Source organism: Cryptomeria japonica, chromosome 9 (assembly GCF_030272615.1).
Source record: "Cryptomeria japonica chromosome 9, Sugi_1.0, whole genome shotgun sequence".
NCBI lineage: Eukaryota > Viridiplantae > Streptophyta > Pinopsida > Cupressales > Cupressaceae > Cryptomeria > Cryptomeria japonica.
In genome coordinates, this window is record NC_081413.1 from 129,808,748 (window position 1) to 129,880,836 (window position 72,089).

Sequence of the window (72,089 nt, forward strand, 5' to 3'; positions counted from 1 at the left end):
ATATTCCTAAATGAATATTTTATGTTCATTTCTTTATTTAATTAAACCCAATTTAATTAAATTACCCACGTTCCTCTATTTAATTAAGTAAATTACTCAATTTATTTAAATTAAATTCACTATACCCATTTAATGAATAAATCATTTTATTCAATTAAATTCCCCCTATCCACTTTTAATTAAATTCAAATTTAATTAAATAGTTATCCTACAATTGAATAAATCATTTATTTCAATTAAATCCCATTATCCCTCCATCCACTTGCAAAATCCTACATCTCACACTTACCTTCCTAAACCCCTTTCTAATCCCTTCTAAACTATTCTAATCGCTTCTAATTAGCCTAACCCATCTTCTAAACTTTGTCACATCCCTAAGCAAGGGGAGGTCATTTCTCAAACCCTCAAAGTCTTTGATAACCATTAAAGGCTTCAAACCTTCAACCACTTAATTCCTTAAAGTCTTTGATAACCATTAAAGGCTTCAAGCCTTCAACCACTTAATTCCCCAAAGTCTTCATAACCATTAATGGTTAACTCAAACCCTCCTACATGGTTAAAGAATTTCTTTTAACTCAACCTTCATCCAACCCAAGGGTCTCATCAAGCATTTAAATTCTTTGACCATGATTATCTCTTAATCATTTGCACAAAGGTTTATCCTTGGATTAACTCTTAATCCAGTGGGTAATCCTAACTTAAGCTTGACCCTTACCTTCTAGATAACCCTAAGGTCTTTTCAGGCATTTAATGTCTCCAACCCCTTCTCTCAACCCAACCCTATGTTGACACTTGTCACCATTTCATTGGTGCAAATTGCAAACATGGATCGCCAACTTTTAAACTCAACCCTTGATCAACTCTTTCAATCCTGACCATCCATTGCCTTGTTTTTGCTATAAATAGAGCTCTCATTCCTCCATTTTGAATCATCCTCCAAATTTTTAGTATCATACTTATGCTCAAATACATTCAAGCTTTCATACATCATTTTTATGCTCATCATTTTAGCCTCTTTTAAATCAGGAATTAGTCTAAATATGCATGTTTAGAATACTTTCTTTATCATTTAGCTCAATCATAGACTAAATATATCATGTTAGGATAGTATTCATACTAACCTTGTTATCTTATAATTTAGTTTATTGCATTTCTAGAATCATGCATAGCTTAGGATGCATTTCATTTTAAAATCTATCAAAGCATCCCTCGTTCTTGCATTTGCCATCCCTAAACCATTTTGCTCAATGATCTGAGAGCAAAAACATTGGTTTGAGGGACATTGTAAGATAGAGAACCATGGGACCCACCTTGGGAAGCTGAGTGATACTTTATTACTCCATAGCTTGCACCAAGAAGTCTTGTGTGTGTGTGGACAAGTATTTTGGAACACTTTCACATATTAAGTTCTATCGTCCTGCTTTTCCCGCATACAATACCTGCTTGAACTTTATTAAGAACTTTCTTAGATTCCTCTTGTTTGGGACATCTCAATAAAGTTCTATCTAGACCTCACCTATATAAGGTATCAAAAGTAATAGTATAGCGGGATGACTGATGGATAAAATTTCTTCTTTGATTGCGGGATAGGTGAGGAGGAAGGATATTCTCTTTTAAGTATTGATAAGTTTTGTTGTATAAGGATTGATCGGTTAGAGACATATCAAAAATCATGTGGGTATGTTGGGATTCAATGGTAGGTTTCAAGATATCTTCTACTAGGAATTCATAATGTTGTTGATTCTCTTGATTCTTCAAGAGAGATGCTATTGTAGCCATTGCATCTATTGGTTTATTCTCATTTCTTGAGATCTAAGTGAATGATACTTCTTTAAAGTATTCTTTAAACTCTTCTACCAACTGCTTGTAGGGGATGAGCTTGTCATCCTTAGTTTGATAATCATCATTTATTTGGTTGATTATAAGTTGTGAATCACCATAAACATGTAATTCTTTAATGTTCCAATCAATAACCATTTTGAGCCCAATAGTCAATGCTTCATATTCTACAGTATTATTTAAGCATGGAAACGGCAGTCTATATGATTTTGGAATTGTGTGTCCCTGAGGTTTGATGAACAAAATTCTCACGCCTAATCCATATTGTGTATAGGAACCATCAAAGTATAACTCCCAAAATTTTGTACTTATTGTAAGAATGTTTGCATCAGGAAATTTAATGTGTAATGGTATGTCATCTTGTAAGGGTGCTTGGGCTAATTGATCACTAATGACCTATCCTTTAATAGCTTTTCTATCAACATATTATATATCAAACTCACCTAGTACCATAACCTATTTTTCCAGTCTACCTATCAAAGTTGACTTGTTCAGCAAATACTTTAGTGGATCTATTTTTGCTATTAGTTGCACAGAATGAGTCAGCATATAATGTCAAAGTTTTTGAGTTGCAAATACAACTACTAGGCATATCTTTTCTACTGATGTATAGTTCAATTCAAAGCCTACAAGTGTTCTATTGATGTAATACACTGCTCTTTCTTTACCTTCTTCATCATGATGTGCTAAAAGAGCTCCCAATGATACATTTGTCACTGAGATATAAAGACACAATGGTTTCCCTTTGATTGTGCTACAAGTACTAGAGGATTCATCAAATATTCTTTAATTTTCATAAAATCTTCTTCGCACTTATGATCCCATTTGAATGGAACATTCTTATGTAAAAGATGATTGAATGGATGACATCTATTTTCTAATTGAGAGATAAATCTTTTGATTGATTACAATCTTACTTGTAGAGAATGCAATTGACTTATGTTTCTAGGTGAATCCATTTCCATGATAGCTTTGACCTTTTCTGGATCTACTTCAATTCCACGAGCTGATATAATGTACCCAAGAAGTTTTTTGGAGATTAATCCTAATGCACATTTCTTTGCATTCAATCTTAACTGATATTGTTCGAACCTATCAAAGATCTTGCCCAATATGTTCAAATGTTCTTTCCTTCTATGAGATTTTGCAATTACATCATCTACATAATCTCTTAGATTGATGCAGACTCTTATGCTTTTATCTAGCTTTAACACTGACACAATGCTTGAAACCCATTCTAGATAGGCAATAGGTCTTATGAAACCCACATCCAATAGTTTCTTTAGCTCAACTTTTACAAGGAGAACGATTTGTGGATGCATTTTCCTTAGCTTTTGTTTAACTGGTTTTGCTTTTAGATCCACATTAATATGATGCATGATAAGATCTGGATCAAGTCCTAGCATGTCTACATAGGACCAAGAAAAATTTACTTATCTTTGTCTGAAGAATTTTATGTATTCTTTCCTTTCTTCATCTGATAATGATGCAGCAGGATGAAGTATCTTGGGATCCTCTGGTGTGCCAATGTTTATTGCTTTTGTTGGCTCTATTAGAATAGAAGATCTCTCCTAAAAATATGTAGGGAGGATATTAAATTTTCCATCTTCTGGCACCTCAAAGAGGTTTTCACCATCAGATATGTTCTTTATTTTTCCTCTTGATTGATCTAGTGTTGCCATGAAATGGTTTTCAGCACTAGATCTTTTTCCTTGGTTTATTTCAATTTTGCGACTAGAAAGTTTGGTATTCTCCTGACTGCAAGAAACATTACTTGAATCCACAATGGAAGATATCTTAGATGTTATGGGTTCGACAACATTAATATATACAGCTAAGTCATGGTCATTGGAAAAGACATCCAATTCAGGGTTTTCTAGGTTATCCCAATCAATTAGTTCTGGATGAAGAAGGGGTAAGTCATAGTCATCATCATTGTTAGGTGCTTCAAGGTTCATGACATAATAGTCAAAATTTTGTGTAGAGTAGGTAATGTCATAGATAGAACACTCTCAAGGATAGTCTCTCCCAAGTGTTTTCCAATCAATTCTATTTTGTGGTTCACAATCAAGTGACTCTTCATCTGATGTTTGTCCCTCAAATGAATGGATTATATCAACACATACATCTTTAATACTACAAGTTCCTTCTTGATTAGTTTCAATAGATTCAATTGAATTTTGAAGTTGACATACTTGTGTACATGACATAGAGGATTATTTTGCTATCTTTTGTCTTCTCTCGAACTCAAATTCTTCTGGACTAATAGTCAATCCTGCTTGACTATCTATTAGTTCTTCCATGGTTCTTCCATACCTTGGTACGTCTTGCTCATCATTTGATATAAATATGATATTTCTTGATACTTGATCAATAATTATTTGTGTTCCTTGTGGTGTTACTTCTTGTTCTTTTTCATCCTTCTTTTTTTGTCTTGTATATGCCTCTTTCCTGTGAATTCTGAGTTCTTATTGACTTCTTTCTAACTCTATCCTTTGTTATGTGAAATATGAGTCTTCATTTGTAATCGATTCTTGTTCTTCATCCTTTTTTTCACTTGATACACTAGATTATAAATCTTAACCCCATTCATATTCATTTGAATCTATCTCTGAACCATTGTCTAAGATTATACTACTATGCCATACAGGAATATTGTACGGTGAAAATAGTTCTTTGATTTTGGCCATCTCTTCTTTCACTGCTTCTGGAATATCTTGCTCAGATTCAACACTTGTTTGTATTCCTTGAACTTGTTTGCAAGATTCTTCTTCTCTTTTGATTGCAAGTTCTTCCTATTGTTTCTCATATTCTTCTTGTGTTTGTTTATTGGCTACTATTTTTATTTCTTGGTGTAGCTTTTCTTTCCATGGTTCTTCTTTAGGAACTGCTTTCTTTCTCCACCTTAGCTATTGATAATTATGTTGTTTTTTATTTGATTTTGGATATCCAAGTCTTGATTTATCTTCTTTAGATTGTGAGTGAGGAATAATAGGTTCTGAAATACCTTCTTGTCACTTACCAATTGGTCCTTTTCCTTCATATCCCATTTTTCGCATGATCTTATAACCATTTCCATATTTCTCTATGGGAATATTGACTTCTGTAGCTATTGCTATAGTTTCATTTTCATCTTTGTACAACCAACTAAGAATGTCCTTGTCTTCATATTCTTCTACAAGTGTTCTAGCTCTAACAAATGCTCCATCAAACATTTCTACTGATTTTTTGAGATCCATGGTTGAACATTTGTAGGCTTTCCATATGATTTAGGTGAAAGTGGCAAGCTATGTAAAGAATATTTTCCCATTCCTTCATCATTTAATTTGAGCTTTTTCTCAAAGGTTTCTCATAATTTTTCTTGAATTTCTTTGGTTGGATAGACTAATTCTCTGTTATGTGGAACTCTTGTATCTTGTGTTGGCTTTAGATTATTGCAATATTGGCTAGAGTCTGCAATTATAGTGACTTCTTGTCCCTCTTGAGGAAACTTTACACATTGGTGATATGTAGAAGGAATTGCTTGCATGTTGTGAATCCATGGTCTTCCCAAAAGAATGTTATAAGATAGATTCAAATCTAAAACCTATCATAATGTATTCCTTTCTATAGGTCCTATTCTAATTGATAACACCGCAATTCCTTTAGAAGAACTCTCTTCTTCATCATAAGCCTTATTGGTTATTTTCTTCTTTGGATCTACTGTATTTTCTGAATATCCCAAATCCTTTATTAAACTTAATGCATAAATGTTTAAGCCAGATCCACCATCTATGAGTACGCATTTGACAAGAGTTTTATGAATTGTGAATTCAACATGTAAGGGAGAATTGTGAGGATGTTGCAAGAATTCTTCATCATTTTCAGAAAATAATAAGCAATGAGGGGCTATAAGGTGTCCCACTATGTTTTGGAACTAATCTACATCCAGGTCTTTTTAAACTATTGTTTTCGTTAGAGTTTTTTTCCAAAATTTCCTTATGCATAAGTGAAACTTTGAGGAGCTCTAAAATTGATTTTGAGTGGGTATTCTTTGCAATTATTCCACTAAGTTGTATTGTCATGGAGTGGATGTTGATTCATTTTTTATACCCAAAAAGATAAACTTCACTTTGCTTCTTGTAATGACGTTGATTGGTTATGAAGGTGTGTTATCTTTAACGATGATGACATTTACCACATCATCATATGTATAAGTGTAGTTCACTTTAGCTTTGCCTTTGTCATCTTTTGATTTAGATTGTTCACCTTTTTCATAGTTTGGAAGCAGAGTTTTGAAGGCCAGATGTGATTCTTTTGTCTTATGACAATCCACTGTGATAATTCCATTATCGATTAAATCTTGGATAAGGTGCTTCAATATTTGACAATAATTAGTTTGGTGTCCTTTGTTTCGATGGTAAGTGCAAAAATGATTTTCATTCCACCAATTAGGTTTGAGTTGTGGTTCATAGTTTCTTGCTTCTGGTAAAGTAATCAGTTTATTTGCAAGAAGAGTTTTCAAAGCTGATTCCAAGGGTTCTCCAATGTTTGTGGATTTCCTGGGAGGATTGGAGAAGAAAGACTTGGATTTACTATTCTCTTGATTGTTATTGTTTGGGATTTGACTTGATAGATTAAAGATTGGTTGTTGTTTTGTAGCATTATTGTCGCCATTTCCTTCATTGATAACATTCCTATTCTTTGACCAAAATTTAGGTTTGTCATTGTTATTGTTGTTTTTGTTGTTTTTATGATTGTCATTGTAGGAATTATTGTAAATATTTAGCTCTCCTTTCTTTACCATCGCGTCTTCTATTTTTAGACCATTTTCAATCATCTTGGCAAAATAAGGAGGACATTGCAATTTTAGATGGTAACTCATTTCACTGATAAGGTTGTCAATGAATAAGTACATCTCTTGGATACCTATTAAACATTTGTTTCCATCGCTGTAAGAAGATCATGAAAGATTCACCATTCTTTTTCTTAACATTGCATAAATCCAACATTGTTATCTCATTTCTTACATTGTAGGAGTATTGTGAGATAACTCTATTCACAAGTTCTTCAAAAGAATTGATCCTAGATGGTAGTCTTGAGAACCATTCCATCTATTGTCCATTTAAACTCCTAGGGAATAGATGCGTAAGGTAATTTTCATCATGTGCAAATTCCATACTCATAGTGTAAAATTCCCTAATGTGATCTTGAGGATTTGATTTCCCATCATATTTATCATATTTAGGGATTTCACAATGTTGTGGAAATGGTATCATACTTAAACTTTTGTCAAAAGGATATGGGCAAACATCCTCCAACGAATACTTCTTGGAACTCGTTCCATTATGCATATCTTGCATTTGTTGTTGTAAGGTTTGCATTTGTTGAGCGAGAGTTAACAAAGGATTATCCACATGGATTCTCCTTGTATCCTCATAAGTTCTTCTATCACTACACTCTATTCTTGTATCATCATGGTCTTTTCTTGTTTTATCTCCCCTTGTTTCCTCATGGCTTACTTTATTTATATCCTTGTTATTTGGATCATCTATGTTTTGATTATTATTCGTCTCTGCATCTTGTTTCAATCCTTATACATTAAATTCTTGTTGCAATTTAGCTCCTGATTTTGCCAACATTAAAAGGTATTTTTCTTTTTGTTTCTCTAATAACTTTTTCATTAGTTTGTCAAATTTGAAATCTTTCTCAAGGTCTCTAATGTGTGTAAGCCACTTCAAACGTCCGACCTCCTATGCCAACAATTAGAAGGATTTTGGCAACTAGTACAAGTGGGTTTTTAGTAAAGGCTTCTTGTCATGTGGGGATACATGTGGCACTTTCAACTCTGTAAATATAGAAGGTTCCCAGCTTATAGAGGTTATGCTCCATAGGGTTAATGGGTAAACATAGTGTCAGCATGAACTTATCAACACATGTTGTTTATGACTTTTGTCATAAACATGATTTATTTAGAGTGGATTGGAAGGACTTGATATTAGCCCATTTCCACTTGGGTCGTTCCCCTCTCACTGGCCCCCTCAAAGCAACTTCAGAAGGAAGGCCCTCTAAATATTACACATAAAATAGAGTAGGTCTAGTTTTCTGATCACCGTATGAGGGTGAGAGCATACTTACCTACTACTTCATCAAGCACATAATACACAAGTTTATTTTTAGCCTTCTACAATCTATATGCAACTACTCTAAAGAAGTCACTAAAAATGCAAGTTGCATGCTGTCGATTTGTCCCCCTAGTTAAGCTAAATGAGCAAGATATGATGTGTTACTCTCCAAAATAAGACTCCTAATTAAACTATGTGAGGAAATGCATGAAATTTTCTTTTAAAATTACCCTACACACAAAATATGTTAGTAGTTTGAAATTTTTAGTTCTTGGACATTCGGACCTGCACAAAAGTTTATTAGTTGAGAATAAAAGTGCTATCTTAGAAAATGCATTGTCTTCCACCTCAAAAGTGCTAACCTAGGTGACAAAAGCATGAACCTGTGATACGATAGCATTACTCTGTGGACTAAATGCATGAATTCACAAACAAAAGCACTAACCGAAATGCCACATATGTTAACCTGTGAGAAAAAAATGCTAATCTAAGGATTAAATGCATTTATTTGCAGATAAAAGCACTAACCTAAATTCCCAATGCGCTAATGTGCAAGACAAAAGCGCTAATCTATTTAATGAATGCGCTGTCAGAATTCACACAGCCATGAATTTGGATTACAAATGCATTAAAATTATGTTTACAAGAACTAGATAGGATATTAGAAATATATATGTGAGGCTCCAACCCCACGGTGGGTGCCAAAATATGTTGACTTGAATTTCATCTTCAGAATACTACCTGCAGCATATTAGTGTCACAAAATACAAAGGAAATACTCCAGGAAATCCAAACTCAACCAATGAAACTACATAAAATGAATATAAAATAAAAACATTATTACCTTCACGATTTAAGTCTTATTGTGTCCTAACTCCACTGTTCCTGGTTGCAGATGATTTTCTCTTAGACAAGCACTAGTAGCTTCCAAGATGACACATGAAGAATGGACTAATAGTTAACTAATACTATGATATGCAAATGATATTAAGCTAAAATTCTATGAAAATGATTTATGCTCAAAACTCTAAAATGCTATTTGCTTCAAACTCAAACTCATGGATGCAAATTGAAGACTCCTAGATGACTGTATGATTAGCTATTAGTCTATTTTTCTATTAGTCTATGAGTTTCAAAATGTCTTAGGAAACCTTTTTTTATAGATTTTTGAGTGCATGAGCTTAGGTGTCAGAGATCAATGGTCATCATCAAATCTTGCAGATTGGATGGCTATAAGCAAGAAGCTGAAGGTTGATAGAAAGGGGGAAGGAGAAGAAAAGTGTCACTCATCTCACCATGACTAAGGGGAAGACTTGAGAGAATGTAGGATAGTTGGAGAAGATGTAGGAATGAGAGGACAAGTGGACTCAATTCCTCCTAAGATATAGGGATGTTGGAGAGAATATAGAAGAAGGTTAGGAAATATATGTACGTACACAATATTTCATTTATTTTGGAAGCTGGAGATAAGTGGCTAATAAATGTTATTTATTTTAATATTGTTGAATTAATTTAGCCACATAATGGATGAGTTGGCAAAGGATGGATGAAGTGGAGATGGAAGGTGAGTTGGGAAAGGAATTTAAATAATTAAGAAATTATTTAATATTTGAGACTGTAGGATAGAAGAATAACCATTAAATATTAGATATTTAATTGATTGATTAGATGAATAATTAAATATTAGATATTTAATTAATTTATTAGAGGAAAAGGATATAACGAATCAATTAATAAAATGTTTCAATTAAAGTAATTAATAGAAGGACATGAAATGAATTAAATAAATTAATCTTTTCAAACTAACTATTTAATAGAAGAATAATTATTAAATATACATAATATATTTATTTCATTGCTCATAGCCATTTTTATGTGTATACATTTTGCCCCTCTTTGAAATGATGTTGAGACAACATTGTTTCAAAGATTAAATCAAGTCTCGATAATGCGTCTATTGGAGATAAAAATCTTGATTGTGTGCCCCTTCGGGAGATTGATTGTGAGATTATTGAAAAATGCAAATGATAGTTAACTGATACTATGATATGCAAATGATATTAAGCTATAATGCTATGAAAATGATTTATGCTCAAAACTCTAAAATGTTATTTGCTTCAAACTCAAACCCATGGATGTAAGATAAAAACTCCTAGATGATTGTCTGATTAGCTATTAGTCTATTTTTCTATTAGTCTATTAGTTTCAAAATGGCTTAGGAGACCTCTTTTTATAGATTTTTTAGTGCATGAGCTTAGGTGGCAGAGATCAATGGTCATGATCAAATCTTGCAGATTGGATGGCTATGAGCAAGAAGCTGAATGTTGAGAGAAATGGGGAAGGAGAAGACAAGTGTCACTCATCTCACCTTGACTGAGGGAAAGACTTGAGAGAATATAGGATAGTTGGAGAAGATGTAGGAATGAGAGGAGAAGTGGACTCAATTTCTCCTAAGATATAGGGATGTTGAAGAGAATATAGAAGAAGGGTTGGAAATATGTGTACGTACACAATATTTCATTTATTTTAGAAGTTGGAGATAAGTGGCTAATAAATTTTTTATTTATTTTAATTTTGTTGAATTAATTTGGCCACATAATGGATGAGTTGGCAAAGGAAAGATGAAGTGGAGATGGAAGGTGAGTTGGAAAAGGAATTTAAATAATTAAGAAATTATTTAATATTTGAGACTATAGGATAGAAGAATAACCATTAAATATTAGATATTTAATTGATTGATTTGAGTAATAATTAAATATTAGATATTTAATTAATTGATTAGAGGAAAATGATATAATAATTTAATTAATAAAATGTTTCAATTAAATTAATTAGTAGAAGGACATGAAACAAATTAAATAAATTAATCTTTTCAAATTAACTATTTAATAGAAGAATAATTATTAAATAAATATAAAATATTTACTTAATTTCTCATAGCAATTTTTATGTGTATACACCCCCCAATACTGAACTCTACCCATGCTTGTTCATTGATGAATATGTGTTTCCCTTTGTTCAACCAGCTGACCCTATATGGACAACTATGGGGTATTCTTTCCAAGTTCAACTTGTTTAGTACTTCCAAAGATACAATGTTATCAGTAGACCCTGAATCTATGACAACTTTACAAACCTTACCTTGAATCTTGCAATTGACTCTAAACACAACCTTTCTTTGCGGTGGCTCAATTGTCACTAGTTCCTTTAGTAGTGTCCTCTTGATCATTAGGTTCTCTCCCATCTCTGATGTTGAATTCACTTCGGGAGATGTCACACTCCTTGCATCTTCTTGAGTCAAAGTGGTTCTCCTCTCACCACCATGAGAAGTTGAGGCCTTCTCTAGACACTTGTAGGTCTCTAATTGAAGCTATAGCACCTCATAATAGAGAACTTGGATCCTCTCCCTGATCCATTTGTCCCACCTCTTCCATTAGGTCTTCTCCCATGGTAGCCTCCTCTGCTACTTGAGTCCCAACTTTCTCTCCTTGGCTAGACTCACCACTAGACCTTTGGCTATGAATTCTTCCTCAAAAACTTCTCCCTCCTTTACCTCTACTACTCTGCTCACTTCTTCTCTTTAGTTTCTCTTCTTCTCTTAGGGCCAATTGAAAACACTTGTTCATTTTCTCTAGTCTGAAGATGTTGATCTAATCTTGGATGTTCATCCTTAGGTCATTCAAGTAACTAGCCACTTTCTCTGACTCTTCTTCTTGTCTCTTTGATATGAGACTGGTTTTATGAAACTCCTCTATATATGCATTCACATCAAGGTCTCTCTGTTTGAAGTTCTACAATTTTCTATACATCTGCACTTCATAGTTAATGGGCATGAATTGTGCCTTGACTTTAGCCTTCATCCTTTCGGAGAAGGTTATCATACTTTTTCCCTCCTTAACTCTTTCCCCTTGTACATAGTTCCACCATGTAAAAGCAAACCACTTCAACCTTTCATTTTCCAACTTAACTATCTTATCTTCAAGGATTTATTTTTACTCAAAATGACTAGTCAATGCCTCAATCCAGTATATCACCTCTTCTACTTCCATACTTCTACTATATATAGGCAACCCATCAATTGTGTCCCTATTGACTAACCTCAAGGCATCTACAAATGCCCTCGGATCTATAGGTATCTCCTCTACCTACTTAGATGATTCCCCATCTTCTTTATCCCCTTCTTCATCAGTGTCACTTCCTTCTTCCTTATCCTTAGTCTTTTTTAGTCTTCAAGCTTCGATCCAAGCATCTCTTCAATCAACTTCTTCACCGCATCTTGTGACATACTCTAAGGAGGCACTCTGTCAGTCCCTATTTCAATCTCTTCCTCTGACATACACTAAGAACACACCACCCAAGTGATCTTCAAAATCCTACTATGATACCAATATGATGAGGAGGCAACATACCAAAAGGAGGGAACCTTGAACCAGCCAATCTCTAAGGCATACAAACTCAACCGATAAACCCTAATTTGATAGTTCCTAACACCACACCAACTCATGAAATGGTTCAATGATTCTAAACAACACCTTGGAAAACCCAAAGACTCCACTATGACCAATTACAGACAACTAACACTTCTCAAGTTCTTATGTGACTACCCACACCCTTGCACACATGAGTGGGCTTCTACTAGGCTTGAGGAATTGAATGGCCCACTTGAACAATTCAATACAACGAACCTTGGAGGGGTATTATCACAACACCTTAACATAAATGAAACAAGATTTCATTGTTTAGATCCACCAGACATCAATTTTGACTCACTAGCCCATAAACTGAATCAATTGCTATTAGGCCTCCTTTTGAAGGAATCAGGTGATAAATTTTGACACCGTGAGGTTCTAGGCAAAAAAATTATATTTTCGAATACCCTATTGGGAGTTATCAACAATATCTCAATTTCTAGTACCAAACCAACTTGCACATCTGCCAACCGGTACTACACTAATAGACCTAATAAGGATATTAGACCTATTTGACTTATTGGTTCTCCTAATAGGTGATCTCACTGACCATGAACTATTATGTAAACCTACAAAGTACTCTTATACCACATTCAATGATGAATACTAAGAGGGAGGCTGAATTAGTATGCCAAAAATATTTGCTGTAAAACACTTAAACAGTCTGAAGACAAACCGATAAAACAGTTTAACAAACAGACCAGTTAACACACATACAAACCAAAATGCAAGTAAAGAATTCACCCATAAAATAAATACAACCATCACACAAGATATTTGACGTGGAAACCCAAATGGGAAAAACTACGGTGAGATGGAACTCACAAGTCACTATGTGCATAATGGAAACCAGACCGGTTAAGGTCTTACAATGTTCTTCACCAGAACAGATCCTGTTAGGAGATAAGTTCAATTAAACACTACCTTGCTAGAGGATTTTAGATTCATAGAGGTGAACCACCTTGTTAGAGGATTTCACAAAGGCTTTTGGGCCTACCCGGTTAAGGGCTACATACTTGTCAAAGATGTGAGTAATCAACAAGTGTTTGATCTATCTTATAGCACAAACTGCTTGGTTAGATCCAGTATTGCTCACTGTTAATGCATTCCAACATTACTTCAGTCTTCTCTTTCTCTCTTAGTTACAACTTGATCTTCTCAGATAAGATCGCTCTTACAACAACTCAACAACCACCTTAAACCCTAGCACGACAATAACCCTTTCAGCAACAAACTAAAACCCTAGACATGATGTCCTTTTAAATAAATCTGATTTCATGTCGGTCCAATAGGATTACATTACAATTTCCTAGGTTCAATGAATCTAGACATACTCAGTAACATGACACAGAAAGCACCGTCAATGTGTTGGCACCATCAAACAATCGGTGGATTGGTAATTCATCACAAAATTTCGGTTGGTAACTCATCACAAAGTATTACCAGTTCATACAAAATACTGGTTGTTGGTTTGACAAAAATGAAGACTAGTAAGAATGTGTTTTGTCGCTTTGCTCCCTCGTACCACTTGAAATCTATGAACCACTTGGGGTCAACATGCCACTTTAGACTGGGAAACACATTCTGCAAAATCACCAGTAGTCTAAAGACTAGAATACAACATACCAGTTGGAACAGATACCAGTTGAGCTCTAGCTCATACATATAAAGGGGATCTCAATGCAAGTGTGTGTCCATCAATGACAATCACAACATAAACATCAAAAATGCCAACAATCTCCCCCTTTGGCATTGATGGCAACACTTAGGAAAATAAAATTTTGACATCTAAGTGTTTTAGAATCAAAAACATGCCATTAACAAAATTGCTCCCCCTAAGCATATACACTATCCCTTAATCAATACAATGTATAGCAATTTTGCATACAAAGCATAAACATTGAGATATCAGAGCATATAGCATATATCAAAACATATATCAAAATTTTAAAGCTATATACTTCTCCCTATTCTTCTCAAAATAGATAGAGTACTTCTCCCCCTTTACCAATAATGACAAAGTATCACTGAACAACACTGTTTCCATTAAAATAATAAAATTTTATGAATAATACTTGTCAAAAACCAATTTATAGTCCTGCAAAAATTGTTTCATGGATAGAGACCAGGACTCAAGTAGAGAGGTTGCCACTTCTTTTTCTATTTGCATCTGGGATACCTGTTCCTCCATGGCATCAACTGTGCTCAGCTCCTGCATAACTGTCAAGGCATCCAGGTTCAGATAACACTTATGAAGAATTTGAAGATGTGGAAGTAAAACCAGTTGTAGCTCCTACAAATCCCTAGATCATGTACTGATCTCGTGCTCCATTTTGGCTGATTGGATCTGGAACCGGTGAACGGTTTGCCCATAAGTTGCAAAGGAATCATAGGGTGGCTTAAATGTGCTCAAGTAGGATTGTAAGTCCGTTTCAAGCTTTTGCTTCTGAGTTAGCACATCATTGCAAAATAGATGGGATGACAGATTTTGCTTAGCAACATGTTTCCCTCATCCAAAGCGTCCCTTATATCCTTTTGGTCTTTTAGAAGTTCAGACTGGATCTCATTCAACTTTTTCACCAAAGCAATGTTAAGAGCCTTTTGATGCTCTTTCTTGACATTTGCCGCAGCTGCTTCTTCCAAACTCTACACCTGATCATCCACTATAGTACATAGTAGTTTGAGCTATGCTAGTGATGATTCAGTGCTGGGAAGATTGGTACCAAGGATCAAACCAGTAAGGGTGTCTATAGCTGCTTGAATTATGTCTTTCTCCTTTTTCCTTCGTATGATTTCAAGGCGCTCTTGAGCAACCTTGATGCTCTACATAAGCTTTGACTCACTTGTAGACTGGAGATTGATAGGACTAGAGATATCAGCCAGTTTGGCTTGACTCTCGGTTGCCTTCAGAGTCTCCATTTGTGTGCTCTTTATCTCTTCAGCTACCTTGTCTGCTTCTTCCTTCTTCCTTTTCTCTGCTTCTTTCTTCTATTCTTGTTCCTTGTCTTCCTCTTCTTTCTTTTTCCTCTTTGTTTCCTTCCTCGTCTCCTCTTCTTTCTCTTCCTCTGCCTTCTTCTTCTTTTCTTCCTCTTCCTTCTTCTTCTTCTCTTCCTCTTTCTTCTTCTTCTTCTCTTCCTCTTCCTTCTTCTTCTTTTCTTCCTCTTCCTTCTTCTTCTTCTCTTCCTCTTCCTTCTTCTTTTTTTCTTCCTCTTCCTTCTTCTTCTTTCTTTTTCCTCTCATCTTCCTCTTTCTGCTTTCTCTCTTCAACTTTTTTTTTCTCCTCTTCCTCTTTTCTCTTCTCTTCCTCCTTCTTCTTTTTCTCATCTTCATCACTCTTCTTCTTCTCTTCCTATTCCTCTGCCACTTCTTGTCTGTCCTTAGCTTGTTGCCCCTATTCTGTTCCCTCGAAAGGTATGTCCTGAGTGACATCTTCTATGTCTAGTGCATCGACATCAATAGTGTCAATTGGTTCTTCAACCAGGTTTCCTTCTTCATCAAAAACTTCATCCGGTTTGGATACAATCGATTCTTTTTCCGCTTGGAGGTTAGCCATTCATTCCTTTTGAGAAATGATAGGATAGTCCATATGCTAATGAGTGTCTTTTTCAACATCATCAATTCTCCCCTCTAACAGCCAGAGTCTTCTTCTCCTTGTGAAGAAGAGTCCTTTATTCTGATCTAGGACATCAAATAATTCTGAATTTGAGAGGTCAAGAAAGTATTGTGCAAATACTTTCTCCCTAATCTCCTGTTCTTTTTCAATGGAAATGCACCATTTATTATCTAATGCTTTATATAAAGAATCTAGTGTCTGAGATTTAATCTCTAATGGTGACTAATCATTCTTACACAAATAAAGAATAGTTTCCTGTAATACTTCATCTTTCTCCTCACTATTAAAATCATCATAATAATCTACTAAATAATGAAGTAATTTTCTTCTAATATTCTTTACTGTCCTTTGAAAATGTGTCAAAGGTTTGTATGAGGAGATATCAATATTTACTGATGCGGATGCTGCTGGTTCATTCTTCTTCATCTTCTTTGTCTGTCTGGCCTTCTTTGGCTTATCATCAGACTCAGTCTCTTTGGAGTCTGGTTCATTTGACTTAGTCTTCCTTTTTCTTTCGAAGACCTTTGTCGGTGCAACTTCTAGTTTCTTCTTTGCAGGTGACCGCTTGATCACTCTTGGAGTTGCAGTAGTAGCCAGTGCCGATGCTGTAGGCACTGCCTTTGCTTTCTTTGCAGCTAGTTCTTTTCTTTTCTTAATAGAGGGTTCCTCTATTGGTACAATCCTCTCCAGATAGGTACCAGTCCTCTTCGCCTTAGGATCAAGAGGCAACGCAATAAGGATTGAGGCATACCCTTCTAGCATATCATACATAACCTCATAGCCCATTGGCTCCACTTCCTCCATTCTAGGCTCAACAGCCTCCATTAGGCATTTGTCCACCTGAATGGTGAAACAGATGTCATCTTCATATTTCTTAACAATATCACCAAAGATCCTTACCCTTTGACTCATATTCCTTTTGAACTCATCAAAATATTTGTTCAGTAGATCAGGGTAATTGGTTCTGATAGCTTGAATGCTCTCCTTGATCTATTTGGTTACCGGTTGATCAGGGGACCACTGAACATCTCCTACTCCAGGAAAGAAGCCTTGGAAATAGAAGAACAACCCAACCAATAGTTGTCCAAATTTGAATCTCAGTGCATTATCCTGTTTAATTAACTTTAGGTTAGACAAGAGTTGCCTCTGCATACTGGTGCATAGGTCAAATGATGCATCCTCTTTGATCATCCGATAAGTGGCATTTACCACTGTAGCAGATACAGAATTAATCCTGCTGGCTGAGAATGTTTTGTAGCCTATCACCATGTAGGCATATTTCACCAGATCATCCTTGATATAATTAACTATCATACCTCATGAGTCACTTGTTGAATCGGTGAGCTTGGCCATTTCCATTTTGCTTACCATTCTTAGGGCTGGCACTTCCCCTATGTTGCAAAAATTAGTGATTGCATGAATTGCCTATGGCATGACATCATGCATCCTCTCCAGGTACATTTTGTCACCGTGGACTCTGCTCAAGATGATCCTGATGTGATCCTTTGTGAAGTCTTCCAGAAAATATACTACATTATGGAGTTTCTTCTTCTCTAGGATACTAAACTCCGATTTGATTTTCTTGTCCTTGCCAAAAAATAAACCTAACTGGGTATGAATGGCTAAAGACCCTAGGTCTTCTATTTTTCAATCAATATAATAAGAAATTCCCTCTTCAACTATGAATCCAGCCAAAACTTGAGATAAGGCATTATATTTGGACTTCCTTTGGATGAAACTTTTCGACTCAATAGATGTGCTATAATTGGTATGAGATGCGAAAGCCATTGTAGAATATTTCAAGAACATGAAAAATACTTTTAAAACATGAATTTAGGGCTTCCTATTTCTACTTCACTCCACTCTTTGTTGGTTGCCAAATCACCGCTTTGTGTTCTCCATGACCGTTTGCAAACTAGATTTGAATCTCCTTCAAGACTTGTCAATTTATTAAAATCTTAGCTCAAATCGTCTTTTCTTTGCTCTGCACTTTGAAAAAAATTTCTTCGCTTGAAAATAGATAGTGAGAAATGATTTGAAATATGCTTTTATACATGTCTCTCACCTACCACCATTAATGCTCCTCTATTAGGGCATAAACCCTAATTTGCCTTTTTACCGTTTCTAGTCTTCTATCAAGTGATAGGTATCACATACCAGTTAAGGTCTTTTACCGGTGTAACCGGGGGTTCAAAAACATTTAGCTGTTTGCTCCCCCTAAGCATCTTTGGAGCTTAGTTTGCCGGTTCTAATATTTCCACACTAGGTGCAAAAACCGGTTCCTCTTCCAACATTGTTGGTTTCTTCCTCCAGGTTTTGTTCATGTCCGCTTGAACTATTTCCACATCAATTTCTCCTTTCTAAGTGACCAGTATATCATCAGATATACTCTTTCTGCTTCTGCAAAATCTTGCAATGTGACCCGATTTGTTGCAGTGATAGCAAACCAATCTAGGTGCTCTCCAAGGTCCATTGTTCATTTTTCCATTCTTCCTTCTACATGTAGCAGCAGTGTGCCCATGTCCATGACAAATCCAATAGTTTTTTCTCCATCCAATTTCTGGTTGGTAACCATTGTTTCCTAACTGATAATTGTAAGCATTAAACTAGTTAGGGTTCCAGTTCACAAAAGATTCCGGACCAGCTCCTTGGGTCCTCTAAGGGTATCTTCTGGTATTGTTCATGATAGTCCTGCATTCAGATGCTATATGCCCAAACTTGTTTCATGCATAACAATGACCATTGAACTTATTGGATCTAGGTACATTGTTGATAAAATAAGGAAAATTATTGTAGGCTTTGCTCCTACATACATTGGCAGTGTGTCCTTCTTTAAGATAGTTATAACAAATAGGTTTGAATTTTTGCTTACCTTTTCCTTTGAGTGTCGGTTGCTTCTTTGATGCTTCAGCATTTGTTCCTAAGTATTCTCCTTCCTCATGTCCGGAGAAACCAATTCCATTGGTATTCTTTGCCGGTCTAGATGACTCAAGCTTTTGCTCTAGCTTGATAGTACTTTTGCTAAACTTAGCAAGTATTTCCTTTGACTTAGAGAGTTCTTTGGAAATAGCAATATTTGACTCCATTAGGCTTGCATTTTCAGAGATGGCTATGTTCAGTTCTCCTTGCATGTCTTCCTTTTCCATTCTGCTCTCATGAAGGTGAGCAGTTAGTGCACTAATCTCTTGTTTCAACTTGGAGATCTCATGATCTTTGTCCTTTACCAAATCTTCAGCTTTTCTCTGGTTCTCAAGCTCTTGACTAAATCGGATAGTCAGTCCTTCCAACTCCTTTCTTAGATTGGAGTTTGAATCATTCAGCTTATTTACTTCTTCAATCATAGCTTCCATATTTTCTTCATCTTTAGAACTACTTTCAGATAGCTCCATTAGCTTCTGCATGTTCTCTCCTTTTTGCTTTAGATGCCTTGTATTTGACCATAAGATCATCATAGGCTTTCTCAAACTAAGTAAGCCATTGAGTAAGTTCCCTCAAGGTGTATTCCCCCATATCTCTTTCCAAGTGGTTAAACTTATAGAAAGGTAGGCTCTGATACCGATTGATGAATACTAAGAGGGGGGGTGAATTAGTATGCCAAAAATCTTTGCACTAAAACACTTAAACAGTCTGAAGACAAACCAGTAAAACAGTTTAACAAACAGACTGGTTAACACACATGCAAAACCAAAATGCAAGTAAAGCATTACCCATAAAAGCAATACAACCATAACACAAGATATTTGATGTGGAAACCCAAATGCGAAAAACCATGGTGAGATGGAACTCACAAGTCACTATTTACAAAATAGAAACTAGACCGGTTAAGGTCTTACAATGTTCTTCACCAGAATAGATCATGTTAGGAATCTCAATCTCTGTTAGGAGATAAGTCCAATTAAAGACTACCTTGCTAGAGGATTTTAGATTCATAGAGGTGAACCACCTTATTAGAGGATTTCACAAAGGCTTTTGGGCCTACCTGGTAAAGGGCTACAAACTTGTCAAAGATGTGAGTAATCAACAAGTGTTTGATCTATCTTATAGCACAAACTACTTGGTTAGATCCAGTATTGCTCACTGTTAATGCATTCCAACATTACTTCAGTCTTCTCTTTCTCTCTTAGTTACAACTTGATCTTCTCAGATAAGGTATCTCTTACAACAACTCAACAACCACCTTAAACCCTAGCATGACATTAACCCTTTCAGCAACAAACTAAAACCCTAGACATGATGTCCTTTTAAAGGAATTTGATTTCATGTCGGTCCAATAGGATTACATTACAATTTCCTAGGTTCAATGAATCTAGACATACTCAGTAACATGAAATAGAAAGAACTGTCAATGTGTCAACACCGTCAAACAATTGGTGGATTGGTAACTCATCACAAAATGCCGGTTGGTAACTCATCAAAGAGTATTACCGGTTCATACAAAATACCGGTTGCCAGTTTGACAAAAATGAAGACTGGTAAGAATGTGTTATGCCATTTTTCTCCCTCATACTGCTTGAAATCTACAATCTTCTTAGGGTCGACATGTCGCTTCAGACCGGGAAACACATTTTGCAAAATCACCAATAGTCTAAAGACTAGAATACAACATACTGGTTGGAACAAATACCAATTGAGCTCTAGCTCATACATATAAAGGGGATCTCAATTCAAGTGTGTGTCCATCAATGACAATCACAACATAAACATAAAAAATGCCAACATTCAAACCCTTTTCCAGTTCTCTACCACTCAATTATCACGCACTGCACTCATCAAACCAGTCTGTCACGTAGAGATGTCAAACCTAGGGTTAGTTCTCCATCCTCTTCGCCCTATTGTATCCTTATAATGGATTTTGGTACTAACATATGATATAGTGGCCTATCATCTCCTATAATGGTAGAGTGTTTAGTTAAGGATTGATAGGCCAAAACCCATTATTGTAGTCAAACCCTAGGGGTTTAAGGGTTTTAGGCTACCCGATATTGATTTGCTTGTAGAACGGGGCAACACTCACTTTAAAACTTCACACCAAATGAAAAAAAAGGTAACACAATCTAGTTATAGGATCTAAGCCATGATAATTCTTATCAATCCACCTTCAATATGCAATCAATAGAGATTAGATGGTTTTTCTGAGTTTCCATCAATTCTTGATGCTTCAATTTCTTTCGAAATCAACCAACCAACATACATCCTTCATTGTTTGGGGCCCTTAAAGATATCTCCCAAACAACCACAACCTCCTCCAACTATTTTTCAACTTGACTGACCATTGGAGAATCGTGACTTACAAAAAGTGCAAAATTGTCATGACAACAAATTGACAATATGACAACTTTTGCATAATTCAACCAACTTAGACTCTAGACTATCATAGTCCCCCAAAATGATTACATCTGATTCTAAAACATCAAAAATGACTCAAATAGACATGACTCAAATAGACTTGTGGTCACTTGATCCCTCAATTTAGACCATTTTGACCCTTATTGACTCAATTTGCTCTACTAAACCCTAGATGACAATTTGACCCAAACATGGACAAACTTGTCACACTCCTAGGACATTGAATTACAAAAAGGACCCATAGGGTCTTATTACATTTCTTCTAGCTAATAGAAATTCATATTGTTCATGGTTCATGCCTTCATAGGTAGGTGCTCCTGCACCAAGGTATCACAAGTTTCAACATATATCCCAATGTGTATATGCCAAGGAAAGTGTATGAATCTTTAGATTTGGCTACAATCCTATCTTCTAAACTCTCAGTTAGCATTTGGGATGGATTTCTACACTAAATCTACTCCTAAAATAGAAAAGAAATAATAGAAAGTAAAAGAGACTTTAAGAGAATGGATTGATTCTAAAAACTAGGAGGAAACCCCATTACCAATGCCTTCATCAGGGCAGCAAAGTAAAGCTACAACTAATAGACATAAAAGCAAATAGACTAACATATAACTAGTGAGTTCTCAGTATTAATGCATTACACTAACCCCCTATTATAATTTTATTGCAGTCATTCTTACATATCCTACATGCACACAACACCATTTCATTATCCTATTAAAAGCATTTAATCTCTTCCTTCAATAGAAGCAAGAAACAAGATAAACACCTAAGCTTGCAGGGACAAAACAAAGGATCCTTAATCATCTATTTCATGAAATAGTGAGATTACATGCTAGAGACAGTTACAATAAAAACATTGAAAACATGTATTCTCTCTAGTTATACACTATTTGAAATGGGAAAATGGCTAAAAGTTGAAAAATGAACTTCCACTTACTCCTAACCTTTGACTGTTCATGGAAGCCTTGCCTCTAGAATCACTCAGAATGACATCACAATCGAGCCTCCTCTCACTAGCCTTGAATTCCTTTTTATAATAGCAAGGGAGCAAAACAAGCTATAGGCCAGGTCAGATACATGTCATAATTTGATTGTATAAGACTATAATAAGCCCTAAGGCATCTATCCTTCTACATTACACACAATCCCTCTGAATGCATTAAATGTGAGTACCTGCAATCGAAGCCTCTAGAGCCATGAGCCTACAACCACCTTTAGCAATCCTCTCGATCCTCAAAGACAATTTGCCTTCCTGCTAATTATCTTCCATCATAGATTTGATCTTTTTTCATATCATAGGTTGATCATCTAAGTCTAGATTACTATATTTATTAATTTTCACATGCCCCTATCCTTACATCTTGTTGACTGAAAACCCTTGATGTGCTCGAGGTCATGAAATCTGATCAAATGAAGATCATGCAATCATCTCTAGCTACTAACTTGATCCTTTTCTAATTCTAATTAAATGCAACCTCTTTCTTTGCATCATCATTGTGATCCAATCCGATTTGGTTGCAAACCTATATCTGTAGTATGTCGACACAACAATTATTTCGGCAACGTCTCTCCCTTCAACATGTGGAAATGTGACCCAATCAACACATGCCACATCTTCAAAATCTTTTAATCTTCCCTTTGGTCAACCTTCATCAACTTCCCTACGCAAATAACTAAATTATTGAGCTACATGTTGGAACTCTCTATAGATCGTCTAACATGCACATTATGTGCCCTCATGAAAATAATCCTCCTAAAGGCTAGCAAGATGTATATCTTCATTTTCCTTTTGTCTCCCTGTGCAACCATGTTTTTACCTTTTACCTTGCAGTGGCACTTGACCTTAGCTTAAATGTTGTGGGATAGTGAGGGAAGTCCCTCACTATACCATTAAGCTACCCACAAGCCCATCCTCTCATTGCCTTTCACATTGTGGGGTGACATGGTCCCATTCACTATGTCATTGCGTTGCCCCATAGTTCTTTCTGATACCCCTTTCCCCCATGCAGGGTGGCAGGGGGTCCTCTCTAGCACACACATTTCTTACCCCGCACGGTGCATTTGGTGCCCTCTCCCACCATGCAGGTGGCAGGGAACTGGTATCCCCCTCACCACCCTTCTTATCATGCAATGGCCCTTTGAATGTCTCTTTGTGCCTTGTGAGGTAGCGGTGGAAAGACTTTCCTCTTTCCCCACTATCCAACACCCATATCTATGCATCCCTGATGTCCTCATGAGATGGCAGGGATTCTCCTCCCTTCCCCCTTTTATTTGCCTCATGCCACTCTATTGATTTCTCTTGAGAGTGTGCAAGGTGGCGGGGAATCCCATATTCTTCCTTCTTGGTTGCCCCACATCACCATTAGATTCCTTGCACATGAGGTGCGGGGTGGCGGGGGCACCTTTCTCCTCCCATGTTTTCTCAATCTGCACTATCTCTTGGTATCCCTTTACTACTGTGTAGGGTGGCGAGGAGTTTCCTTTTCTCATCTTTTTCTTCCTTTCTCCTTGCCCCATGCTACTTTTCCCGGGCACCATAAACCCATGTAGGGTAAGTGAGAGACCAAACTTCATGCCTTGGTTTATCTCACACCATATTTTTGCTGCCTGCCTCCAAGACATAGGGTGGTGAGGAGATTTCTTCCACCTTGTTTAACCTTCACCCCATGAACTAGTGATAACCCATCATTGGCCAGATAGAACCAAACTTGCACCAAAAATAGACTATTCTAGTGTAACTCAAATAGGTCGGCACTAGGCATTTTGGATTATACTGAAACCCTATGTCTCAGCAAAAAGAAAAACTTTGTGTTTTGTCTTTATTGATGTGATAAGAAACATGTCACATAGAAAACTCCATGTCACTATACCACAAAAGCTCTACAATGAGGCACTTTGGGTCATGGCAAAATGCCATGTTATATTAAACTCAAAATGAGTGTTGGCAAGACACACCACAAGTCACACCAAAGAGAGGTTATGGCAAGAAGACAACAAGAAAGTTACATCGAAAGAAGAACATTATCAGTAGGACATAGCCGGGGTCATACCAAAGAAGGACCATGTCTTCATTTCTCCATGGTTCTATATAGGAAGGAAATCATCTTGCCGAAATGGCAAGTTTAGCTAAAAAGAAGAACCATGTCGCTATGACCTGTCTCCCATCACACCAAAAAGAGAGAGATGTCAGCATAACATGTGAAGGCTGATAAGAGGTGAATAACATCTAGGTGAAAAATGATGTCTCATCAATAAGGAACATGTCGATTAGAAAAAAACACGATCTCTCGAAAAACTGCCATCCACATGAATTTTTAACATTTTCCAGCCTACAACACTTGTGTAGCTAAAATGGCATGTTATCCTACAAAATGGGATTCCGAGTGTCAAAACTAAAAAAATTTAACCTAGGCCATCAAAATTTGACAAAATTTTTGAAGTCCCAACACCTCATCACTACCCCAATAAAAGATAATGAAAATAATAATAAACTTACCAACCATTCATAAAAATTGAGATATAATACTATTAAATAATATTAATATCCAAATACAACTCCCAAAAGCCAATAGTAAAATAGGGTAAGCAAATAAAAAATAAAACAAATAAGTAAAAGGGTAAACAATAAAATAAACCAATAAAACAAATAACCATTTAAATCAAATGCACAAATAATGTAAATATTCAATTAAATATAATCCCACAAGGTAAACATTAATATATTATAAACTCTCAATAATTAAATAGTTTTATATTAAATATCAAAATCAATCATAATAGTTAATTTAACACCATTAAACTATATAAAACAATTAATTAATTAATTAAATACCACAGCTCGACAAGGCATCCCACCATAGGATTGAATAAAATACCACATAACAAATAGAAAGGCAACTCTAACCAAACCACTAAGATGAAAAGGTACCAACTAAGTTTAGAGTGTGTAATACGGTCCCATGTCACCTCTAATCAACTTTATATTGTGATTAGAGACATGCTCAAACCTATTAAACCAAGTGGAGTCAATGTCTAGTACTTGAAATCCTGCACAACACCACATCTATATCACAACAAATACATCGCATAAAACATGAAATGAATGAATAGGTGAAAGAGAGTTGTGATATCATACCGTGCTTGTGATTGAGTGGTATCTAGTTTATGGATCTAGTTGCATAAGGTTGAAAATAATATACTTCTCAATCTCAAGAATCTCTATATTTGATTGAATCTAGAACATTCACTCCTTGTACATCCATGTAATAATGATGTGCCCCAATCACATGACAGTTGTTATCAATCTCTCGTAAGAATTAATCTTATCTCTTAATTCAATGAGATTCCATCTCATCCCAATAAATTAATAAGGAATAAATTTGGTTCCAACAATGTCATACTACAAGATTGGGCACCCACACTCTACTTCAATATTAAAAAATCTCTTATATTAATCATCTATAGTGATAAAATTTTTATGAAGATAAGTGTTTGATTGTGCTGAGGTTAAAGTTGAACTCCAAAGAAATGTCCTGAAACTTGTTATTCCATCATAAAATATAAAAATTAAGGCTACGGAAAACTAAAATTTTAACAAATGAAGTAAATGAAATAAACAAGATTATACCTTCCATAATTTACACCTCATTGTTCCTAGTTGCATATGATTTTCTCTCAGACAAGCACTGGTAGCTTCCAAGATGGCATATGAATAATGAAATGATAGTTAATTGATACTATTATATGCATATACAAATTATTTAAGCTAACGTGATATTAAGCTATGATAAGAATTCTAAAATTGCTAATTGCTTCAAACTTAAACTCACAGATGGAAGATAAAGACTCCTAGAATGACTATATGATTAGATATTAGTCTATTAGTTTCAAAATAGCTTAGGAGACCTTTTTTTATAGATTTTTGAATGCATGAGCTTAGGTGGAAGAGATCAATGGTCATGATCAAATCTTGCAAACTGGATGGCTATGAGCGAGAAGTTGAAGGTTGAGAGAAAGGGGGAAGAAGAAGACAAGTGTCACTCATCTCACCTTCACTGAGTTGAAGAATTGAGAGGATATAGGATAGTTGGAGAAGATGTAGGAATGAGAGGACAAGTGGACTCAAGTCCTCCTAAAATATAGGGATGTTGGAGAGAATATAGAAGAAGGCTAGGAAATATGTGTACGTACACAATATTTCATTTATTTTGGAAGTTGAAGATAAGTGGCTAATAAATTATTTTATTTTGTTGAATTAATTTAGCCACATGATGGATGAGTTGACAAAGGAAAGATGAAGTGGAGATGGAAAGATGAGTTGGAAATGAATTAAATAATTAAGAAATTATTTAATATTTGAGACTATATGATAAAAGAATAATGATTAAATATTAGATATTTAATTGATTGATTAGAAGAAAAAGATAAATGAATTAATTAATAAAATATTTCAATTAAATTAATTAATAGAAGGACATTAAATGAATTAAATAAATTAATCTTTTCAAATTAACTATTTAATAGAAGAATAATTATTAAATAAATATAAAATATTTATTTAATTGCTCATAGCCATTTTTATGTGTATACAGATTATATTTTATTACTTGTACATTACCTTAGCCTTAATCATAGGTTTATCATTTATATAAGATATAATTTACATTTTTTGTTGTATTCTATAGGTTTTAATTCTATAATTTTATGCTAGCATTCTATCATGCTAAAGATTTGTCATTAAGTGATGGGTGTGTGAATAGAAACCCTAGGTGATGGTAGAGAATGGCAAGGCATAAACTATGACAATGAGGAGGAAACTAATAGTGGTGAGGATTCTGATGAGGAATATGTTGAGGATGCCACATCTAAGGGGTTGTTCTTAGTTTAGATGCACTTTCTTATTGGGTTATTTGGATTTCTCGAAATGAGTTTTTTATATGTGGCTACCTTTTGGGGGTAGCTTGGCAGGCTTTAGTTTGGCTTGTGTGGAGTTAAAGGTCCCTTTTTTTAATATTGGATGTGAGATCATTACCATTACTTTTCATGGGTGTTTATTTCTAGGCACCCCTCAAAGCAGCTCAACTCACTAGATTTCAAAATAGATTAAGTTGTAGAAAGTAATCATTTAAAATCAAAACACTGGAGGAAGTTTCAAACTCTATTCAGATTACCTAGCACTAGCACAAATTTTAGATTTCTATCCACCCTCTTATTGTGTACCCCATTCCATTGAAATTTTGTAATACATGTCACATGATTTCTTCCTTTATTTGGAGACATTCACAGGATTCACTAGCTATCTCCACATAGCCCTACAATCTCTCTGTATACCCCTACCCCCTACCCATTGTAATGTAGATATAGGTTCTTTTTTATGATTCCTACACACTATCAATGTTGACCTTCTATTCAAAATAACGTGGTTCTGCTCACACTCCTTCCTAAGAACCCCTTTCCTATCTTGCACATCATCTTCACTCTAGTTTGATATGAATACAACCTTCCACCATAGAGATTATCAACAAAAATAGTTTTGTTTATTCCCATGCAATAGTACTCTAGTCTTGCACATCTAGCTTCCTCTTTTGACATTGCATCGTCATCCTTTTATTACTACATAGGTCTCGATCCTTTTTCTCTTTCGCAACTAGCTCACATGGTTCCTTCCCTCTTAAAAATTGTTTTCTCTACCTTCACTAATGCCTCTTTACTTTTGAATTTATACACGGCCCTTGGTCTTCTATTTATTCTTACATTCCTCCAACAATTCAATAGTTCTAATACCATGTAACCACAATAATTTGGATTTGTTTACACATTGATAGTAGTGATTCATTGTACATGACAAAAAAACAAAACTTAAATAAAATCAAAACCAAAATTTCAACTTTACCATTAGGAAAATGAAAACATCAATTTTAAGATTGAGCCAAATACACAATCTACCTGGACTCTCTCGTATCAAACACCATAGGTATGAAAATATTTCATGAGCATGCAACTCCTGAAAATTTTGGTAGTGCTAGAAGATTAATCGTAAACTTTTCCAAATCTAAAGCACTGGCCCAAGAAGCCTCATCAACTACTTGGTTCTTCCAATGAACTAGATATTAACAATAGTCCTTTATATGTGTTCTTTTGGCGATCTATGAATTCGATCCAATCTATCATCTCAAACTCCTCCGAATATCAATGCATACATTCTAATACATCCAACAAAACTAAAACTATACCCTACTATTCACTTGATTCGCCTTCATGATATTTATACAAATTTGCAACATTAAATATTAGAGAAATATCAATCCCAACCAAAAGTTCAATCTCATAAGAATTTGATGAGAACTTCCACAAAACCTTGCATGGGTGAATCTTCTTCAATTTCAGGTTATTGTAGGTTTCTTGTGGAAACCTTATATTATGGAAATGTACCATTACTAGCTCTCCAATCTCAAATTTGTTCACTCTTCTCCAATTTCTCTCTCACTTATTTATGTAAATCATGAATGTACTTAATTAAATTCTCTATTGTACCTCTCTTCCTATTAATATCTACACTATCTCTCAACTCATCAACACCCCTTTGGATGTACCAATACACTACTTGGAATGGAATCTTTCCCACATGTTGTCTTTTATAATTATTATATTTACACTCTGCTTGGACTAATATCAAATCCCACTAATTTTTCTTATCCCCAACTATACTTCTCAATAAATTTCCCAAGCTTCAGTTGACAAGGTCTCAATTTGACCATAGATTTGAGGATGATATGCAAAAATAAAACCCAATTGTGCTCCCATATTTCTCCACAAAGTATGCCAAAAATAACCAACAAATTTTGTATCCCAATCTGAAACAAGACTTTTTGTAAAGCCGTGTAATGAGTGTCTCTTTATGACACTTTAAATACTTAGTTTATACTTAAAAACTTTATATATTTTATTAATTAATGTAGTTGGTGGTAGATTATATACTTTCGTTCTTACTCATTTTGTTGTTATACTTAACTAATTAGGAGATATATTAGAAATGACATTTGGTATTAAATGCATGAATTTGAAGATAAAATGAATTAAAAAATGACCATTTATCCAAAATATTGGCTACTATATTCTTGTTCTAGTTTTGTGGATTCTTTTTCAAATTTTTGGAAGGTTGTTTCATGATGTGGAACTATTGGACTTTCAAATCAGTAAAGTGGAACTCCTGATCACTCCAATTGTGCAGTGCATTTATTATCTTCAAGTTTACTTCTTTGGTTGTTTGTGAATCTGATGAAGTGACGCTTTGAAATAGAACATTGAGTTATATTAATCTTGTTAACAAGAATTACCCATCTACTAGGTAACGCATTAGTTTGAGTTTTAAATAAGGATGTGTCTATATATCCATCTATTCTTAGGTAGAAAATAGATATTCATCAATCATTTTCTATCGTTAGTATTTTGAATTTTGCAATTTGTAATTTCAAACCTCATTTAACTTCCATTTGGGGGCCAATTTGAATGCAAGATAGAAGTTTATCTAATCTACAATGTTTAAAGATCCCACTAGAGAAAGAGCAGTGCCCACTCAATCAAAAGGAGGTAATCTTATGTTAATATTTTTTTTATCTTTCCTTTAGAAAGTTCTAGATTTAGATTAAAAATCAAAATTAGCTGTAATTCATGATAATTAATTATTGTAGTTTGTTTTTAGTTTTGGTTCCTATGGTGTTTGGGATTAGTTAAATTTTCCCATGAATGTTCAAATTTGTATTTCTTTAAGATAGTTTAGATTTGGATCTTCTAAGTAGTTCAAGAGTTTATTATTTCTAGATCAAAAATGGTTTTAGTAGAATATGACAATGGTGATAGAAGAAAAGATTAGACAAAATCTTTATTAAGTTTTTTCATGGAATTTAATTTCATCTCAAGTGTGCTTTAGATTAACATTTCAATTCTATTCAAGTGTAAAGTAGGTTTCCTTTCTAGCAAATTAGATTTAGAAATTGAATTTTGTATGTGCGTGTGGTAGACTAATTTTAATTCAACTAATAGTTTTAGCTTAAGCATTACATGAATCAATTCTAATTAAGTCATGTTTGGTTTGAACTCAAATCACCAATGTCTCATTCTAGGACAAGTTAAGTGCCTTAGTTTTGATTTATGACAAACTAAAATAGGATCTTTGATTTAGAAGTTGACCTTAGAATGTAATTCCCAAAAGCTCCTGATGGAGCATTTTCGAAGTACAAATCATTGTTTGCAGTGTAAAACCCCCCAACTTAGTAATATCCACATTGCATACAACTCTAAGACACACTCGATTCGATAATTAAAAGATTAAATGATGCAAGTTGTGACACCAACAACCTTGCCCATTGTAGACATCTAAAATTAATTAATATTTAATTAATTTGAGCCTTTCCACATTATTAATTAATTTAATTGTGTTGGTTATGTTCTTCAAATATTAAATCAAATTTAATTATCACTATAGTCTAATAATTAATTTATCATTAGATTAATTATTCCCCATTCTTCTAAAGTCATCTCAATCATTAATTCCTCTTAGTTAATTAATTCTAAGTCATGTGATTCCTACAAATCATTTTCTCTAATCTTCATGTAGCCTAATTAATTCCACCTTAATCATACTTATCATTATTCTCTAATTTTATATTCATCCACTCATTCTCTATTCTCATGTCACATCCTCCTAACTCTCCCACTTGCACTCCAATCCCTCATTAAGCCACCTAGTCAACCCCCTTAATCATTTGTACATCCCTAATCACCTTGATTAGGGATGGGTCAACTTTGATCCTTTCAAAGAAATTCAAATTCTTTGAACCTCCCCATGCATCCTCTTCCCAAGGAAATTTTAATTCATCCTCCCTCCCTTCCCCCGAGGAATTTTATATTCATTTTCTCTTCCTAATGAACTTGGGAGCTCTTCCCCATGTACCTTGAGGAGTGTGGAGACAAGAAATGTCTTTATGACATATCTCTTGAATCCAACACCTTATCCTCTCAATCCTCTCCCACTCTTTCTTTCAATCCTATCCCTTCATCTCAAATCAATCTTGGCCCTCCATTTTGGCCTCCTCCAATCTATACATTGGAGTCTCATCTCCTCACAAATCATCCACTTTTCATCTAATATTATGTTTCCCATTTGAGATCCAAAATAATCCATCATGCCATCATAATGCCAATATATTGCCTCATAATCCAATCCATCACACACATGCTCATCATTTGAATCCAATCCCACCTTGTTGTGTAGTGGAGAGCATTCCATAATCCTATCAAAGAGCTAATCCAATCAAGTGGACAAGGGGCGCATTCTTCACTTCACCTAAGGCTCAATCTGAGGGAGGAGAATAAGGTATAGGAGTATCATTTGCATTTTCGTGATTTATTTGTTTTTTATGATTAATATATGCATGTGAGAACCCTAATCATTTTCTCATCTCAACCCATCATTTTTGGCATTGTTGCCAATGAACTAAAAGATCTAGCTACCAAAGTTTCAAGCCTTTGTATTGATAAGGAAAAGTATTTTAAGTTGTTGATGAGAAGAGCTACAGATCCATTTGAAAGATTCCTTCCAAGAAATTATAATATAGACCAAGAGGGATCTCAGAGCTCCAAAACATCTAAAGAACAACAAGAACAATTTGAGCACCACGAAGAAGAAATGGGTGATTGTTTAGTAGTTGATGGTCCCCCAGTAGATAGGATGTTATCATCCTATTAACTTGAACATAAGGGATGATGAACCTCCCATGAAGAATATTTTACCTACCTTTTTTAGAAATTCTTCTGAATATCCTGAGAAAATCCTCTTTGAGTTTAAAGTCATGTGTCAAACTTATGACTATACAACCAATAACTAGAATTTGAAGTTATTCCTTCTACTCTAAAAGAGTCAACCTTATGTTGGTTAATGGGTTTATGTTTTGGTTCAATCTCAACATTCCAAGATATGGAAACTATATTTCTAGATAAGTACCAAGAATATTGTCAAGTGAGAGATGGGAAGGAGATGTCCTGATTGAAACAAAGGAAAGATGAAACTTTAGAGGATTATCCTGATAGGTTCTAGTTTGTACACAAAAGATGTGCTAATGGGTTGAATAATGAGATCAACATGACAAATTTATTAAGGGGAATTAATGATGAATCCAAAGAAGCTTTGAATTTGATGGGAAAAGGAGATATCAATAAGGTCCCTTTGGAGGATATTATTGGTATATGTAAAAATTACTCGAGGACCAAAGTTGGGATAAGGAATTATAGAAGAAAAAAATCTTCTACTCATGATGTATCTCAAGAGATGGAGGAAATGTTAAATTTAAAAACTGGCATACTTCGTCTGATATGAAGAACATTGAACCCTTAACCATTTACTATTATAATGTATGGGGAAACATCCCTTGAGGGAATGTCCATTGAATCAAGTTGATCTCTGTGAAATTTGTGAGAAAAAACATACAAGAATATCTTACAATCTCTTACCAGAGATTAAAAATCACTTGAAGAGCTTAATTATATAGGATAGAGACCACAAAATTATGGGTTTAATACTTATCAAGGACAATATGGCCCTAGAAACACTTGGAATCAAAATCCTGGTTTAAATGTAAATCAATCTACTCATCAATTTACAATGCAACCACCTACTACATCTTTGGGACCACCTAAATGGGTTAGTCCTAAATGGAACCAACCACAGTGGTAACCAAATCAACCATAGTGGCAACCAAATCAACCAGAGTAGCAACAAAATCAAGCATAGTTTCAACCATGGAAGAATCAAGGAACAAATAATCCTTGGGGACTATTGACATTTTTTGTGTCAACCTTAGCCATTCAAATAACAATCTAAGAAATCATCAATAGCTAAACCCTATATTTTTTCCCTAAGGCCTAAACCCTAAACCCTTAAGGCTTCTTGCCTTAGTCTTTTTTTTGGCCTTCGTCTTTTCCTTCATTGACTAGCGCAAGAAGCCATTTCATTTAAATCAACTAATTGGAGTGTCCTTTATTCATCTTAGAACTGGCCCTATCTTACCCGCTACCTACATAGATTGCATGTTCACAGCGGTCAAGGTTAACCATCACCTAACCTTGCGATGTTACGATGGACAATTGGTGGCTATCGTTAGTTTCATGGGGGCTTCACTATCTAGGCAATATTATATCACATGCATTCATATTGGGGAGTTTAATATCCCCAAAATGAGGGTACAATATATTGCCTACCGGTGAAAACAGGGGGGTTTCTAATTTGAGCTTTGAAAAAATACAATATTTGGCAAAAATAGAGGGCTTTTAATTTAGGTTATGTATTGGGAGGGGGTAACAAAAATGGATTTTAGGGAAATATTTTTTGAAAATAAGGGGATTATTTAGTATTCCATGAATGCATGTGCTATAACTCAAGTTCACTAAGTGAAGTCCCCATGGTTAGTTGTTGTTTGTTGGGTTCCCAACAGTCAAGAACAAAAGCTATTGTAGGTTGCATCATTGTGATGGACCTCTAAGCATTACCATGGATGTTAGCCCACGTCATCATAATGATTAAGGACATGTGCCTTTCTAGGCTATGATCTTGCAATTGGCGGCTAACGGTTAAAGTGAATGTCAAGTTGCATCATCGCGTGACTTCTTTGTAACCATTTTGGCCTATGTTGCGATGTTGTGATGGTATTAGTGGTGGCTGATAGATGCTAGATCATAGGTTCATAGTAGTCAGTGGCATGGATAATTTTGGGCTACAATCCTATGATGATTGGGCTCCGTCAATTGGTGGGGCCGACAAATTTTCATGGACAAATGGTGGTCATTCGATTTCTCTTAAGTGAAAGATCAACAACTATGTTTTAATTTCTCATTGAGGGTCATTGGGGGAATTTCTAGGTACATCTTAGTCATTCATCTGCACATGAAAGGAAGATCCAACAGTTGGGATTAAAATCTAGGGATAAACTTTAGAATTCAAATAGTGGCATGGTTGTTGTTGACTTATCAGGTCAAAATTTAATGCAGGTACTCATCGACACACACCATATCTGATTAGATTGAGCTCCAACCACTTGCAGATGTTGCAAGATGATCATTGTCCACTATATATATCTCCCAAGATTGTCCATACATATTTATGGCATAGAGAATACTTTCTCGGCCTAATAGAGGACATCAGATGCCATCCTATGCATGGCCTCCCTAATTATTCAGGAGATTGTTGTTCTTTCCCAATACTATAGGACACTTTCATACATGCAACATCAGATATTTGATATGATCTGATTTCTTCTCCTAGTATAACCTAACCCTAGGTGGTTAGGGTTTTAAACCCAATGTTCTATTTGAGTTATACCTGATCTATAAATTCAGTTTTGTAACATATTCTAGGGGCTCTTGTCCCTTCAATTGTGATATAGAATTTATGTTCTTTTTGTATTTGTAATTATTGCCTTACCTTTGCATCAATAAAATATTTTGTTTTACCCACTTTCTCTAATCCAAACTCCTTGTGCAAGTTATCATTCCTTGTATTTGAATGTGTTATTTTTCTGTTTCTAGATCATATAACTATATTAATATCTCATGGATGTTGTTTTGTGAATCTATCTTTTCCTTTCAACATCTTATGAGTCCTAATCTTCATTTGTGTCTTTGGGAGTTGATTAGGTAGAAATCTATGTATTTTGGGAGGATTCTTATTAATGTCTTGCATAGTCATAGGTTAGGAAAGACCAACTTTGATCTTGGTGCATCACCTTCTTTCCTTTTCCTCTACAAGTGGAAGAATGGGCTTAGAGTAGGTTTTACAAGTGTTGGGTTGATCCAACACTACACCCTGATTGGAAAGGAAGCCAACCTTCTGTAGAGATTCAACGTCACATGCACAAGGTCCCACACTTGGAGGTTGTTTCCATTTTTCACAAGGTTGCTAAGAACTAGTGTTCAACAAGGGTACAAAATTTTGTGACAACATTTTTTGGCATGCCCAATGGGACAAGCCTTTAAAAGCATTAAAAAAAATCCATTCATTAGACAATTCCAATCCAAGCCACCGATCATACCGTAATTTTTGGCATGCTCGGTGGGATAGGCTGAAATTCCTTAGCTCAAGTTTTCTTACCTTATTTTTGGTAGTTTGTGTGTCTGTCAGCAATTTCGACCTTTGGAGTCAACATTTTACATACTTGGCAATTTTTACCTAATTATGACCTAGATGAACTCTTTTGTATCTCCTAGGGTCTTATAATTCTTTCAATTATTAAATCCTATTAACTATTGAATGGTTGAATGGACTAAAATACTAAGAGGGGAGGTGAATAAGTATTCCTAGACTTATAAAACATTTACAAATATATTAACCTTTGCAATTAATCTCATCAACATTAATCAACAAATGCATAATAAGCAAACAACATAACCACAAATACAACACCAGATTTTATTTGTGGAAAACCCAAATGGGAAAAAACATGGAGAGGGTTAGCTATCAAGATAATATAACTAGTTATATGGTGTTTACAAAACCGGTTGTTCACTACTAGATGGCTCACTACTGGATGACCCACTACCAAATTCCAAAGCATCTCATTGCCAGAATACACATTGCAATAGAAATAATTGAACTGAGGAAAATTGCATCTCCAAATGCATGAAGTCAGTTCCAAGATAAGTTCAGATATCAACTCACAAATCATGACAAATCTAGTAAGGGATCTTTCCAAACTATCCATAACTGCTTGCAATAGATCTGGTAAAGGATTGCTACAACACTATGAATCCACTCTACTATTCCAACTTCTTGTAAAAGATCTGGTAAAAGATTATTGCAACAGTGTATGCACTCTAACTCTCCTTCACACACCTTCACTCATAAATCATATTCCACTATTCTCACACTACAAATATTCTCATATCTGTAACTCAATCATTCACACACTTCATACTCTTCTATACATACTACACTCTTCATTTCACACATACACATATGTTATACACACATATATATACTAGTAAGCACATACTCCAATAATATATCAACCAAGCACAAATGATTTACACAATAATACATTACTCGAATCAACATGTTATTCAAAAACATGCCTTGACAAAAAATAGGATAATCAAGTTGTCCTACACTAATCTTATACATGCTACCTTCACATGCTTCATTTATCAAAACATATGCCTAAAATTTTGGAACAAAACAAGGGTTTGTTGGACCCATAGACTCAAACTCATAAGCACAACAACTCCCAAATTTCAAGATAAAGATGCCACAAATTCCAAAACATAGAACCAAGCAATATAATCATCTGAATAGCAATACAAATAGATACAACTTATATGATTAATACAACAGATACAACTGATACCTGCATAGGATACAAACCATGATAAGTAGAACACAATATTCTAGAGAAGAGGATCTTCTAAAAATAACTCTAGTAGATCATATATGCCTTATTTCTTCATATCACATACATACCTATCTTCCACTATTGCTCAATATGCCATATTACGTCCTAACCGGATCACTAGGTTTAACATCAGTGACAACATTCACACAAATCTAACATTAACACCTCTCTTAGGTTAAATGAATCTACTCATTTACCCTATGTCTTGTGTCACAATTAAGTTATCCAGTTAATTAGCTAATTGTCTTTTTGTGAGAGAAATTAATAAATGAAAAATTATTAAATTCTCCCACCTTTTTATCTCCTAATTTCCTTCCTAATTTTTTCCTCTAATTTGGCTCCCCTTTTTGTGCCCAATCTTGTCATAAATCAATGAGCTATTTTTGCTCCAATTTGTCATAAATTATGAAGCTATTATTGAGGCTAATTTTTCATGAATCATGAAGCACGATTTTATCTCAATTAGTTATACCTTGTCATGGAAATTTGTCATCAATTTTGTCATAATTTGTCATTCAATCATGCCATTTTCAAATCCATTTTCCTCTTTCAATTGTTCATACCAATTTGGAGACTTTTTCCTTTATAAATTGAGCACCCCTCTCATTCAATTCTAACCACATTTTGAGTATCCTTACACTTTTGATTTCACTCCATCATTTCATCATTATCTTGATTTCAAATACACTTGCTAATGCAAATAGGGTAGGAAACTCAGAAGGGGGGGAGGGTAAATAAGTTGTCACAAAAACTCACACTACTTAAACTTATTCTTAGATCTGATAATTAAACATGAAAGCATAAATCAGAAACACGTCATAAAAACACATAACACCAAGATTTTTGTATGTGGAAAAACCATACTGGGGATACACCCACAATATAGGTATAATCTATTAGAAGTATTGCAATGGGGAATGCACATGCATCAGGCACACTGCCTAGAGCTCACTGCTCAAAATAAAAAGGCTTAATGGCAAGTGAAGGCTCACTACTTGTACAAAAAATCACAGATCACTTCCAAAAATTATGAACTAAGAAATAACATCTTCTCAATGCCTGGTTCAGTCCCATTGAAGCATAAAACAACTTTCTTCTTCACACTTCTTCTGTACCTTCAAAAGATGTGTACATTCAATGCACATACACACTCACACTCATCCACACACCACCACTCGAATATAAAGTATTAAAATTATTTATACATGACATCAACCTTGATGAAAGCATGCAGGTCGGCTCAACACTCACCACCTAATTAGAAAAATAAAACCATACTCAATACAATATTATATGCAGGCCAAGCAATGTTAGTCAAGACATAGTACGAACCCAAATATTTTGCCTCAAAAATGTTACACCTCCAAGAATTATGCCTTGAAGATCCACAACACGTTACAAGCATCCGATCAGCAAATAACATGAAGAACACCAATGTACCAAAGAAAAATATCAATTACAAGCACAACAATCAATGTGGACCACCAACACAATAGGAACATGATCCAAAGACATCCAAAAGTATCATGAATTATCATAGCAACTGTAATGGTGGGCAAATTACGAGTGATAGATCAAGAGGAAAACTAACCCTTTCCCTCAAAGAGAGATGAGAGTTTCACTATTGATTATCCTTCAAGCACTTTCTACCATTACATTAGGGGTCAGTGCAAGAAGATGAGTCCACTTTTTGGCTAAAAAGTGGAAGTGTTTTCCCTGATTTTCAAATTTTGTCTCATTTGAGCTTAAATTTTGAAACACTTAGAGATTGAATCTTGGAAAAATTCAGTAATATAAAAGATAGCCCTCTGAGTGTACTTTCCAAATATGTAATTTATTTTAATACCCACATAATAAAAAATAACTTTTTGAATGGAGTTCTGAAAACTATGTTTTAAAAATTCTTGTTTCAGGACCATACTATTCATGTGTACGACCCACGCTTTTTGACACAATTAAAATTATTTTCTCAAACCATTTTGGGAAATGGTTTGTAACACACTGAAGATTGATGAGCATATTTTTCTGTATTTTTTTTTTAATTAATTTTTTAGTGGCCACAATTATCTTTTTAAAAATTTGACTTGTACGACCCACATAATTTGATGTAAGCTAAACATTTTTTTATTTTATTTTATTTTAAATACAAAAGAGTTTTGTGTAGATTGATGACATATAATTTTTTTTCAAAATTCATTAAAATAAAAAAGTTATTAAATTAACAAAATTAGTTAATATTTCAAATTTATGGACCCGATTTAGTATAAATTAAATGAAAAATAGTTAATATAATCAATTTTTAAATAAATTTACATATTTAGAATCTAGACAATATAATCTGAAATGGGTTTTAATTTCGTATAAAAATTCTCTGATTAGAGGCACGTAAACTATTTCAGAAGTTCATATTTGTGCTCTCATTCATGGAGATTTGAATTTGCAGGTCCATGTCTCATGTGTGGCCATCCTAGGCCTATCCCGGGCCTAATACCGAGCCAAGTGGCGGGTTGTGGAATCAACTTCCACAAAACGGGCCCTCATTTTCAAACAAGGGTGGCTTGTGAAAAAAAAAGGAAAAATGCGATTGAGAAACGGGGGCCCATTTATTTTTGCTTCGGGCCCTCGTTACCTTTCGGCTCGGGAGCCTAAAGCATAAACGGGCCCCCGTTTTTTGAAAATGGCCCCCCATTTATTAGAGCATGTTTTCCAATGCATAGACTTCCGCAAATTTGTGACTCATTACCTTGCACTTGCCCTTAGGAAGATAGGGGATAATTCACTAGATTCAATCTCAACACAAAGATGATAGATTGAATTCTGAATGGATTAAGAATGTTATGATGATCCCCTTATTCCTTGTTTGATTTAGAAAGGAAATTGATTGAATTCTATAGTGTGAAAGTGACAAAGAATAAAGTATAACTTGAGATCTAAATATGGGATGCAGTTGTGCACCTAGATTTGGCAGTAAAATGTCGAGATGAAGTCGCCCTGCAAATTTGATGAAAAGTTGTCTAGACTGTGGCGGGAATGTACACAGTCCTCCGAAAACTCCATGTAATGAAAAAGGTTTTTCCGCTTCTGTAAATGAATCCCGAATCTGAAAGTATAGTTGCACACCTACAACCTACACATAGAAAAGAGAGGGAAATGTGTTGGCATTGGAGGTTTACCTTTAGGTCAAACCCTAGTTTTGGAATTTACCAAGTAATTAAATAAAGTACTTGCAAGTAGATGTAAATGAAAGACTGAATTGTAAATCACCTCAAGGGAGGTTGTATTAGAAATGTTGATAGAAATGCTTGTATGGAATTGTATGTTGAAATCAATCTCCTCTTCAATGGTTGAATCCTTGAATTGAATGCAACACCTAGCCTTGAAGGGGGACTTGAGAATGCTCAATACTAGAAAATAATGCTTGAATGCTTGATCGCTTGAACATATCCAACTTTGACCTATCCAAATTATGTAAATGAGAGGATAAATGCCCCTTAAATACATGTTTGAAGGATTTGAATTTCATCATGGGCCGACATCGGGGATATTTCCCACTCACTACACAACCCACAATGCTTGCTCTAGAAAGGTCTTGACCCAAAATAGGGTAGGGATAGGGGCACCATGCCCCTATCCTACCCCTTTCTCTAGGGAAAAGTGTGGAGGCCAAGGAAGAAGTAGTTTTCACAAGCTGAGAACTCTCCGGTCTCCTATTAGGCTAGAAGATTCGATTTTGCATGCATGAGGACCCTCATCCAGTCGTAAATTGCTAGGGTCGCAATTTTATGACACTACATTTAGCCCCCACTTTAGCAGGAGTATGAGTGTGCCAATACTGTCGGTAAAGTACAAGGAAACAAGATTGAAAGACTTTCACCACATGAAGGAGGCAAGATGCGCCAAGCTCCCAGTGGACTTAGGATCTTACAACTTCGATTGATAAAGTAAAAGGGAAGATCAAGAAGAGGATAACTATGATTGCAAGTAGAAAAGTTCCCTTCACCATGAGTCGTGAAAGAAAGGATACAAAAGATTACAAAGCAAAGCAAATTTTACTAAGTAATTCTAAGTATCACAAGAAGGAAAGTATAAGCGGAGTGTATGCCCCCACGTTAAAGTGATCACGGGTGCCTTATCGGGAGCGATTGATTTAAGGTAGGATACACCCATGAGAAATAGAAGAGAGGGAGAGCATTATCACAAGGATTTAGCCCCCAATCGAGGTATAAACCCAAGGATAATGAACACAAAACATGAGGTAGTGTTGCTTTCCTCGGGGTCACTATGTTGTATGATAACTGATGTATATCATGTATGTATGTGCATATAATAATCTTCATTCCCCAAAAAAGGACACTACCTTGGAAGAAAGGGAAAAGAGAATGTCTTTTCAGTGAACATAAAAGAGACCAAGAGAGGATCTTAATGCTTTGCATCATCCCGTTGTAGACATTAAGGGAACAATAGAAGAACATGGATACATATATAAGAATGGTCACAAAAGAGAAAGAAAGGAGAGAGAAAGATATGCACTGCCAATATTGCTAGTCTAGCATGACATTTACCTTCCGATCTTGTTGATCACTATTTCGGGAAGGAGAGCAACATGCTAGAGGAGTGATATAGAGAACAACAGATGGAGCTATCATAAGATCCAAACAAGGACTATTCTCATGTAGTAAGTCACCTTCTTCGATTCGAGGAGCTAGGATTAGGGTTTGTGAAAACTCATCCGTTAAATGTTTGTCCACATCAATATATTCATGCTCACTATTAGAAGCATTAGGAGTTGAATTACCATTATGAATAATATTTTCACCCATTTCTTCATCAAAGCTTAAAGAAAGTGGAGCACAAACTTGAATAGGAGTAAAACCATCACATGTTTTATGCAACTTATGATTTGGAGATGTTGGTTGAAAATATTGCTTAGGAGAAAAGGGAATCACATCAACTATTGGAGTCTGAGGAGATTGAGTATTTTGAGGGATAGCTTCATGAGCTCAAACACGATATCTGCGTCAGTGTTCTCTCACACAATGATTACGTCGAGTCTTAGTAGAAGGCTGAGAAGAAGGAGGAATATTTGAAGGAGGAATGGCTTTCTCTTTTATAGTGGAAGGTTTAGGTTCAGGTCTTTTCCATTGAACAATAGGAGAAGTAGGCCTCTTCTCTCGATAAGAGGAAGGAGTTGGAACTGCGCCATAGAAAGGAGGAATATTAGGTTTAGGGAGGAGACCAAGTCTATTATGAGGAGGAGGTATAGGTATAACCTTCGGAAGAATATTGTTGTTCTCCTTAAGAGAAGGTAAAGTCACATCCATAGGAGTAGGTGGACAATTTTCCTTAGGAGGAAGATTAGTTCTATCTGAGAGGGGAAGAACCTCATCTTGAAGAATAATAGGAATGTCAAGTGTTGGTGATATAGGTTGACTTAAGCATAAGATCATATCATTCTTCCATATTTGATAAGATTGAAAAAAAGCATCGCTCCTCAATGGAAGAGATTGAAATTGTTTAGGCTAAAAGAGATCAATAGGAACACTAGGGCTTCTTTCAGATGGACAAAATAACTATGGTTCACGGTTATGATTTCTCCATTGTGAGGAAATTTAAGACACTTGCGGATTTGAGAAGCAATATCCTTTATGGAAGATAGCCAAGGATAGCCCAACTTCACATGAAATTTCTTAGAGGAAGGTATGATAACAAAGTCAACATCCATGGACTTAGTATGGACTTCAACAAGAAGAGTGATAGAACTAATGGTAGGACAAGAGAAGCCATCAAATAACTTCACCACTAAATTAGAAGCATCATATAGTGGTTTATGAAATCATAAAGAGAAAAGATACTCTTCAGTTATGACATTAACCATGCAAGAGGGATCAATCAGGGAACCACGACAAGGGATATCCTTAACCTTTGCAGCTATGTATAAAGGGCCATCGGATGTTGTAATGGTCTCACTAGGGTCAAATGTATTACAGGGTTCCTTAGGTGTATCTTGTGTTTCTACCATATTAACCAAGTTTGGATCCATATAGATGAATGTTTTAGAAGAGAGAGAATTAGGAAACTGATTTATTCCCTTTATCATTCACACCTACCACAGATATAGTATTATTATCAATCAAGTCTTGAACCTTATGTTTCAATGCAAAACATTTCTTAGTATCATGACAAGGTTGACAATCAAATTGGCAAAAGGAATTGTTATCAAAATAAGGAGATGCAAGTTTGGAAGGATCAATCTTTCTTATAGGAGGAATTTTGATAACATTTATGTGCAGAAACTGAGACATAATACTATGTAAATATTCATTCAAAGGACTAAACTATCTTTCTCTTTGAAAAAATCAGAGATAGAAGGCATGCCTATTGTAGAATTCACATGGTTGTTGTTGATTGGATCATTGAACTTGATGAATCTTTTTGTTGGTTTGAACTTTTCAAATGGTTGTTGAACACTCACCCCCTTATCACTCGGAGCAATAGGAGTGGATTGCTCCAATTGACTCATAGCCAGTTGATAATTGTGGAGTGTTGTGCACAACTACGGAAAGGAAGTAAACTCAGACAAAATAAGCTTTTCACTAATATCTTTTTGTAAATTAGAAATAAAAATTATTTGAATATCATTATCAAGCACATGAAAAGGAATTTGAGCACACAAATGCCTATATCTACCAATGAAATCAGTCATTTTCTCTATAACACCTTGTTTACAATGCATTAAATCAGTCAAAGAGATTTTAGGACTAGTGTTGTTTTGAAATTTTTGGATGAAATCATTTTTGAGTTGTTGAAAGGAAGTGATAGAATAAGAAGGCAGAGAGAAATACCATTGTAAGGCCTTATCTCTTAGTGTTCTTGTAAACAATTTTGCAAACAATCATTGATCATAAGCAAAATCAGCACACAAGGTTTGAAATGTTTTGACACACATAAGAGGATCACCTTTTTCATTATAGAGTTCCAATTGAGGGATCTCAACATGTTTATGTGGCACAACTTTAACAATATCAAGAGAAAATGGGCTCGCAACATCAAAGGTGGGCACACTAAACTTGGATTGACTCATAGAACCAATTTTTTGTTGTAAGGAAGACACAATTTGGGCAAGATTGTTGATTGTCATTTCATTAGAAGAATTCATGTTAGACATAGGTGATTAAGAAGGTGGTGTGATGTTGTTGAAAGAAGTCATGGACTAAGAATAAGGTGGTGGGACACTATGATAAGTAGGCATTCATGATGATTGGGTAGGAAAAGGGACACTTAAAGGAGTAATAAAGTTGTTGAAAGAATTGCCCCCTTGTGTCACACTAATTAGTTGAGGAATAGTAGGAATACTCATGGAAGACATAGGTATTGATGGAGGATTGAATGAAGAAGAGGGATTGCCCCCATGACCTATTGTTGTAGGAATGACATTTTGAGTTGAAGTAGTCATAATGTTGGATGTGAAAGTAGGAATATTGTTAGGTACCAGAAGGGCAACTAAGAGGGGGGGGGGGGGGTGAATCAGTTGTCAATGAATGTCAACCCAATTATAACTTAATCAAACTTCATACTTAATACCAGTAAACCAAACTTATTGTCGGTTAATAGATTAGCAGTTAATATCAATACCGATGAAACTTAATGCATGAAACAGAAAGAGAAACAACATCCACAACACATAACACAAAGATTTTGATCTGGAAACATTGTGAGGGGAAAAACCACAGTGGGAAAACTTACCCACAATCAGATGATAGTACTACAGATAGTATGTGTATACAAATGGGGTCTGCACATGCACAAAGGCCAACCGCATAGAGCACACTTCTCAAATGAGAGTCGTAATGACTACATTAGGCTGGTTAAATCCTTGAATAATGTACTACTCAAAATAGCATCTCCAATGCTGGATTCAGTATTGGTTAGGCTCTGATAAACACCTTCAAACCTTCCTTGAACCTTCTCTATGGTCTTCTCATATGATCTTCAATATTCACACATACCATGTTACAATACCATATCATAACCTTACATACTATAACTATATGTCATCTCACAAATGAGATCTTACATATATACAAAACCTAAGACCAAATGTGTAGGTCGGCTCACTAAGAATATTATAATAAAATCAATTACAAGTAAGTCTTGATGTGATACATCATGTCGGCTCAATACATTAACAACAATATTCAATCAATAAATCATCTCCATAATGTGTTGTGCTGATCTGGAATAGATAACACATATCAGTCCATAGCCTAGACCAATCTATTGGTAATAGCAAATATATCAACCCGATTAGGCCAATAACCAAAACAACAAAACCAAGTATCCAAACCATGTCTTTGACATAATCAAGTGATCTCCTAATGATAACAAGTCATCATTAGTGTCAGTGAACCATATAACCTGTCGGTGAACAATATATCGGTGATTGTGCATAAGTCACTAAACTTGCCGGTGAACACAATGTGTTGGTTCAACAATAAACCAATATAACCATAGTGCCAAGTGAATAATGTAGATCTCCTGAAGGATAAGTGTTGACATCAATAACAAAACTAATGCAACAAATCCATAATACCAACAATCTCCCTTTTGGCATTGATGGCAACACTAGATGGAAAAACATCTAAGTGCCAAAACAGAATGCCAGAAACCAAAAACCAACAATCTCTAGAATAGATCAATACCAGAAATCAAAATCAAAATACAAAGAGTATATATCTCTCCCCCAATGAATAATGTCTCATAGATCTCTCTCCCAAGAATGTCTTTCCATAGATCTCTCTCCCCCTTTGACATCAAATGCCAAAGCAATAAAAAAATACCAGAACATACAACCAACTACTCCCCCTGAGAAGTAGCTCTCCTCCATCAAAACTAGAAAAAAAGGTTTCTCTATTAGTTTATATTGGTTTGATGCCAATCTTCATTTGTCTAAGTCTCTATCGGTGAGGGTATTACCCCAAGCTACTCTCTGAGATATTCAAAAGTTTCCTTAGGCAAAGTTTTAGTAAAGATATCTGCAATCTTCTCTTTAGTATTCACATAAACCAATCTTACTTCTTTTTCTTCAACATTCTCTTTTAGAAAGTTATATTTGATAGAAACATGCTTAGTCATAGAGTGAAATACCGGATTCTTTGATATATCAATTGCTACTGAATTATCACAATAAATGATTATAGGTTCTTTGCATTTTACCTTTATGTCCTTCAACATTTTCTTAATCCAAAATACTTGAGTACAATTAGTTGCTACTGTAACATATTCTGATTCTACTATTGATAATGATGTACAACTCTGCTTCTTGCTTATCCATGAAATCAATCTGCTACCAAGAAAGAATGCACCACCAGTGGTACTCTTTTTTTCCTCTACATCTCTTGTCCAATTTGCATCGGTGTATGCACATAAATCAAAATTTTCATCTTTAGGATACCATAAACTAGGATTTGTTGTGCCTTGTAGATACCAGAAAATCCTTTTTACTGCCAATTCATGATTTTCTTTAGGATTACTCTGAAATCTTGAAACAATACATATTGCATTCATTATATCAGGTCTTGTTTGTGTCAAATACAGTAAACCTCCAATCATAGATTTGTATCTTATCGGATTAACAGGAGTTGAATCATCCTTCAATGTCAATTTATCAGTTGTAGTCATAGGAGTACTTACCGGTTTAGAGTTTTCCATACCAAATTTCTTCAGTAGTTCCTTCAAGTATTTTGTTTGACATATGAATGTACCTCTATCAGTTTGTGAAATCTGCAATCCTGAAAAGAATTTTATCTACCCAATCATAGACATTTCAAATTCTTCCTGCATCTTGTTAGCAAAGTCCTTACACAATCCATCTTCTCCTCCAAATATGATATCATCAACAAAAACTTCAATAACCAAGATGTCATCATTAGTCACTTTGAAATATAAGTTGATGTCAGCATTACCTTTAGTGTAACCTTCAATGTAAACTTCCTCTTCAAGATCACCATTCAGAAATGCACATTTTACATCCATCTAAGATACTTTATAGTTCTTATGAGTTGTAAATGTAATAAATAATCTAACTGCCTCAATTCTAGCTACCAGTGCAAAGGTTTCATTATAATCAATTCCCTCTTTCTGTGAATATCCTTTACACACTAATCTTTCTTTGTTCCTAATTACCTTACCATCTTCATTAAGTTTATTTTTGAATAACCATTTAGTTCCAATTACATTTTTGTCTTTAGGTCGGGAAACTAATGTCCATGTATTTTTCTTTTCAATTTGTTCTAATTCATCTTCCATTGCTTTAATCTATAGTTCATCTTGACATGCTTCAATAACAGATGTTGGTTCAATTTGAGAAATTAAGCATACCTCTTCATTTGTCAATCTCCCTCTTGTCATAACTCCTCGATACTTATTCCCAATTATCTGATTTTCTGAGTGATTCAGTCTTACATACCTGGGTTTATTCACATGCTGCTATTCTTCAGTCACTGTGGAATTCTCTGATGATGTCAATGTGACTGGATCTACATTCTGTACTAGTGCACTATGTATAGGTTCATTTATGATCATCTCAACTGTCGGTTCAGAATCTACAAACCTCTAATTTCCTCTAAAGTGTTCATCTACCTTCACATTAGCACTCTCAATGATCTTCTGCAATCTTTTATTAAAACATCTACATGTCTTTCTCTTAGATGAATAACCAAGAAATATTCCTTCATCACTTCTAGGGTCAAATTTACCAGCATTCTCATCTCTCCTGATATAGCATTTGCTTCCAAATATTCTGAAGTATTTAAGAGTAGGAGTATTACCAAACCATAGTTCATAAGGGGTCTTACCGGTTTCACCTTTGATGTGAACTTCATTGGAAGTGTAAACCGTTGTATTCACTGCTTCCCTCCAGTACACATGAGGTAGATTTGCTTCCAATATCATGCTTCTAGCTACTTCTAGAATAGTTCTGATCTTCCTTTCCATAATTCCATCCTGTTGAGGTGTCTGGGGTACTGATAGTTGTCTTTTGATTCCATTCACTTCACAGAATGTATTAAATTCCTTAGATGTAAATTCTCCTGTTTGATTAGATCTCAAACATTTGATTTTCTTACCGGTTTCATTCTCTACCATTGCCTTGAATAATTTGTATTTTCCAAAAGCTTTTGATTTCTCCCTGAGAAAAGTAACCCAACACATTCTAGAATAATAATCAAATACTAGTCATAGGATTGGTCAAAGGATAGAGGAATTGATTTGTGTTGAAGGGTGTGAGTAACCTAGGGTTTTAGCACAACTCTTGATAGTAATGACATTAGAATCAATAATATGTGCAATGCCACGCAATATATCAATTCCATTCTTATCACTTTGAAGCATGCACTTAAGACCTTTGATTAATGGAAGAGCTTCACTATTAGGGTATTCTTGGGATATCCATTGTTGAAAGATATCAAATTTATTGTCTAATGTAGAAAGTTGATCTAAAGAAACCCTAGTTAAAGCTTCTTCTTCATCATGAGATCCATCAATAGACACATGATTAGGATGGGAAGAATCAACATGATCCTCATTAAAGAAGTCGCCCAAATTAGGCTCCATCTCCTTGGTAATTTAACCTTGGGAAGCTTTAAATCTAATGCTTCATCTAACAGGGATATGATATGTAGGACTAATAGTGGTAAAACTCATGCACTAGAGGAAAATTTTGAATTTTGAATTGTAGGACAAAGCTTGCAAAAATTGAGTAACACAAAATCTAAAAAAAATAATGATTACACAATTTGAACTTTGTTGGGGGAAGAGGATGACACAATTTCCAAAAATGGAAGGAAATTGGAATTTTAAAATTAGGGCCAAGGAAATACCACTTAATTTTAAAATTAGGGCAGACTATAATTAACCTCTTAATTTAAAATAATTTCTTGAAAGTTTAAATGTTAAATATTGAAGGTATTTCCGATTCTAGAGGGTTCAAAAATTGATAAAGTCAGCCAATCTTTCGGATTTAGGCTAATAAATACAGTCATAACAGTCTCCCGAAATTTCAAGAAAAAAGTCGAGGACCATGGCAGCAATGCACATGGTCCAACCAACTTTTTTCAAAATTTTTAGGGATGGATATTATGATGATTTTAAAGCTAGCCCTAAAAAATTGGCAAATTTTAAGATCTCTATATGGGTGAAATGAAGGCACAAATGTTAAAATAGTTCCCGATTAGGGTTTTGAAGAAAAAGAGGATTTTAAGTGCAATATTGAAAAGGGTCAAACCTAATGGATAGGGACACCTAGGAAAATGTTTAGAAATTTAAATGTAACTGAAATTGATTTGAAATTCGCACAAAATCCAATTAATTTTAAAAATTAGGGTTTGATGACCTAACCACTTAATTTTGAAATTTGAATTTTGGGAAAAAGGGGGAAATTGAAAATTTGAATTGTAGGATTGAAGACAAATCTAAGAACAATCAGAAATCTAAAAATTAAATGGAAATCCAATTTTTTGCACAAGTTCAAGATGATTTTTGAAAATTAGGGTTTTAACAAGTAACCTCTTAATTTTATAAATTTTAATTGCAAATTGAACAAGACAATGAGGAAATTGAATTTCACAAACAAACCAATTTTCAGATCTAAGATAACCACAAGCAATTTTTACAAATCACAAGTTCAATTTTAATTTAAAAAGTAGGGTTTTTAATGAATTAACCACTAAGTTTGCAGAAAGTTGAAACTTGTAAATGAAAAATATGCAATGTTGTTCAAACGATAGCATGCTTCACCTCAGTTTCACCAAAATGTAATGGTGGAAAAATGATGAGTGATGGATCAAGAGGAAAACTAACCCTTTCCCTCATAGAGAGATGAGAGTTTCACTATTGATTATCCTTCAAGTAATTTTCACCATTACATTACGAGGATAGGGGATAATTCACTAGATTCAATCTCCACACAAAGATGATAGATTGAATTAAGAATGTTATGATGATCCCCTTATTCCTTGTTTGATTTAGAAAGGAAATTAATTGAATTATGTAGTGCAAAAGTGACAAAGAATCGACTATAAATTGAGATTTGAATATGGGATGAAGATGTGCACTTAGATTTGAAATTAAAATATTGAGACGAAGTCGTCCTGCAAATTTTACGAAAAGTTGTTCAAACCATGGCGAGAATGTATATGGTCCTTCGAAAAATATGTGAAACGAACAGGGTTTTTTCACCTCTGCAAATAAAGCCCAAATCCAAAAGTATAGCTATGCACGTACAACCTACACACAAAAAAGAGAGGGAAATGTGTTAGGATTGGGGGTTTTCCTTTAGTTCAAACCCCCTTTTTGGAAATAACCAAGTAATGAAAGAAAGTACTTGCAAGTAGATGTAAATAAAAGACTGAATTGTAATTCACCTCAAGGGAGGTTGTAGTAGCAATGTTGATAGAAATTATTGTATGTAATTGTATGCTTAAATCAATCTCCTCTTCAATGGTTGAATCCTTGACTTGAATGCAACACCCAGCCTTGAAGGGGGACTTGAGAATGCTCAATCCTAGAAAAGAATGCTCGAATGCTTGATCACTTGAACATATCCAACTTCGACCTATCCAACTTATGAAAATGAGAGGATGAATGCCTCTTAAATACATGTTTGAAGGATTTGAATTTTTTCATGGGCTGACATCGGGGAGATTTCCCGCTCACTGCACAACCCACAATGCTTTCTCTAGAAAGGTCCTGCCCCAAAATAGGGTAGGCTTAGGGGTGCCACACTCCTATCTTGAGAGGAAAAGGGTGTCATGCCCCTGTCCAAGGGGGTCAGGGGTACCATGCCCCTATCCTACCCCTTTCTCCAGGGCATAGTGTAGACAAAGTTATGCAGAGGCCAAGGAAGAAGCAGTTTTCACAAGACAGGCACTCTCTGGTTTCCGATTAGGATAGAGGATTCAAGTTCACATGCATGAGGACCTTAATGTAGTTTTAAATTTCTAGCATTGTAATTTTATGACACTACAGGAACATCCACACCAACAAAAATTACTAGAATCACCAATATCTTCATACCGAACCTTAGGAACACTAACTGCAATGATTGTCAACCTTGAAAAATCACTTGCGGACCTCCAAACCATGAACCACTTGAATTCAGGACCCACACCAACATCCCAAATATACTTCCAAATCCATAGGACAAGATATTACAATGCAGAGAAATGCGGATCAAAATATTGTCACTTGGTCACCACTGAATAACTAAAAAACTAGCCACAACATAGATGCCCATAACTCAATCAAATCTCCTTGCAAACCTTTGAAACTTGAACTAAATAATCTACAGACAACCCTCTACAAATCCTTTAATCTGAAAACTCTGATCTTTATCATACTTACTATGTTGACCAAACTAACTCACTGAACTTCACTACATCACTACCTCAGATAGAGAAATATGTTGACATCAATGAAAATGTTCACATCTCTCAAATATCTCTCAGGCACATATTTGCAGAAATCTTCCAACAATCTCCCCCTTTGACATTAATGGAATCATATGATGTGAAAAACTGACACAATCAATGACAAAGAAAAAAGAAAAAAAATTCAACAGCTCCTCCTTAGACCTTGCATACTACTTTTTTCATCTCTTCACAGTTTTTCACATGACTCTCTCCATCTTTGACATCAATGGAAAAGGCACATATTTTCAATCAAACCACAAAACTGACTCTTCTCTCTGAATCTAAACATATAACTCACAAAACTGACTACTCCCCCTAATGAGCAACCATGTATCATCAATCTAGATCACAAGATATGACTATGAAATGCATCGTACTGATGCATACTAGTGCATCTTAATTTTGATCAGGAGGGGAAATCACCCCTAACTTCCCTCTAAGATACTCAAAAGTATCCTTAGGAAAAGTCTTCATGAACATGTCAACAATCTGTTGCTTTGAATACACATACTTCAATCTGACTTCCTTCTCATTTAGTTTTTCTCTCAAAAAGTGAAACTTGATGGATATATGTTTAGTCTTTGAATGCAACATCGGATTCTTATAAATGTTAATTGCACTTGAATTGTCATAGTAGATACCAATAGGCTCATCATACACTACTTTGATGTCCTTTAACATCTGCTTCATCCATACCACCTGAATACAATTGTTTGTTGCAACAATATACTTTGCCTTTGTAGTAGATAGAGAAATAAAATTCTATTTTTTTCTTGACCATGAAACCAATCTTTTTTCCTAAGAAAAATTCACCACCACTATTACTCTTCTTGTCATCCACATCTCCTGCACAATCAGTGTTAGTAAAAACACTCAAAGTAAAATCATCATCTTTAGGCTACCACAAACCAAAATCAATTGTTCCTTTCAAATATCTAAAAATTCTTTTGACAACTACAACATGAGATTTCTTAGGATCATCTTGAAATCTAGCAACAAGACAAACTTCATTCATGATATCAGGTCTGGTCTAAGTCAAATAGAGAAATCTAACAATCATAGATCTGTATCTACTTTGATTTGCCTTAGGGGAATCATCATATGTAGTCAAGTTACATCTAATTACCATAGGAGTACCAACTGGCTTTGAAACTTACCAAACTTATTCAACAATTGTTTGACATACATGGATTGAGATAAATATTCCTTTCTCAGATAATGTGTTTTGCAAAACCAAAAATAATTTCATCTCTCTAATCATATGTGCAAAAATATGTGCAGAACTGTGATTCTCATAATTGGCTTTATTCATAGAAACAAACAGGGTCCCCTTTAGATGGTGAAAAGTGTAAAGGACTGGAGCGACATGCATTCTAGTCTAAAAAAAAATTAGGAGCTCCTTCTGGGAATAGATATGAACACTCACACATTTCTTAGATCCAAGTTTGTGGTTCTATCTGATAATTGTAGCTCATTGTTCATGTGTAATCACTTCAAATTACATATATTTACCCTAATTTCAACATTTTTATAATTCAACTTAAAAGGGGGAATTTCAATTTCCAACCCAGTGAATCTAATAAGAATCCTCAACCCTGTCTTTCTGATTTGAGGCTATATCTATTAGTTTCACTCCTCTTTTAATGTGATGGTCTCTAAGAAAAACATTAGGTGTTTTACCATATTTTAGGGTTTTACTACTTTATATTTTCACCATTATAGAGACAAACAAAACTCCATTAAAAAGGGTATACCATTAGTGTTTCAAATATTATTCATCATTTCCCTCAAAATAAAATCATTTCCATTATAGTAATTCAATTACGTTTCATTTTTGTTTCATGGTTAATTCCAAAACTAGGGTTTTGATGTAGAGTGAGTTGTCTCTCACCTATTTGTGCTACCATGTCTAGGTATCTCCTCTAAGATACACAAGAAAAATCCAATGATTATACACCTCACAACCTCCAAGGGTTTGAAATAATTACCCTCTCTGACCTTCCCACAATCCTTAGGCCAGGATAAGCACTTGTTGTTTTGTGAGTTCCATTTTCTTGGTTAGGAGACCTTGTTTTCCCACTCCCTTTCACATTCAATCGGAGAGTTCAACCCCTCTACCATAGGATCTTCATTCCCCACTCTACACACATGGTTTTGGATGGTTTTGGAAGGAATCAAAACCCTATTCCCTGATCAAGAGCTTTCACATTTACCAGTTCCAAGTTTTACAAATAAACTGCACTTTTAGGCCTAATAGGAGACTTAATTCTAGTAGCCCTGTCAGTGGGGTAATCTACATTTATCTGCTAAACTTCATTAACAACCCTATTAAATATTTTACATTCTAGACACCCTTTTGGGGTTTACATACAATATCTCAAAACTAGAGTTGGGCTTTGTCATTAACATATCTAACCCTTACCGGGCTAATTAGGCCTAATTGCCCCTTCCTAGGCCTAAAAAGTAGGGATTGGTAAAAGCCCCTTTACCGGTCCATTTGCCTAAGTGAATTGATGATATTTTTGGCTCTATGCTTCCATATTTAATTCCATTCCAATCATACTTCACCTCCACGCACTGGATTCACCCAATTAGGACCTGTTTTCCATGATTCCTAATGCTTGCCAACTCAATGTGTCAAGCCTAGGGTATGGTGGCAAATCTTTGGTTTAGCTTCCCTTGTCTCAAAACCAAAAATAAAACATAGTATACAATGCAACCTAACATTCCACAAGCTTTCAGAGTGGGTATCCACCCCGAAATGTTAGGTTGGAGCCATTTTGCTCTCAAAACCCTGGTTTTTAGGACCTTTGAAACTGCCTGCAACAAAATGAAGATTATTCACAAACTACAAGATTTAAAGACTCCAAATAAAATAAAAAATTAAGGTAAGACACTAGTCCAACAATCCATGACCCTATTTTGGGATTATCAATCCATACAGGTCGTACAAACTTGCAAAGAATGAGCAATAACCCGATAGAACATACCAAATGGGAAACCAAAATTGTTTATTTTATTTAGATCTTCAACAACCGATTATCATTAGTCTTTCCAAGCCTTATACTAGCCTTGGAGTAGTTACATATGCTCACAACCAATTGTGTCAACCAACTAGCTGTTGGTGTATGAAAATGTTGCAAAGTTGTTATGAGCAACTTTTGCAATTTGTTGCATAGGTAAGCAACTTTTCTCAAACCCAAACTTGGTCACCTCCAAGTGACTCATATGACCTTAACAACCTCAAAACAACATCAACCAACCTACATTAACCCAAAAAAAACTTATCCTATTAAGTGCTCTACCTGGCACCCTTAAGAGTTCACATGCCAACATTGGCCAAACAAAGACTCTTAGGGCCCTTACAATCATTTGAACACACACTCAATGGCCTCTTGGCCTTATTTCAAAACTAAAAACATGATTCCAACATCCTAGAAACAAAGTTACCAAAATTTGCTAAGTGCCCCTACACCAGGTTTGACCTAAGGAAAATTTATATTCCCAATCCTTGTTGTTCTCTACTATGTGTAGGAACAGGTACGAAGCTACAATTTTCAGTATTAGCTTTATTCATAGAGATGAATAGATTCTCCTTTGGATGATGAAAAGTGTAGAGGACCAGAGTGATGAGCATTTTGTTGTTGACATTTCAGGATGACCATTTGGGAACAAATCCGAACACTCTCATATTACTTAGATCTATGTTTGTGGCTTTGTATGGCGATTGTAGCTCACTTTTTATGCATATTTACTTCGACTTTAACATATTTACCCTAATTCTAATATTTTCACAATTCAACTTAAAAGAGGGAATCAACTCCTAGTCCAATGAATCCAATGGGATTTCTTAGCCATATCCTTCTTAATTTGAGGCTAGATCTATTGGGTTCTCCTATCTTTAATGTAATTGGTCACTAAGAAAAATTTAGGTGTTTCACTACATCATTGGATGAAACCCTAATTTTTCACCAAATTACAAGATCTATACTTCTTCTAATCAACTTTGAGAGATTTATCATTTTTACTCAACTTACAAACAATAACCAAGGGGGTTGCAATTAATTTACAATTCTCCATTTCAAACTTCTTTAGCATCTATTTGACATACTTGTCTTGAGAAATGAAAATTCAATCTTCTAACTATTAGGCCCAATATGGAAAGCTAATGTACTGAGAGGGGAGGGGTGAATCAGTACTTCAAATCTTTTCTTCAACAATAACTTTACTGTTAAGCTTAAACTAAATATTGCTGAAACATAATATAATGCTAAAACAAATAAATAACAATCATATATGATTCACTCCATAACACATATATTTTGGTTACACAGAAACTCCTTGTTAGAGACAAAAACTGCGGTGGGGATGGCACCCAAAACTTCACTACTGCAATAATAAAGGTTGTTCGGTTAGAGCTACATGTTTAGCTTTTTCTGATAGCTTACCCTGTTAGGAGTATCAAGATCTTTAGATCTACCTTGCTAAAGGATTTTACAACACATATTCTAAATGTTGCACCTGGTTAAAGGCTTTACAATTTATAGACTTTGTTAGAGTCTTTTACCCTGTTAAAGGTTTCTCTTACAACTCAAAATATTACAATCAAAATCTTACAAAATATCTACAACTTCACATCTAAAATGTTATAGCAGATTCTATGTGCTCAAAATAAAATTACGTTGCTTATAGCATACCTCGGTAACCCATAAAATAACTTAGTAAACCTTTCTGTTTACTTTGTTCCTTGACTATTCTCTAAAATCCTTCTCGATGACCTTTGTGTATCTCTGTTAATCGTAAGAGTCATAACACTCAGTGCTTTCCCATGATTTTTCTTTTTTTCATATGTCTTGCTTCACACCCATATATTTTGATCCTCAATTCATGCTGTATAAATAGATCTCTTATGATGGTGATCTATTCATGCTTCGATCTTACAAACATGATTCATCGAATGAATAACCATACAAAATATTTCATTGGATAGATGTCCTCAAAATCATACAAAATCTTAAGGTGCAATTTCCTATGTGATAACGGTTCCCCATTCCTCGATCTTGTAACATGTTTCCACATATGTGTCTAGGTTCAATGAATTTGGTAACATGTTTTATTCGGTGTATATCAACTTGGTATACCATCTTTGCTGCTTGGTAGTCATAGAGTGATACTCGGTAGATAGCTCGGTGTATACTAAACTCTATGACTTGTAACTTCTGTAACCAACTGCTCTGTGCTTACCGACTGAATATTTTGGTAGTAATAACCAACTAGAGTATATAGAATGACTTTGGACATAAAACTAATGACAACCTAGTAAATAGTAACAATTTGCCCTTTTGACATTAGTTTTGAAATGTTTGACAAAACTTCTTTCAAAATCATAACTAAAAAAAAATCTATATACTTAGAAAATTTTGACTAAACTGATAGTATATACAATTGTCAATAAAATAGTATACTCGGATATACTCCCCTTATCAATATACTGTACATAACTCTAATCATGCATGTGTTGTGATCAATATTATGTATTCACTGCTTGGTTCACTGCTCCCCCTATCAAAATTATCTGTATACTCGGATATGCTGATCTGCTCAGTATACTTCTCTTGTATACACTATACTCCTCTTGTATACACTATACTCCCCCTTTTTTACAAACATCAAGACTAGTTACCAATCGGTGGAGGCAACTGGTCAAAAATGGATTTATACTTTGTTCTTGCATTGGTGAGAGTAGTAGAGAGTACATCCTTGACACTATCCATGAGTGAATTCTCAGCTGTAATATCAGCTAACAGTGAAATCAGACCATCTAAAGTGCTTCACTCTGGCTGAGTGGATAAGGAGGTAGCCTTGTTGATCTGTTCTTGGATGGAGGACAAGTGTGGAATGAATAAGGTTTGAAGAGTCATAATGTCCATCCTTATTTTGTGCTCTTCATTCCTAAGTTCCAATTGTTGAGCCATGAGCATTTGTAACTTGGTATAGAAATTCTGAATAGAATTTGGCTCAGTGGTCAATTTATTGGAGAGATCAGTGATCTCTTTCTCAACCACTTCTGTTTTATTCTTGATATCTTTAATGAATAAAGAAAATGTACAGAGTTTCTAAAATAAATAAAGAATGTGCTTGAGTTGAGGGGACAACTCATCAATAAATTTGACAAGTTTTACTTTACCGATAGCAATGGCTTTTTGTACCTCTTCAATCATTTTTGCAGTGAGCTCTTTGTCCTTCAATTTGCTCAAGTATTCAGATGTGTCTACTCCAGATGTCTCGATCTGATTGAGGAGTTCATCTAGTTGAATACTGTAGCTTCAGGTAGTATATCTTTTAATAGTGCTTTGACCTTATGAAGTACTCTATTTTTCTTTTGTATAGCCATTTGTCTCTCTTGTTTTTCTTTGGCTTTGCATAGTTCACCAAATTCAATAAGTGCTTGCCCTTTTAATTTGGATATGTCTACATTCGGCTACACAATTGGTTTTGACAAATCTAACTTGAAACTATGCTTTTTCATTTTCTTTTCTTTAGAGGAGGAGGCTTTCACTGGTTGAACTAATACAATGGCTTGGGAGGCTTGTTTACACTCGGTAGGTTGCTTGGTAGAGGCAACACTTTTGTCAATTTCTTTAGCCTCAGATGTAGCCTTCGATGTATCCTTGCTCAGGGTCTCAGTTGTAACATTGTTAGTACCTGAAGGGGCTTGATAAATAGCTTCTCCTTCTGTAGACTATTGACCCTCTTTTCCTTGTTCAATATCTTGAGGTGTCTTAGTTGAAACATGTTGACTTACCAGAGGATAGGACTTGACTTGTTCCAAAATTGACTCACTTGATACCAGTTTGGCATAAGCATTCCCTTCTATCATTTCCTGTTCCTGTACCTCGGTATCCATGACATCCTCATCAAGTTGTATAGTTTTAGCGGGATCTTGCTTGGTGATATCCACTATTTCAACTTCACCTTGCTCATCAGTACTCTTGATTTGAAAGATTTCTTGCCATTTTTATTTTGTCTCGTTCTCTACATCAAGATAAAGGCCATTCATCAGTTTCAAGGCTCTTTGCTTGACTAGGAAGTTTGTGTGGTAGCTTTTTAGATGTTCACTTATCTCATCTACCAACATGTCTGGAAAGAGATGTACTAGACTTCTTTCTCTCATCTTCTTTTTCGAGTCCATAGCATATTTCCACTTGTTATCAATGTGTAAGTACAATGCTTTTGGAAGAGAATTAGTTACTTCCAATGGGACTAATCAAAATTTAAGAAGAGTGCAGATTACAGCTTCTTCAATTGCCTCTTTTCTGCATCAGATCTGGAGTCATATGTTACATATCTAAATGCTCCAAATCCACCATATTGTTTCAGCTTTGCACAAAAATTATCAACACTATGTACATCTTCCATTTTGCTTTTGACAATCTAAAATTTATTTATGTCTTCAGATTTGGTGTCACTGGACTCTTTGTTCAAAATGAGTCTCCGAGTAGATTTCTTATAAATTTTTGTTACCTTTGGAACTGCAATATTTTTCTGTTTCTTGCTCGGTGACACTACAGATGATCTAGTGTTTGGGCATTTCACTGGAGGAGTCGGTGATACTTGTGATGTATCTTGTTTCTTCCTTTTCAAAATTTTCCCTTTTGGCAACTCGGTGCTCAATGTAATAGCTGCTTCTTGGGCTTCAGATTCCTCCTCGGTGATGACTTGAACACTCTTGACAGGACTGGAGGAAGAACCTTCTCCAAATTTCTCCATTAATGCTTTAATCATTTTTGTTGCTTTCCTTGTAGCCTTTGGTACTACAATGCTCATTTTGACTTTTTCTTTAACTTCTTCATATGTACCGTATCTGATCTTGGTAGCATGCCTTGGCAGTGCAAGAAAAGCATCTATCTGTTGCTATGTAATGTCAAAATCAATCTCATAACCCATAGGTGGCAAAGATTGAGTTCTCGGTTCTACGACATTGACATAGCAGTAGTCGATGTCCACTTCAAAACATATACTATCCTTGTATTTCTCCACTAACTGGGGTGGTATCCTGTGCCTGTTATGCATCTTTTCTTGAAACTTGCTAAAATAATTATCCATAATCTCATTGAAGTTATCACCTAGCTGTTTGATGAAGTCATTGATTTGATGGGTGATTGGTCGGTGTAGCTCCCAAACTACATTACCGATTGATGGAAAGAATTTCTCAAAATAGAAAAACATGCATACCAAAAGTGATCCAAACTTTATTGTGTTTGTCGAGTTGTTCTTCTTCGGCTTCCTTATGGTGTTGAGATTTTCAAATAGATTTTTCAACAACACTTCGCATAGATCAATCTTCATACCTTTCTTCACAATTTTATAGGCTAAATCAACAGTAGCACAGGGTACACTATTTTCCCTTGCCGATTGAAAGAAACAATAACCTATGACTCTAATTGCAAACTTCAACTCTACATCTATGAAATTGTTCAATTTTAGACCTCTGCAATCAGATTAAACTCTAGTTAAAGTGATCAATTCTTTCTATGAAATCATTTTTTGAGCTCGAGCATGGTCAAAAATAGGTTAACCGGTGATCAAGTGGATGATTTCCTTGGTGATGTTGAATGGTTTCTCCTCTAACCACATAAAGTCATCATGAACTCTGCTAAAAAAATTTTTAACCCATTGGGGTTTGAAGACTCGTGGGTAGGTTAGGGCTTCAGTCAATCCCTTGATTTTAATATGTTCAAACTTGCTATCCAGTTTTCCATCGGTATACAATTCATCATATGTGTCCTTGATCTTTGTGTGACCTAGTTCCTCAACACGACACTTAGTGAAGAATCTAACATCCTCAACTAATAAAACCCTATCCGGAATGAGTGAAAATGCAGTTTTATCATATGGTTCAGATGCTACTTTGGGAGGTAGTGAGTATTTCAATGAGGGCTTCTCAATGTTATCAACAATAACGGGTTTTTGAATCTTAGGAGCCATTTCAAACTTTGGATAATCACTAACGAAAGAGCCTTAGGGTTTGAAAACTTTTAACCAATAGAGGCTTTCTACTTAGTAAATACAAAATAGATATTCACAACTGATATGATCAATTAACTTGCTTGACAATGCATTGTGATTGATATAAATACCTTGAATTTCACTTCGGAAGAGATTTGATCGCCTTTGAATCGCAACACTCCGCTTTCTGAAAACTTGGTAAGTGTAAAATGACCACGCAAAAGCTTTAAGTACACATTTTACCTTATCGGGCTCCGTATAGTTAGGTCAGAAAACATTAAATGCACTTGGTTCCACTAAACTAATTTGCCTTCCTTTTTGTGCTTTTACCGAGTAGCGAGACTTCCTGTATTTACCGACTTGACTAGTGCTCCAAAAGACTTGATAAAATTTCAAAACTTGCTAATGCATCTTAGCTATGCAGATTTTGAATTAAGTACATGATAAAATAGGAACTGTTTAAGATTTTAACCTTGAGAGAATGCAGTCCCTTCATACCTTTACTGATTAATTTGGAATAGATGCACCTAACTCGATAGGTAAGGTGCTTTCTTCATTTGACACAATTTCCTTCTTTTTCCAAATTATTTGGAATTTGCTTTTTATTTCTTCAATATATCTTCTCTAGGTTGATCTCTGCAATCTCTAGCCAAGTGTCCAACTTTGTGACAATGAAAACATGCCATATCAGGATTTCTCCATGATCTTTGGTTGTTCAATCCAAACCTTATAAAGAAGTGGGCACTTATATGTCCATATCTTCCACAACATTCGCACCATATCCTTGTATTGTAATCCCATGGTGCTGCAATATACTATCAGTTGATATCTGTGTGAGTTTGGTAACTTCTAGCATTTGCTTGGTGTGCAAACCACATATAGTTCTTCTGCTTAAACCAACACTTCTCGGTACCGTGTCCATATGTATTGTAGTTTTTACAAAACCCTTTGAATTTTGCCTTCTGATAATTGCTAACACACTTTGTCCTACATTGATTAGATGTGTGACCATACTTATTGCAATTGTAGCAATAACCATTAGATCTATTGACATTTGGTTGCTTACCTTTTCTGATTTGGCACATGTTGCCAGTATGTCCTTGTTTTCCACAGTAGTTGCAAATAGGCTTCTTTCCTTTGATGTTTTTCCTATTTCCAACTTGCTTTGATGATTCTCCTCTCTCGATAGTGTGAATTCCCTTCTCGGTAGAGTCTTTTCCTTTGTAACTGAGTCATGCATCTTTGTTGGGTCTTCTTGTATTGAGTTGCTCATCCAACATTTTTGATGCTTCATAACTCTTCTTCAGTGTTTCTTTGGATTTCTTCTCTGTTTCAAGTTCATCGGTCAACCTTGATACTTCAAGTTTCAATGCTTGATTCTCATCATCTTTCAGATTTGCTTCATGCTGTGCATAACCTAATTGATCTAATAGATTACTTTGAATTCCAGTCATCCTAGTAATTTCATCATTCTTTTCAGACACTAATGCTTCTAGCTGTTGTTTTTCCCTTTCCATATCTCTTAATTTATCCTCGGTTGTCCTCAGTGCATCAAGATTTTCAGTCATCTGTGTGCTGAAATGTTCATGTTCTCTTTTCATTCCTTTCAGCTAATCAGTTTGTGCTTTGTTCTTTTCTTTCAATGCTCCAATCATTTCTTCAGTCTCTTCAGATATACTATTCTCAGATGATGTCTCAATTTGTTCCACCAGCTCTTGAGAGTCCTGCAAATCATCAGACAATTTTCTTCTAACTTTCAGAGATTTTTGCATTTGTTTCTGCATGTCAGCAATCACTTGATTAGCATGATCCAATTCATTTTGAAGATTCACAATTCTCCGAGATTGTTTGTAGCCTTCCATTGATAAGATCTTTCTCTTTAGGCAGTTAAACCCTTTTCCAAGATTCAAGCTCTGATACCAATTGTTAGGCCCAATATGGAAAGCTAATGTACTGAGAGGGGAGGGGTGAATCAGTACTTCAAATCTTTTCTTCAACAATAACTTTACTATTAAGCTTAAACTAAATATTGCTGAAACATAATATAATGCTAAAACAAATAAATAACAATCATACATGATTCACTCCATAACACATATATTTTGGTTACACAGAAACTCCTTGTTAGAGAGAAAAACTGTGGTGGGGATGGCACCCACAACTTCACTACTGCAATAATAAAGGTTGTTCGGTTAGAGCTACATGTTTATCTTTTTCTGATAGCTTACCCTGTTAGGAGTATCAAGATCTTTAGATCTACCTTGCTAAAGGATTTTACAACACATATTCTAAATGTTGCACCTGGTTAAAGACTTTAGACTTTGTTAGAGTCTTTTACCCTGTTAAAGGTTTCTCTTACAACTCAAAATATTACAATCAAAATCTTACAAAATATCTGCAAATTCACATCTGAAATGTTATAGCAAATTCTATGTGCTCAAAATGAAATTACCTTGCTTATAACATACCTCGGTAACCCATAAAATAACTTGATAAACCTTTCTATTTACTCTGTTCCTTGACTGTTCTTTGAAATCCTTCTTGGTGACCTCTGTGTATCTCTATCAATCATAACAATCATAACACTCAGTGCTTTCCCATGATTTTGCTTTTTTTCATATGTCTTGCTTCACACCCATATATTTTGATCCTCAATTCATGTTGTATAAATAAATCTCTTATGACGGTGATCTGTTCATGCTTCGATCTTACAAACATGATTCATCGAATGAATAACCATACAAAATATTTCATTGGATAGATGTCCTCAAAATCATACAAAATCTTAAGGTGCAATTTCCTATGTGATAACAGTTCCCTGTTCCTCGATCTTGTAATATATTTCCACATATGTGTCTAGGTTCAATGAATCTGGTAACACGTTTCACTCGGTGTATATCAACTTGGTATACCATCTTTGCTACTCGGTAGTCATAGAACGATACTCGGTAGACAGCTCGGTGTATACTAAACTCTGTGACTTGTAACTTCTGTAACTGACTGCTTTGTGCTTACTGACTGAATATTTCGGTAGTAATAACTGACTAGAGTATATAGAATGACTTTGGACATAAAACTAATGACAACTTTGTAAATAGTAACACTAACCATGTAACTTGCAAACCAAAAAAGAAAGACAAATCCCCAATTGTTGACATTTCAAATTCCTTCTACATCTCTTCTGCAAACTCCTTACACAGATCATCATTTCCTCCAAATATAATATCATCAACAAAAACAAAAATCAATAGCTTGTTAACTTCAATCTTAAAGTAAGAATTTGTGCAAGCGGTACCCTTTCTGAATTTTTTTTGTAATAGATATCTATCCAATCTAGCATACCAAGCCCTAGGTGCTTATTTGAGTCCATCTAAAGCCTTCTTCATTCTGCAATCCATATCTACATCTTTTGACAACTTGAACTCATCTAGTTGTTTAACATATACCTTCTTCAAGTTATCCATTTAGAAAGGCTAACTTAACATTGATCTTATACATCTTAAGGTTCTTATAAGTAGAAAAAGCAAGAGACATTTTTATAGCTTCCATCCTATATACTAGTGCAAAAATTTCCTCAAAATCAATTCCTTCAACTTGTGAATAACCTTTACATACCAAACCTGCCTTGTTCCTTGTAATTTGTCCTTGTTCATTTAGCTTATTCTAGAAAATCCACTCAGTTCCTATCACATTTTTGTCTACTATTCTAGGTACCAATTCCCATGTTTAATTTTTCTGTATTTGATTGAGCTCTTCTTCCATTGCCTTTATCCAACAATATTTTTTTCTTGCTTCCTAGCTAATCAAAGTATATTGAGGCTCAACTGTGGTTTAGGTGGGTGGACTTATATTTGATATTTTGATGTGTAAGGTATGCAAGAGTAAATATGTTGAGATCAAGTTCGTATGCTAAATAAAAGAATAATAATGTGTTATAATGTTGTATAGAATGACAAACCTAGTTCCCTTAATTCAATATGTTAATCATCTAAAAGAAATCAAGGAATAATATTAATTTTTTATTTTTTTTGATCGGTAATTGGCCGAAACCTGAATGGAATAATATTAAATTATTATTATATAAAGTATGCAACATTATTATATAAGAACATTCATAAGGACATGGAAGTTGCCAAGATTCTAAAAGAATAACAGTAGGCTGGTTCGGGCTTTTGCCCTATTTTGGTGTTTGGTTTTGTGTTTGTTTTTTTGCTGATGTTGTAGGTCTGCTAGATTTATTTTGTTTATCTTTTGTTAGTAGTTGATGCTCATTGTAATGGGTTCCAAGGTCCCTTCAAGACCTATTCTACCTAATCAATAACATTATTAAATAAGAAAATAAAGAATATTGTATGTTACTTGAAATATCTTTGAACATGTGAAATACATTTAATTATTCCACAATATTTGTCTATGGTGAAAAGAGGGGAGAATATTACATCCTAAACAAACCATAAAAACCTATACAATATTTATCACTAATAAATATAGATATCAATGACAAACACAATTTTCATGAAATCAGACCTCAAGTTTAGATATATAATATAAGACAAAATCCATGATAAGGTTAAAATTCATATGTTTGGGAATTATATCTATAGTTAAACATATTATTTAAAGTTGGGAACAATAGATTTTATATTCTATTAGAAATGTTATTTGATATAACTCTAATTATTTGACACAGAAACAAAAAAACATATAACATCATTTGTATTATAATATTCTTCGTCATATTCTCAAAGTAAATAACATAGCCCTTTTATAATTTACACATTTTTTTTATTTAATCAATGGTGGGATAAACTTTATCTTTATTGTTTATTGTTGAAAGTTGTCAAAACTTATAGATCTATTATTTTCGTCTATCTTTATGCTTATAGAAAAGTAATCAATAATCAATGTATATTTTGGCATCTTACTCACCTTCTTAGCATGACATTAAAGTATTAAATTTCTCTCTCCAATATCTTTTTGACTTGTTCACTTCTCACATTAATGCCATAAATGTTGTAAATATAGATTGAATGTGAGCATTTCTTAAAGTTAGAAAATTCTTGAAGCTTTTCCGTTTAGCATATTTTGTCCTTTGTATGTTCGTTTAGCCACTATTTTTAGCTCACCCAATTAACATTAAGATGCTATCCTTACATGACACGTAGATATATCCATTTATATTTTGTTTGTAAAGATCTTTTATAAAAAGGCTAATAGGACACAAACATTTACTTATATCAACTAGGCCTTTGTTCGTGTATATATATATAAAAGAGGTCTAAACAATATAATTTCTTAAAATATAATTTTAAAAATATTTATTAAAGATATTTTATTTAAATAAGAAACATAGTATATTTGTCACTATTAATTATAGCCTTTTTCACTAGAATGTGGCTAAGGAGAATCATTCTACTAAGAAATCATTCAAGGTTGTATCTTTTTAAAAAGAGAATAAATGACTTCTCGATCATCTTATTGGTCTTAAATTACATGTATGAATACTTAGCCAAGTGATAAAAAGGTTTGGAAAAAAATAGATGGGTAGTTATGTAGAATTCATCAATAAATTAGTTAAATAGTACATAGATAAAGGTAATTTGTTTGAACAATAATTGCAATATATATGTCACTATAAGGGATACACTTTTTCACTATAATGTGGGTGCAAAGGGTCATTCTACTAAGGAGTGACCCAAGGGCACGACACTATAGTAACAATAAAGGATTTCCCAACCGTCCTATAGATTCTAACCTACAAGAACTACTAGTACATATCCAATTCATAAAGGCATAGATTACACCTTAGCATAACCATACACTTGTTAGATGCTTTCACTTATCTAGAAATCTAGCCTTTCTAATAAGATGGATTATATGAGAATCTTCGATAGTAATTTTTTCAATGAGTAGTTGGTAGGCTTCAATCATGTGCCGTGGAGTGAAACAGATGTCAAGATTGGCTTTTGGGGGACAAAGAAACAATTTCCATATATAACACTTATATTTATAATGATTGGTTTTTTGGGGGAATTTTTGGGATCATCCATTCTAAGGTTGTATGGATCTATACAATCGTACAGTCACTGTACCATAATAATGTTAAGACTACATAAACATCCTTGCCTTATCTTGCATTCTCTAATTTGACCTCTATAAACCTTTCAAGAAACTATCTTTTCTCAAATTAATATTTTTTATTTTGTAGGTACTAGGCAGGTACAAAAGATGGTGCCATCGCTACATAGGTGCAAAGAATATTTCATAGATAGGGATGAAATCATCATTGTGTCTGCCAATGCAATCAACCCATACTAGATACCAAGAATATTATTTCAAACAACAAATATTTCATTTCCCTATATGTAGTGTTCCATTTGATGACATCGTCAGTTCAAATCAATAGAATATTCTAGGCAATCTTATTTTTATAAAGAATATTCCATGCTTAAAATAGAATGACATAATCTCTTTTCTCTACTTTTGAATCCTACTCTATTGATGCATTTTTTTTTTTGTGTCAACTTCAGGAGGTTGTTTCTCACTCAGATAAATACTCATTTTGGATCATATAAACACGTTTTTGAGTCCTATTTTTTAAACTTGTGAGATTTCTCAATCTCTACATAGTCTTGGTGTTAGTTTTTCATGACAATATTCTAGAATATCATATTTTTAATATGCCTCTTTATGGACATGTTCATCTGTTCAATTCTATAAATGCTCTAAGATAAAGTGCCATATCAGTATATGTTTTTTAGGGAGTTCATGTTTTAAAAAATAAGGGTTTTAGTTTTAGTTTTTGTCATCTTTTTGAGGTTTAAAAGGCATAATTGACGTATGTCTTCATTACCTAGCTCATGACATAAAATGTGTAAGAATTCAACTCACAATAAATAATACAATAAATTCACTCATATAAAGTCCAACAAAATTGAATGTGTGTTCTTTAAGGAGAAAATATGATGCACAAGCATCAAGGGTATAAGAGCAATCTTCCATCACCCAAAAATATTGCTTATTTTATCAATAAGGGTGAATAAAGGCAATGTTACTATTTTTAGTAGGGTTACTATTTTTAGTAAGTTGTCATTTTTGCATGAAATCTTACATAGACCTCCTAAATAATTAAATAGAGCCAATGATGAAGGAATTATTACAATATCTTGTGGCATTTGGGATATATTCAATTTTTTGGAGAAATTTCTCTAATAAAAACTACAAATGCATTTTTGAGGGACTTAGACCATTTGAATGGGCTTGAAAGATGCTCAACATTGCTTCAACACATGCCAACATTGTAGGTCTCCTCAAAATATTTCCAATGGTGTATGATGATAAAAAATCCAATGGTAGGTTTAAAAGTTACAACCTGTTGGACATATGGATGTCATTGTTGTCATTGATGTCAAACCTTTGTCAATATTATGTCACCTCAATTGTTATTGGTGATCCAGATATGGATAGGTGAAGTTGGTGTACAATGCATCTAGATGGTGGTCTGGATGTTTGTTTTCTTGATACTATGATACAAAAATATCTATAGGTTCACATTATATTGATGAGATTATATGAAATGATGTTTTAGTACATATGTTTCTGCAGGATTGGTGTCCTTCACTTAGTCTAGAAGTATTTATGTTTTTTGCTTTGAAGAAACTTATTGTGGACCGAAATAAGTATTTATACCATATATGGCTCAGGAGATTATAAGTTTCTATTCTTGATGTGATAAATGTTATGGTTCTTTTGGATGAACTGCTTTATTTTGTTTTGGTTCGAATTAGACTATGTGTTTTTAAGAACAAGTTGTGTACCAGTTTATGCACTTTGGTCTGAGCAATTGGCTATAAAATATATTTTATGTTGATTGGAATGCATGTCAACTTGGTGTGAATCCTCACACATCCTTTTTACCTACTGGATAATGTATCTTTGTTTTGATTCTATGTACACGTTACTTACTCTTTTTTCTATATTAGAAGCAAAATGTATGTGCATAGATATGTATGTGTATGGGATATGGATATAGAGAGAAAAATGAATGACCAGTAGATGCAAATTAGTAAGTGTTGATATTTGGAGGTGTACAGAGCAGATAGATGAATATATTCAATGAATTATTATCCGCATTTGAACAAATATTTTTTCTATATATTTCGATCTACTATTCATATTGTTTTATGAGATATGTTTTGTATCTTGCTTGAGGTTGTGCACCTCAATCTGCAAGTTCAGAGAAATAAGCTCTTTCTGGCAAGAATCCTTGTTTATTGTAAAATTATTACTATATATTGTGGCTATAATTCTCATAGTAGTTTTTTCCAGTTTGGGTTTTCCACATAAAAACCTAGTGTTCTTGTGTGGATGTGTTTTGTTGTTACTACTATTTACTTTCAACTTATTGACATGGATGAATGATAAAGTTAGAATCACTTTTAATTTGGTTATATTTTATGAATGTTGATTCACCCCCCTCTCAAATTTTTGTAGTGTTAAAAAGTTGGTATCAGAGACATGATTCTTGAAGAGTTAGCTTAACTGCTAAGGTAGATCTTGGTCTTTGAACACTATCTTGAAGAATAATTAAATGGCATGGATGATATAGATCAAAATGGATGAAACAATGTGGATGTTATAGTTGACATGGAAGGCGAATTGAGATCTACTTTGATAGACTTGGATGATAGCAAAGAGAAGTATAAGAAAGTAGTTGAAAATATTTCATTTTTAAAAACCTTGCTGGATAAAGAAAAGAAGGTTATTGATGAATTTGAAACTAAGATTTGTTCAATCCAACAATAAGAATAATAACTATAGTTAAAGTCTTAACTCAAAGTTTGGACATTCACTATGTGAAATTACTATCTCCATAGCTGGTGTTCATTTGATTGTCAACCCAGGGACATAATACTTGAAATGGGTCTACACTATATATGCACTAAGTTCTGGTGATAGCTACCCTGTATTACTATAGTAACTAACATCTATGGGGCAAAAGTAAGAATCAAAACAAATGAATGGCTACAGGAAAAAATCTGCATTAACATAAATTTCACTCAAGAAATACTAACTAAGTCCAAAGATGTCAAATAGGAACTACTCTGCTTGCTTTGGCTATAGGAATAGTCAATGGATCTGTTTCCAATGGTTGCAGGAACAGTCAATGGATCTGTTTCCAATGGTTGTAGGAACAATCAATGCAAGGATGTCTACTGCAGCAAAAGAAGAAAACTAATTTTAACAAAAGCACAGGAACATTCACCAAGTGGGCCCCTTGGATGAGTGCTTCCAGGCTTCCAAAATAACTCTAAGTGATCAGAATAACATATCTTTATTCATTGTTTCTCAAAAGTCGATACATTATTCAGAATCAAAAGAAACTCAAAACACTGCAAATTTATTTCTAAATCTTTTGTTCTTTTTCTTCTCTTTTCTTTCTAACCTCTGAAAAAGAGACAAAGACACTTATTTAAAGGAAAACAATAACTTTACAATTAAGATCATGCTGATGAGAAGAGGCAGATAACATTTATGAAGGAGAACAGTCAGAGTTAAGCCACTAAAAATGTGGATCTAAACCAAACCACAACCAAAACATAGTGTGACGGTATTAGAAGATTGATGTCCAACTAGATTGAGACATAAATGAGTCTTGCTCACCTACTTCTCCTCTATCGTTCCTTACACTCATTATCCTCTTTTCTAATTTGAACTTTTAGTTGCCTCCTTGAATATCTCAAACTGCAATTGGTGTGACAGGAGAACCTTCTCCACAACATCTCATTTATTCTTGCAATTCAAAAGAGAGAACATACAAGCATACATATATTTATTTTAATTAGTCATAACATCTATTAATTTCACACATGATATCGCCAATGACAATCCATATGGCAACATGAATGAATCACATGGCTGCAAGAATAACTGGTAAAGACAAAACATGATTTAATGGGCTTAGTTAACATCTGAAATGCATATAGTCAAACTTTAATACATCATTACCATCCAATAATATAAATCAAAACATGACAAAAAATTATGAGTTCTAGGAATAAAAGGAGCTAATATCTCAGCTCATCATGCCCACCAACCTAGTGTCTTATTGATCCTCCAGCAAGAGGAAAGTTTCTAATTTGGGCACTAACTCTTAAGTCACCAATAGTTCCTTGACCTGTCCCTCCTCAAGCCAAATTCCAATATAATCCCTTCATCTTTTCTAGTCTAGCCCATCTGGCTTCTTTTGTAGCTGCATCATAGGTTTTGTTTGAAATCCCGCATCTCAACAATGGCCACATGAGGATAGGGGGCTGAAAGATCAAAGGTAGCTAGTCACTGTTTTTCATCATTCCTAAGTGGATGTATTTAGGGGCTCTCTGTATGGATGCATGAAAATTTGGCAGTGAATGAGGTTCACCCTGTTTCAAGTCTTCTGATAGATTATTCCAACGTTTAATCAGGCAATCAGTTGCAGTTGCACTTTTGATGGGATGGGGTATGGGATAGACTAGCCTAGTCTATGCTCTTAGATCCTTTCCTTGGTTCTACTGGTGTTCTCCTCACACCCTAGGGTCTCTAGGACTTCCTTTGCTTGAGGAATCCCCTAACCTTGCCCAATCCACCCACTAATGAGTTGCTTTGCTACTCCTAAGGTCTCACCTACTCATGAGACTCAAAACCCCTTACTATGGCTAATAAGGGATAATCTTGTTCCACACCTTCCAAAGTCTTAGCAAGGTTGTTTCAGGTCTATTTCAAGGTTTTTCTGCCCATTCATGAGCCCCCAAGAGGTTTCAATATTCTAACCCCTTACCGATTTCACAAATTTGGATTTTTGCCTTCAAAAAGGGCTACAACGATTAGGACCAATTAGGCTTCCTAACCAGTCTTCTAGGGCTCCCTCTCACAAATGTTGCATACACCACCATAACTCCCAAAATAGATTTCTAATTAATTGGCAAGGACTCAAGGATTTTCTAGGTTTTGGGCCTTCAAGTGGCCGTATAGTGCCTAGGGCAAATTTTGGGGTTTTACAAGGGTTTTATGAGGGTTTTGAAGTCTGCTTGGGTCACAGTGAAGGTTTTGAGTGTTTTCCACCTTGTTTGGATTGGTGGATTCTCCTCCTTCACACCAATGCTGCTTCAAACACTCCTCTACACTTCCTCCAAAGGATGCCCTCTCCACTATACAACCTTGCTCTCCAAGACCTCTGCAATCTGACCTCTCCTAACCGAGCACTGTCCAGTCCCGCCTAGGAGTAGGTCTTTTCTTGGCCTTCCTACATTTTTAAGGGCCCTACTTGCTTAGGACTAATGTAAAGGGTCTTTACATCCATTCCCCATGGTTTCATGATGGTTCCACAATGGGAAATGGAGTTAAGACCTCATTTACACAATCCTATCCAAAACTAGACAGTAAGAAGTTGGTTTCCAAACTATTTACAAATTTATTCAAAATGCAAGTAAAAACCTCAACTAATTGCTTGAAATGAAAGCATTTACACCATGACAAACACTCCACATAGATTCAAACATTTCTCAATCCGTTAACTTGCTTGTTTTCTTCATTCAAACTGACTGGTAACAGTTTTACAGTCTTAGTCTGATCTCTTTGCTAGAGTCGTACAATCTCTGACATCCAACCCACTGATTTAGGGTTTGCCAGTACTTATACCACCTTTTCCTTGGTCATTGTACCAAAATTAGGGCTCTCCATGCACAACAAGGTTCTATGACCATTTTGGGTGGAAAAGTCGCTTGACAACTTTTAAAAGTTGTCATGCAACTTTTGCATCTTTT